Source organism: Curcuma longa, chromosome 6 (assembly GCF_044706935.1).
Source record: "Curcuma longa cultivar G26 ecotype Majalengka, Jawa Barat chromosome 6, ITB_CL_G26_1.1, whole genome shotgun sequence".
NCBI classification, from domain to species: domain Eukaryota; kingdom Viridiplantae; phylum Streptophyta; class Magnoliopsida; order Zingiberales; family Zingiberaceae; genus Curcuma; species Curcuma longa.
The window spans coordinates 3,626,315-3,698,072 of record NC_133866.1 but is presented as its reverse complement, the minus strand read 5'-3'; the positions used below and the strand labels follow the sequence as shown (position 1 = coordinate 3,698,072).

The 71,758-nt window shown below is 38.2% G+C and overlaps 4 protein-coding genes, 1 non-coding gene and 1 pseudogene across 9 annotated transcripts in view; 3 read left to right on the top strand and 3 right to left on the bottom strand.

The window, feature by feature from the left end:
• The window catches only part of LOC141830817 (protein NLP2-like), a 17,710-nt gene extending 3,859 nt beyond the window's left edge, over positions 1-13,851 (top strand). For all 3 annotated transcript variants that reach the window (XM_074718251.1, XM_074718249.1, XM_074718250.1), the window contains 2 exons: positions 12,310-12,433; positions 12,597-13,851. In XM_074718251.1, coding sequence (XP_074574352.1) covers positions 12,310-12,433; positions 12,597-13,603 — 1,131 coding nt within the window. In that variant the 3' untranslated portion in view covers positions 13,604-13,851. The remainder of the gene's footprint in view (positions 1-12,309; positions 12,434-12,596) is intronic.
• Positions 13,852-19,548: 5,697 nt separating this feature from the next.
• LOC141830767 (FRIGIDA-like protein 3) lies at positions 19,549-30,405 on the top strand. 2 transcript variants are annotated; one of them, XM_074718192.1, is made up of 4 exons: positions 19,549-19,672; positions 26,998-28,045; positions 28,600-28,769; positions 29,740-30,405. In XM_074718192.1, exons 2-4 carry the CDS (start codon positions 27,004-27,006, stop codon positions 30,178-30,180), a joined length of 1,653 nt encoding a protein of 550 aa, XP_074574293.1. In that variant the 5' UTR covers positions 19,549-19,672; positions 26,998-27,003; the 3' UTR covers positions 30,181-30,405. The 2 variants fall into 2 exon arrangements, with proteins under 2 accessions (XP_074574293.1, XP_074574292.1); XM_074718191.1 differs by having other exon boundaries at positions 19,577-19,672; positions 26,995-28,045.
• LOC141830445 (uncharacterized) lies at positions 20,130-26,694 on the bottom strand (annotated as a pseudogene).
• A 9,542-nt stretch (positions 30,406-39,947) lies between the features above and the next one.
• LOC141830587 (uncharacterized) lies at positions 39,948-57,148 on the top strand. 2 transcript variants are annotated; one of them, XM_074717988.1, is made up of 19 exons: positions 39,948-40,068; positions 40,170-40,280; positions 40,979-41,035; positions 41,112-41,182; positions 43,743-43,842; positions 45,770-45,840; positions 45,987-46,087; positions 46,179-46,282; positions 46,366-46,419; positions 46,535-46,590; positions 46,702-46,740; positions 46,816-46,960; positions 53,260-53,438; positions 53,506-53,573; positions 53,724-53,796; positions 53,866-53,927; positions 54,005-54,929; positions 55,323-55,613; positions 56,730-57,148. In XM_074717988.1, exons 1-19 carry the CDS (start codon positions 39,952-39,954, stop codon positions 57,004-57,006), a joined length of 2,901 nt encoding a protein of 966 aa, XP_074574089.1. In that variant the 5' UTR covers positions 39,948-39,951; the 3' UTR covers positions 57,007-57,148. The 2 variants fall into 2 exon arrangements, with proteins under 2 accessions (XP_074574089.1, XP_074574090.1); XM_074717989.1 differs by having other exon boundaries at positions 39,969-40,083.
• A 1,304-nt stretch (positions 57,149-58,452) lies between these two features.
• LOC141830444 (single-stranded DNA-binding protein WHY2, mitochondrial-like) lies at positions 58,453-64,477 on the bottom strand. The gene is made up of 8 exons (XM_074717882.1): positions 64,379-64,477; positions 62,513-62,598; positions 62,336-62,436; positions 62,159-62,251; positions 61,897-61,991; positions 61,755-61,828; positions 60,859-60,947; positions 58,453-58,725 (listed from the first exon to the last, which is right to left on the bottom strand). Exons 1-8 carry the CDS (start codon positions 64,414-64,416, stop codon positions 58,453-58,455), a joined length of 849 nt encoding a protein of 282 aa, XP_074573983.1. The 5' UTR covers positions 64,417-64,477.
• Positions 64,478-70,254: 5,777 nt separating this feature from the next.
• On the bottom strand, positions 70,255-70,327 carry TRNAA-CGC (transfer RNA alanine (anticodon CGC)). The gene has a single exon. It is a non-coding gene; the product is annotated as a tRNA-Ala (tRNA).
• Between the last annotated feature and the right edge of the window lie 1,431 nt (positions 70,328-71,758).

The window sequence follows — 71,758 nt, the reverse complement described above, 5'->3', positions numbered from 1 at the left end:
ACTTGTAATTTTAGTTTTTGGGTGGATTTTTACTTCGGCATGAATCGATCAAGAAACAAATGTTTCTAGGTCATAGTCAATGAATGAAGTATTGATAAGCACATTCAATCAATTGGAAGTTAAGGTTAGTTGGCTGAATAGTTGAGTTAACTCAATAGTCGACTCAAGACGTTCTCCTCATGAATAGAATAATTCTGTTTCAACTTTAGTTAAATGAACAATAATTGAGTCAATTGAAGTTGGCTTGAGTAAACCAACAAAAATATCCATTGAAGGATAAGGATTGCAGCAACAATCATATGAGTAAATTGATAGGTGTTGAGTTGTTCCCGTCAAGAACCGCTTCTGGATGCAGCAACCTCTCCTCAGCACCACTCCGGGGTGAAGATGGACAGGAAGACAACTCTGGGATCGCCGGCGACCTGCGAGCACAGACACCGTGAGAAGGAAGGCCGGTGTGACCGGCGCGACCACTCCGATGCCTAAGTCAGATTCTGGAGAAAAATGAGGAAGGAAAGGAAGGTGACGAAACCAGGAGAGAGCATACCTGGCCCCTGTTGGAGGGGGGGCGACTCTCCTTATATACTGAGATAGAGGTTCGTACCACGGCCACGGTAAGGTGGAGCTTACCCCTCCAGAGTACACTCCGTACCGGCAGGGAGTGGCGTCTTTAATGATGCTTGTACGCCGCTTGTAGGGGGCGTACGTTAGGCGGCGCATTACCATACCCAGTGAGGGGGGTGTCAGATATCTGACTATAGTACAAGAAGGGGAGTGGTCAGTGAAGGAGGGTCTTATTCTGCCCCGATTCCTCGGGACGAGTCGGGTATACTGATCAGTCGGGCTGGCCGGGAGTCGGCTCGGCGGGATTATCCGAATCTTCTACTGCCAAACCGGCCTATCGGACTCGGGTGGGGCCCATTCGGGTGGTTACCCAGGGATTCGGATTCGGGCTGTAGTGCCCTGGTCGGCTACTTCCGGATGGTTGACTCGGTTCGGGCCTCCTTCGCGATCGAATCCGCCTCCGTATCTTACGCCCGTAACACTAGCCTTCCCGCGAGTCTAGTCGAAGGAGACGTGCGTTCGACTGACTAGACTGGGTGGGGCCCGAGTCCGAGTCGAGTTATGACTGTTGATATTCCTGAAGTATGTCGCCTATGCGAGGCCGCCACGTGTCGGGAAGACAGTGGCTGATTCGGATGGTGGGCACGTGGTCGGCATGGTGCGGGTCCTTTCCGAGGCATGGGTTACTGCGGCGGGCTGTCCGATGGGACAGACGAATCGTCGCCATAATGACGGAGAATCTTGCCTTGGAAACGCCAATCATCGGACGGTGGAACGTTGATCCCGCCTTTTTTCCTCCTTCGATCGGACGGCTAGGAGTCGATAGGGTTATGTATAAGTAGGGTGATAGGCAGGCGCCGCGCCTTCATCGCCGTCTTCGTCTTCCTTCTTCTCCGTTTTTCTGCTTCCGTCGCTTCTCTCAGTCTCCTTTCGCCGCTAGGTTCAAGTAAGCCCTTCTTCCTTCTCGTTGCTTTCGTTCTCCTTTCTTCGTCGCGTCTCCGGAGGATAGTGGTGAGGTTAGAGATGTCGTCCGAGGAACCTTCGAGTAGATGGTATGAGTCCACCCCGAGTACTTTCACGGACAAGTCCCGTTCAAAGCTCCGACTAAAATATGAGATCCCGAGTCAATATAGGATTGAGGTCCCCGAGCGTCACCATCGACTTCACACCCCTCCGCCTGGTTTCGTAACCTTTTTTCAAGGTCAGCTGGAGGGGGGGCTTCGGTTCCCGATTCCGGCCTTCTTTCAAGAAGTGGCCGAGTATTTCCAGATCCCCTTAAACCAACTAGCGCCCAATTCCTTCCGACTTCTCTGTGGGGTCGTCTTGGTGTTCCGTATGTACCAGATCCCGCTAGACCCCGCTGTTTTCCATTTCTTCTTTTACCCGAAGAAGATGAAGAAAGAGGGTGTGTTTTTCTTCAACGCGAGACCGGGTTTCCCTTTTCTAGTCGAGTACCCGAGTTCTAATAAGGGTTGGCACCCGCAATTTTTCTATCTTTCTCCCCCGAGTCCCTTCGACTTCCCGACTGAGTGGCAGGCAGAGCTTCCGGCTTTGCCCGTTCTGAAGCCTTATAAGAAGAACAAAGTCTACCTGGAGGCTTCCGAAGTGCTGAAGGGCCTTCAATTCGATGTTAGCAAGCTGGTAGGGGAAGAAGGGCTTCTCTTCCGAGCCGGCTTGAGTCCCATCGTTGCCGAGCTTCCGGCAGCACTCGGTAAGTTGTTTCTTTACTCGGACTTCTGTAATGACTAACCCAGCCTTTCTTCTTTCTATGGCAGACGACGTTTGGATGGACGCGTCAAAGAACAAGTTTCTTGAAGTGGACTCGGGCGTCCTTGGAGGCGCTGGTAACGCCTACCAAGCCGACTGCTGCGGAGGGGGCCGAGGCAACGGCCGCTCTCGAGCCCGAGTCAGTGGAGCCGCTGGCGACAGTAGTACCTGAGGGAGAGGGACCTCTCCCCGTGCCGATAGAACCCGAGACCTCCACTCGGGAAGGAGAACCCGTGGCAGCAGGGCCGGAGGACGCGCGTCTTTCGGCAAGAAAGGGGAAGGCACCGGCGGAAGTGGAGAGCCGATCGAAGAAGTCTTCCTCTTCCCACTCTAAGAAGAAACACCACCGCTCCCGCTCGCCCGACCGCGAAGGGAAACGGTCGAAGAAGTCTAGCCCAACTCGTCGCGAGGAGAAGCGGCTGAAGAAGTCTCGAGCGTCTAAGGGGCATCTTCCCGCATCGAGCACTGCGGGTGCAAGCGCGCCCGATCAAGGCCTTGAAACCGTATCTCCTCTACCGCCGGCGCCGACTGAAGTAGTTGACGTGGATACGGGCGCGGTGGGGGCGACGACTCCTTCTGCTGGAGCGGAGCCAACGCTGTCCGAACCGGCTGTGGTAGCCGAAGCGGCCGGGGCGGCCACGGCACCTACGGCTGAGGGGCCACCCGAGGGAGTGGTACCCCCGACTGGAGGTTCATCCTCGAGGGTTGCAGGGCCGACCAGCTCCGGCTCGGCCGGCTCGGGGATCGCTCGCCCGTCTACGGCCGGCGCCGACTTCCGCTCGATGCAGATGACCCGAGTGGCGGCCGATGAGCCCTTCACCCAGGAAGAGGTGATGGAGATGATGAACCGGGTCCGGGCGATACGGGGCGGTGACTCCTTCCGGGGGTTGAATACCTCTGAGCTGAGTTATCGGGGCAACTTCCACATTTTGCGGGTGAGTACTTCTGATTTCTCTCAATCTGGTGTTTTCTTGCGCTCCTTCGCAACTAATCGGCCTTCTTAAGCAGTTTTGGGTCGAGCACATGGAGCTGCACACCCGCTTCCTCTACTTGAACCGCCAAGTCGGGGTGCTGGACCGACAGATGCAAACGCTAAGGGCTCAGGACGTCGAGCGCGCGCGAGAGCTGGCGGAGGCCAAAGCGGCTGCGACCAAGAGTGGCGAAGAGGCTGCTCAATATCGGGCCGAACTGCTGAAGGCCCAGGAGAAGGTGGAGACCCTCGAGCAACAGACGACTTCGGCTCGGGCCAAAGACCAGGAGGAGCTGAGGCAGATCCGCGACCAACTGACCCAAAGGGGAAAGGAGCTGTCCCGAGTGCTTGAGGAGTCGGCCACCTGGAAGAAGCGGGCGGAGGATCTTGGCCGAAGAGAAGAAGGCCTTGGAAGGCGAGTTCGCTGCCTATAAGGAAGGGAGAACCCGGGCGCGTGCAGGCGGCCCAGGAAGCCTGGCTGGCGTCGCAAGAATACTTCGACCAGTTCCAGGAGAAGACTGCCCGGATGCTGGAGCATGGTTTCGACGGGGCGTTGAAGCAGGTGTACGAGGCGGGTCTGTTTCCTCCCGGCACTTCCCTTGGAGTTCTTAGACATAGACAAAGTTTGGTCGGAGCTGCCCGAGTCGGAGAGGAGGGGCCGGTAGATAATGTAACCTCTTTTTGTACTCCCTCCACTTTTTGAAGATGAATGAAAAGTCCTTTGCCTTGTAGTTTGCTGTAACCCGTGCGTGTCTTCAGTGTCTGTCTTGGACCGGGAGAGGTTAAACCCTGAATCGGAGGGCGATTGCTGAAGGAGCAGGTCGCTGTCCTGAGGGGAGAGATCGGTCCCGACTTTGCCCGATTACTCGAATCCGACCCGTTTGAGGAGGGCCATTAGCTAAGGAGCAGGTCCGAGACCTGATAGCTCCGATCCCGACTATGTCCGAGTCGGGAGAGATTGGACCCTGAGAAGGGCGATTGCTGAAGGAGCAGGTCCGAGACCTGATAGCTCGATCCCGACTATGTCCGAGTCGGGAGAGATTGGACCCTGAGAAGGGCGATTGCTGAAGGAGCAGGTCCGAGACCTGATAGCTCGATCCCGACTATGTCCGAGTCGGGAGAGATTGGACCCTGAGAAGGGCGATTGCCGAAGGAGCAGGTCCGAGACCTGATAGCTCGATCCCGACTATGTCCGAGTCGGGAGAGATTGGACCCTGAGAAGGGCGATTGCCGAAGGAGCAGGTCCGAGACCTGATAGCTCGATCCCGACTATGTCCGAGTCGGGAGAGATTGGACCCTGAGAAGGGCGATTGCTGAAGGAGCAGGTCCGAGACCTGATAGGAGAACTTGCAGCCGGATGGACAGGGGTTGAGTAACGCCTGAAAAAGCCGTTCCATTATCAGACAGGCTTACAATAAAAGATACAGGCACACATAAGAAAGGGGATTCCCAGGAATTCGTTAAGTCCGGTAGGGTTGCAAGTGAGTGGCGCTCCATGGACGCGCCAAGTCCTTCCCGGCTGGGTCTGTTAAGTAATATGCGCCGGAGCTCGTCTTCTTGACTACTCGATAGGGGCCCTCCCAGGGCGGTTCGAGCTTGCCGACGTCTCCCACCGGCTTGACCTTCTTCCAAACCAAATCTCCCACTTGGAAGGTTCGAGGGATGACTCGCCGATTGTACGTGCTGCACATGCGTTGCCGGTAGGCAGTCAACCGAGCGGCTGCTCGGTCTCGGGTTTCGGATATGAGATCCAGCTCCATGAGTCTCCGGCCATCGTTGTCGGCGTCGTAGCATTGTCGCCGATCCGACTCGACGCCCACCTCCATGGGCACCACCGCTTCCCCGCCGTACACTAAGTGGAAAGGTGTCATACCCGTGCTTTCCTTCGGAGTGGTGCGGTACGCCCAGAGGATGCAGGGCAGTTCTTCCACCCAACTTCCTCCTTCGTGATCTAACTTGGTCTTCAGTCCCCGCACTATCTCCCGATTGATGACCTCGGTCTGCCCATTGCTCTGAGGGTAGGCCACCGAGGTGAAGGCTTGCTGGATGCCAAGTCCCTTGCACCATTCTTGGATCTTTCTTCCTTGAAACTGTCGTCCATTATCCGAGACGAGCCGACAGGGAATGCCGTATCGACACACGATGTTCTTCCACAGAAACTTGAGCACTGCGTCTTCAGTGATTCGGGCCAAGGCCTCGGCTTCCACCCACTTGGAGAAGTAATCCACCGCGACCAGTAAAAACTTCTTCTGCTGGGGCCCTGTCGGGAAGGGCCCGACTATATCCATCCCCCATTGGTCGAATGGGCACGAGGTAGTGGCTGTCTTCAACTGCTCCGTCGGGTGTCTTTGGAACGGTTGGTATTTTTGACAATGGAGGCAGGTGGACACCAAGTTTCGCCGCGTCTGCTTGAAGAGTCGGCCAAAAGTACCCGGCTAAGAGAACCTTCCGGGCCAAGGATCGTCCGCCAGCGTGATTACCGCAACATCCTTGGTGGGCTTCCTTCAGCACGTACTCAGCGTCCTCGAGGCTGAGACATTTAAGCAACGGCCGAGAGAAGGCTCGGCGGTACAGTTGTTCCCCGATCAAGGTGAATCGGGAGCTCGTCTTTTGAGGAGACGGGCTTGCTCGGGGTTTGCAGGTACTTCACCATTTCGAGGAAAGCGAGTATCGGATTCCTCCAATCACTCGGGTCGGCTGTCCCGGGTGGCTGATCTATCTGAGCTATCCAGGCCACTTGTGTAATCGGCCCTTCGTCCGTCCATTCAGTGACCGAACTCGCCAATCTGGCTAGTTCGTCGGCTTTGCAATTCTCGGCTCGAGGGATCTTAAGGAGAGTGACCTCCTTGAACTCCGTCTTCAGTTTTGCGAAGGCTTCGGCGTACCGACGGAGCCGATCATTCTTGATCTCGTAGTTTCCCTCGACTTGCTGGGACACCAGCTGGGAGTCCGAAAGGAGCTGCACCCGGGTGGCTCCCATCCTTCGAGCCGCCTGCAGGCCCATGAGAACTGCCTCATACTCGGCCTCGTTGTTCGAGGCCTTGAAACTTAACCGTACCGAAAGCCGAACTTCTTCTCCTTGGGGAGAGACCAAGAGTACTCCGACTCCGCTCCCTTGCTTGTTGGAGGCCCCATCGACGTATGCCTTCCATTCTTCCTTCGGATTCGCCCTGGTGTGCTTCAGCGAGGAAATCCGCCAACGCCTGAGCTTTGATCGCCACGCGAGGTTGGTATTGGATGTCATATTGACTGAGCTCCATTGTCCATTTCGCCAGGCGTCCCGAGAACTCGGGTTGAGTAAGCACTCTTCCCAAGTTGCTGTTTGTCAAGACAGTTACCGGATGAGAGAGGAAGTATGGACGGAGTCGCCGAGTCGACAATACTACCGTCCAGGCCAGCTTCTCCAAGCTGGTGTATCGGGTTTCGGCGTCTTTCAGCAGGCGGCTGAAGAAGTAAACTGGTTGCTGGCTCTGTCCATCACTCTTTACTAACACCGAACTGGCTGCCGACTCGGTGGTAGAAAGATACATCAAGAGTGGCTCTCCTGGGAGCGCTTTTGCCAATCGGGGAAGTTGAGTCAGATAAGCCTTCAGCTCCTCAAGGGCTCGGTCGCATTCGGCGTCCCACTGGAACTTCTGAGCCTTTCTAAGGACTTTGAAGAAAGGAAGGCTTCGTCCCGCCGAGTGAGAGATGAATCGGGATAAGGCCATTATGCGGCCGACCAGCTTCTGAGCTTCTCTTAAGTTTCGGGGAGGGGCCATTTGAGCTAAGGCTTGTATTTTTTCCGGGTTGGCCTCGATTCCTCTTTCGGTGACTATGTAACCGAGAAAACGCCCGGCTCGAACACCGAAGAGGCACTTGGCCGGATTCAACTTGAGCCCGTATTGCCTCAAGGTGCTGCAAGTCTCATCAATATCGGCTATGAGAGAGTCCGCCCGAGCCGTCTTGATTAAAATGTCATCGACGTAGACTTCAATGTTTCTCCCTTGTTGTTGTTGGAACACCCGATCCATCAGGCGTTGATATGTGGCCCCTGCATTCTTTAACCCGAATGGCATAACGGTGTAACAAAAGGTGCCATCGGCTGTTATAAAGCTAACCTTGTCCTGATCGGTTACATCAAGTGGAATCTGATGATAGCCTTGATAGGCATCTAACATACATATGTATTCGAACCCAGCAGTAGAATCCACTAATTGATCGATGCGGGGTAAGGGGTAGCAGTCTTTGGGGCACGCCTTGTTGAGGTCCCGGAAGTCGACGCACACCCGCCATTTGTTGTTCGGCTTCGGCACGAGCACTACGTTGGACAGCCATGTCGGGAAGTGCACCTCCTTGATGTGTCCCGCCTTCAGGAGCTTCTGCACTTCCTCTCGGATGACCTTGTTCTGCTCGGGTCCGAAGTGCCTCCTCTTCTGCTTGACGGGCCGGCTATCGGGCAGGACATTGAGTCGATGAACCGCGACGGAGGGGGGACGCCCGTGAGATCTTCAGTGCTCCATGCGAAGACATCTTGATTCCGGAGGAGGCAGGCTCCGAGACTCTCTTTCAGTTCGGGCGCCAGGTCTGCTGCTATATGGACCACGGTCTCGGCACGGTCGGGACAAACCTGCAAGGTCTCTTTACCTTCAAGGCTTGTTATGGAAGGGGCTTCCTGCACCGAGTGGATCCCGTCGCCTTGTATCTTTCGGTTCTTCCTCGCTTCGGTTCTGACCATGTCCACATAGCACTTCCGGGAGGCCAGCTGATCTCCTCGAGCTTCCCCGACTTGATCCCCAACCGGGAATTTCATCTTCTGGTGATAGGTGGAGACCACGGCCGAGAAGGCGCTGAGAGTCGGCCTTCCCAAGATGACATTGTAGGCGGATGGCGCGTCTACAATGGTAAAGGGGACGCGTCGGGTCCTCTTCAAGGGCTCCTCTCCTAGCGAGATTGCTAGGGTGATCTGACCGAGTGGCCGCACTTCGTTCCCCGTGAATCCGAACAGGGATGTGGTCATAGGCGACAAGTCGGCCTTGTCAATCTGCATCTGCGCAAAAGCTTTCAAAAATATGATATTTACCGAGCTGCCCGTGTCGACGAAGACTCGGGCGATGTTGTAGTTGGCGATGGTGGCGTGCACGACCAAGGCGTCGTCGTGCGGGATTTCCACGCCTTCCAAGTCCTGAGGGCCGAATCCGAGGATCGGTCCTTCTTCTCGCGGCCCTTTACCGACACCGCAAACCTCCAGTTGTCGACTGTGGGCCTTTCGGGCTCGGTGGGAATCACCGTCAGTTGCTCCCCCAGTGATCATGAGAATGTTACCTCGGGTGGCGTTGTTCTGGTTATGGCCGGGGGAGTCTTCGTGGTGGTGGGGCCTTGGTTCTCGGGGGGCCTCCTCTCGGGGAGCCGGTGTCCCTCGCCTTGGTGAACGGTCTCTGCGCTGAGTGGACCGAGGAGAAGGGGGCCGTGATCTGGAATTAGCCCGTTCGGCGGCGGTCCTCCTCTGTCTTGGGGTGGGAGACCTCCGCTCCCGCTGGTCGGCGGCTAGGCGCAGCTCTCGGGCATACTGATGGCATTCACTGGTGGCGTGACTCCTCGACTGGTGGTATGCGCAAAATCGAGGGACCCATCGCGAGGTCCCGGCAGGGGGGCCAGGCTGGTTAGTCACCTCATGGATGGTTCGCTGGTTTTGTTTAACCGGCGCTGAGGTGCGGTCCGAGTCGGACCTAGGCAGCAGCTGAGGCGCCGGTTTTCGATCGGCTCGGGGGGCTGGTGGAGCGTATTCCGGTGAGCAGAACTACCGTGGCCGGGGTCAGCATCCCGGCGCCGCGCGGATTGAGCTTCTTCCACGTGGATGTACTTGTCGGCGCGGCTGAGCAGAACATCGAAGTTTTCGGGAGGCCTCTTGATTATCGATCGGAAGAAGTCCCCCTCAGTCAAGCCTTGGGAGAAGGCGTTTACGAGGACATCCGAAGAGGCGGCGGGCACCTCTTGTGCTACTTGGTTGAATCGGTGCACGAAGTCCTTTAGAGACTCTCTGCCTTTCTGCTTGGTGGCGAAAAGATCCATTATGGTCTTGCGGTAAGTCTTGCTAGTGGCAAAGTGTCGCAAGAAAGCGCCTTTGAAGTCGGCGAAGGACCGGATGGAAGATTGCTGCAACCGATTGAACCATCTGAGCGCCGATCCGGATAAGGTGGTCAAGAAGACCCGACACTTGATGGCGTCCGTGTACTGGTGCAGCAGGGCGGCATTCTCGAATCGGCCCAAGTGGTCTTCGGGATCGGTGTTTCCCGTGTAGTCGGAGAACTGAGGCATTCTGAAATGCCGGGGTACTTCCTCCTCGAGGATTCGGCGCACGAAGGGAGAGTTTTCTAGCCCTCTCCCTTCTCCCGTCTCGGGTCCTTTCCCTCGGGCGGGGTCTCTGATCGGCGTCTGTTCTGCGGCTGACTCCATGGAAGCATCATAGTAATCGGCTTCCTCAGGGGCCTCAGGGAGGGGGCTCGTGGGGCTTCAGGCGGAGCTTGTTGTTGTCGAGTGGTGACTGGGGGGGCTTCCTCGACACGAGCGGGCATTCGCGAGGGCTGAGCTGCGGCCTCATGTTGGCTCCGGGTGACAGCTAGAACCGCAGTCGCTATCCTTCGATCTAACTCCTCCTGTGTCAGAGTGATGAGCTGAGGCTGTTGCGGTTCACCCATGGGCACGTCTTGATCCGGGACTTGCTATTTTCCCACAGACGGCGCCAAAATATGTTCCCGTCAAGAACCGCTTCTGGATGAGCAACCTCTCCTCAGCACCACTCCGGGGTGAAGACGAAGAGAAGACACCTAGGATCGCCGGGGACCTGCGAGCACAAACACCGTGAGGAGGAAGGCCGGTGTGACCGGCGCGACCACTCCGATGCCTAAGTCAGCGATCTGGAGAAAAATGATGAAGGAAAGGTGGATCACGAATCAGAAGAGCATACCTGGCCCCTGAGAAGGGGCTCTCCTTATATACTGAGATAGAGGTTCGTACCACGGCCGAGGTAAGGTGGAGCTTACCCCTAGAGTACACTCCGTACCGGCAGGGAGTGGCGTCTTTAATGATGCTTGTACGCCGCTTGTAGGGGGCGTACGTTAGGCGGCGCATTACCATACCCAGTGAGGGGGTGTCAGATATCTGACTATAGTACAAGAAGGGGAGTGGTCAGTGAAGGAGGGTCTTATTCTGCCCCGATTCCTCGGGACGAGTCGGGTATACTGATCAGTCGGGCTGGCCGGGAGTCGGCTCGGCGAGATTATCCGAATCTTCTACTGCCAAACCGGCCTATCGGACTCGGGTGGGGCCCATTCGGGTGGTTACCCAGGGATTCGGATTCGGGCTGTAGTGCCCTGGTCGGCTACTTCCGGATGGTTGACACTTTAATACATCCACTTAGAATTAATCATTATTATTGCAAAACACTCTATAGAAGTCGTTTCACTGCCATCGTTTAGATGGGAAAAAAAGTTAAATTTAGTTAGTGGTGCAATTTTGAATTCACTTTCACTGTGGTAGAATTCATAAAAGTAACATAGAATATAATAACTTAAAAATATTTATTTCCACATTGGATGTCATTGAAATTCTTCAACGCATTAATACATACGATGGAGAGGAGAGTTGTCTTTGTTTTCACAAGAGAACTATTGAATTACTAACTAAATTTCTCATGTGGGAATAAACCTATAACATATAATTATAACTCTATTATCTCTTAACTAATGGCAGTGAGTAGGGTACCTCTGAAATTTGCACCTACTCATGCCCATCTAAGACATCTAATACTTTTACTCATTATGTGTACTTATTGCTCTACTCATATTCATCATATACTAGTAATCCTTATCTAATTACACAGGCTTTGGACTTGTGGTATCCCTATTATGATTTCAAAGATCATGTACCCATTGTGGATACTAACCGAAACTCAATTTGACTTTAATATGTAATAAAGGAAAAAAGAGATAGTATTTTATTATAAAATTGATTAATTTTACATGTTATTTGAGTCATTAAACTTAAAAGTTATCTCATATTCATAATGTGTATCTACTACTTCGCTAGTGGTACCCAAACTTGTTTAAATAGGCCAAGTATCCACATGTGCCAAAAACAAACTCATCCCATTGCTAACCTTATGTCTCTCTCAAAGTTGGAGTGTAGATTTTGAATTATTAGAGTTTTAGCCTTAAAGTTGATAAAAAGTCAAGGCAAATTGATTAAGGTAACTGATACCATATAAGATTTCAATGTAGGGATAAGATCCATGTAGTTGATCTCCAATAGTCGATAGTCGCAACAAATGTGGCTTGATGGTGATGATATTTATCAACTATGGTCAAGTTAAGCATAGATAAAACGAAAGCTTAAAGAACACAATCATTGTCCTGTGCTCACAATTTTAACATATCAAAATATACAAGACACACAAGTGGTTACTTTTTTTGTTGCAGTTAATCCAGGAAATTAGCCACCTATTTCACACAGATGGCATCATGAAATCTAATTTCCTAAATGTGGGGGGTTGTTTTCGGTCAAAGCATTAACAAAATATCAATTGGTAGACTAAAATATCTTGTCTCGTTGGAATGCTTTTGCGCTATTAAAGCTCATAAAGTTTTATTCAAATGTCCTATATATCGCCAACACTAATGGCTTGGTGCAACAGTTCTATTCAAGTTTAGGCAATGGATTGTCAAATGTTGCGACTTTACTTATTTGTCGATTGATATGTCAAGAAGGCACTTTTATGCAAATCCCTAAAGTATTGTAACTATATTGCAGCATTTTGAACTCGGTTGCCATTCATGTTGAAGAGAGCGAGAAAAATAGATCTATTGGGCATAACATCTATCTTTGAGATTAATTGCATTAAATGTTAAGTCTCTTTTCCTTTTACTGGCCAACCATGCTTGTTCATTTACTTTGTATAAGAATGGGAATCGGAGTTTATTTATCGAAAGCTTCATGTCGATCTAAATCTTGCATGTTTCAACATGTGCCAGTTAAAGCCTAGCTCAGTCAAACAAGCTGAGAAAAAACCCAGTACAACTGAGAGGCATATTAGTTTGAGTGTTCTTCAGCGATACTTTTCTGGAAGTCTCAAGGATGCCGCAAAGAATATCGGTGGTGAGTAAGCATTACATCTGTACTGGTTATGATACGTTAGCGTTTGTTTTTCGTACAATAGCTTTGTAACATACAAAGTAGTACATCTCCTTACGATACGAGTTAATTTGACCTGAGTTGTCGATATTCTGCTATTTTTTAAAATGTTTTGCTAATGTTGCAGTTTGTCCTACGACACTCAAAAGGATATGCAGACAACATGGAATTTTAAGATGGCCGTCTCGCAAGATAAAGAAGGTCAATCGTTCGTTGCAGAAAATCCAAAGTGTCATAAGATCTGTACAAGGAGTGGAGGGAGCAATAACATATGATCCTTCTACTGGCTGCCTTGTTGCAGCAGTCTCCTCTGTGGAAAAACCAGCATTGCTAACTTTAGAGCCAAAGGGTAAATCAATCTCTTCTTTTCACAGCATTGAGAAAGAACATCCCGTTGGCAAAATGGAGCCGGATAGATCTTCCCTTGTCAGGCATCAGAGAGAGAGTACAGTCCAGCTAAAATGTGCTACCGATGAATTTGGCGGGTTTTCAAATGATTATAGCAGAGACTTGGACTGGACTTGTGCAGATGGTGGGCTGGCGCCGGATGCTAGAACTCAAGCTTCACCTTATCCCAGAGACACAACTGATCATTCATGTCGTGCCGTAGGAATAGGCTGCTGCATAGGGGGCAATGATGGCTCAAGGTTGGCGAACTTCGAAGGTCAGTTTGTTTCAGGAAGCTCAAGTTCAGCTATACTTAATAAAACTCAAATGAATGCTGAGGCAGATGGCGGAAACACAGAAAACAACAACCCTTCTTCTTCTTCAAGCATGACCGAAGCTTCCAGCGACAACTCATTAAAGAACAGGACATTGATCTCGAAAACTTTGCCGTTTGTCACAGTGAAGGCTACTTGCAAGGATAACACAGTTAGATTCAAGTACTTTCCGTCTTCGGGTAGTCACCACTTGTTTGAGGAAATCGGAAGGAGATTCAAATTGCCGGGAGGGACTTTCCAGCTGAAATACATGGATGATGAGGAAGAGTGGGTGATGTTGGAGAACGATGCTGATTTGCAGGAATGCATTGATGTAATGGAGAATATCGGGTCACGAAATATGAAGCTACAAGTTCGATACGCCCCTTGTAACGCAGATAGCTCCACCAGCAGTAACTATCCAAAGCTGTGAGTCACATAAAAGAAGAACAGCCCGAGAAGAAAGTAAAGTGCAAATAAGAATTTCGACTACTCAGTTGATTCAAGTACTACACTACTTAATTTGGCAAATCGTCGGCAGAGTGAGTTCTATGTTAGAAGGAACCAAGCTGCACCTTGTATTAGCACACACACTTAGATGTAGAATAGATAAGAATTCTAGAGCTGTTGTTGGTTAGTAAAGTTCTTTAGGAGTTTTCTTGTATATAATATAATTACTATTTTTTTCTTCTTCTTCGTTCTTCTTTAATCTCTGTAAATTATCCTTTAGGAGGTTACAGTTTATTTGCTAGTGAAACTTTGTAAATTCAATCACTGACTTTTTTAAACAAGGCCAAATATTTTGGTTTAGGTCAATCATCATTATTATTTTTTTGATAATCTAGATATATCTAGTTCTTCAAATTGATTAATTTTGAAAATGATCAATTCGATTTCATAGAATTTTCATCGGTCATTAAGTAAATCGAGAAGCATGCATGATTTCATGCATCATCTTATAGTCAGCGTTTCAAAATCTTTCGGAGGATTAAGTCAATCACTAATTTTTGATTGCATTGAGTCACAACATTTGCACCAGGGATAGAACTTGACACTACTTATTTTATAGTAAAAAAAAAATCCTTCCTTCCTTTAATGCTCAACATGTAGCTATGTAATATCAAGGCAAAAAAATTTAACAAAATCATTTAAAATCTTAATATATATATATATATATAATTTATTTTAAATATTAAAATATATTGAGGAAAAATTTTAAGAGATACGTTTAAGATAATATAAATATAGAGGATGATATAGTAGGGGATAGAGTCCAATAATAAAAAAGAATTTTTTTCACTTAGTGGAATAAGACTTGATTGCCATTGTATTTTAAATATCACAATATAATATAAAAATTTATAAAGTCAAAAATATTAAGAATTAAGAATCAAATAATAAAGGTTTTTTATTTTAAAGTTGAAATGGAATTTAAGTTTAACAATATTAGATGTAATTAAATAATTATTAAGATAGAAAGTAATCAGTTGTCAATAGTTGAGAGTTTTAAATATTTAAAATTATTTTTGTAAAAGTATGAAGAGGTTGAAAGATATATCTTACATAAAATACAAGTAATGGTTAGAATGGAGGAAAGCATCAAATATTCTGTGATTATAAAGTACTTTTAAAATTTAAAGCGACGACCTACTGTGTTAATTATATGGAACTGAATGTTGACTATGACTCAAGCATATGAGTGAAAATGAAAATCACAGAGATGAAGATGTTGTTGGATTAAGGGTGCAACTCAAGCATACATGGAAGAGATCATGAGATTAAAAGGATGGAAAGTATCTCCATTGACATGAGATCTTTTGAAGATGTTAAAGTGGATATGCAGACCATATGTAGAATATGAATAAAATAAAGTGGATAATATATGAGAATAAATAAAATAAGAAATGAGAATATTAGAGTGAAAGTCAAGATTGCATATATTGAGAAATATTTTAAATTAAAGTATAAATATGTACTTAGATGACCAATAAATTCTTCACTTAGATGATGTGAAATTATGATAAATATGCACATTAAATAAAAAAAAGAAAGATCAAAGAAGATTTAATTAATAATGATAAAATAAGATAAAATTTATTTAAATATAAATGATGATATAGTATGGAATAGAATTAATAACGTATAGTAGAAGGATCTGTATAACTGATTGCATTTAGTAGGATAGTCTTTGTTTATTGAAGCCATTTGAAAATCATCTAAGTTTATATTTTTCTTATTCATTTCACAATAACTACTTAATCTAATCAATAATTTATCAAAAAAAATTTTACTTGTAAGAATAAAAAAATGTACTAGGAATACATGCTAATAAATAAATAAATAAATATGCTAATATAAGCACATGAATATTTTAAAATAGAAATAAAGAATATTAAATAAAAATCTAAATATTTTGAAAAAAAATAATTAAGGTGCAAAAGATTTTATAGCGAAGTAATGTCTAGTCCATTGTTTCACTTCCTTATCTATGTTTCCTAGATTCTTTTAGGTTTCAACTATAGCAATAAAGAAGAAGCATGGTAATATTGACAAAATCATCAATAAAATAGTAACAAAATAGTTATATTTTAAAGTTTTAGTATATTAAAAGATCTAAAGGATTTTGATAAAAGAGTAAGAAGGGAATATCTATCAACAACCTAATTTGATAATGAAAAAATTAATAATAATAAAAAAACATAGTTAGATTCAGACCCGATCACGGTTCAAAATCGACGGTTTGACGGTTCAGAACCGCCGGTTCGACGGTTCATGGCAGGTCGACCCTTAACCTTAACCGCCCAAAACGGTTACGGTTCACAGTTCAGAACCGTCGGTTCACGGTTCACGGTTCACGACGGTTCGAGATTATTATATTAAAAAATTTAAAATTTAAAATTTATTAAAAAAAGGGCTTGCACTTATTAAGTTGTCTACGTATCCCCTTAGAAGTAATTACATCAATACTTCTTTGTGTTTCGGGCGTCGGAAGGTGTTGGGTCTCGGTCTCATCATCGGTGGATTGAATGTTGGGATCCTCGTGCGCTATTTCTTTTCCCCTTCGAGATCGATGTGAAGAACTTCCACTGTAGCCTCCTTCCATTGTAATCGAAAGATGGAGTCGGAACTCGGAAACGCGTAGAGATTAGAGAATGCGAACATGCGAAGTTGAGAATGAGAGTTAGAGAGTAGAGAAAGTGTGTGGAAATGATGAAATGAACTCCTTATTTATAGAATTTGGATCATAACGGATACTAAATCATAGTCATTGATAAAAAAACGGTCAAATGATCTTAGCCGTTGAAAAAAAAATAAAAAAAAAACCCCCAATGGCTCCGAACTGCCGGTTAACCGGCGGTTCGGAGCCGTTGGAACCAGCGGTTCAACCCGCCGATTAACCGATGGGCCGCCGGTTTCACATCCTTTTGAACCGGAACCGGCCCGACATCCTGCCGGGCCGGTTCCAGTTCGGCCCGGCTAACCGGGTCAACGGGCCACCCGGCCCATTGACCCGGGCTGGGTCCGAGCTGGACCCGGCCCGTGGTCGGGTCTAGTTAGATTTAGAGGATGAAGATAAAGAAAAAAAAAAGACTCTAAAAAATAGTCGATTGATTAGGGAATTAAAAATATTGACCTAGTCAATATAGCCTCCACGTGGAAAGTCTTTGATTTGATTAAAATTGACTATACATGGCACCTTTTCGATTCAATTAAAAGTGATTGAGATTGGTTTTACCTAAGAAGGTATTCAAATGAAATCAATTTGTTTAAGAAGAAGCCAGAATATTTGTAGGGAATTCGACAGTATTTAGAATCACTTGACCTACTTGATTAAGGAATTTGACTATATTCAAGGTCGTTTGACCTACTTGATTAAGTGACTCGACAATATTCAAGTCACTTGACCTAGCTCAAAAGTAGGTTAGTAAAAAATATGAGAATTCATCCAAATCATAAGGTAGCTTGTTGAGGTCCTTTAGATGGAAGTCAAATAAGATGTGAATGGCAAGGGAAAGTTATGTCGGTTACAAAAGTAGGGAAAGACAACGGTTACAGGTGTGGAAGTTAGTCGCCTATTTGAAGACATGATATGTATGAGACGCGATTGTTCCTTGCATCTGAAAAGTCATAGTCCCCGGTGTTAATCTTGCATATGAAGAGTCACAACCATCGAAGTTTACCTTGTATCTGAAGAGTGTTGGTGCAAGGAACATTAGTCTGTTCTCAGAGTTTCAATGTTTGACAATACACCTAAGTCTGATCAGTTTGATCAATGGTTGATCCAAATAGGACCTAATATTTAGATATGAGTGAAGTCTAGTCAGACCAGTTTAACCTGATGACTAGCAAAGAAGTCCTAGTTCAAGCTAGACAAAGGAGAAATCCTAGTTGAGGCTAGGCAAAAGAGAAATCCTAGTTGGAGGCTAGGTAAGCAAAGTAGGTAGGGAAAGTCCTAGTTGGAGGTTGGACAAGAAAGACCTGATGAGTGAAGCTGGGTAAGAAGTCCTAGTGAGTGAAGCTGGACAAGAAAGTCGTAACTGGATGTTAGGCAAATAAAAGTCCAAACAAGTCAAGGGTGATAAGATGTTTGGCAGGTGAGAAGTATATCTATAGAAGTGACTAGTCATAACTGGAGGTTAGGCATGGGAAGATCTAAACAAAATATTTGATAGGTGGGAAGTCTGCTTATGAAAGTGACTAGTCCTAACTGTAAGTTAAACATGAATAAGCCTAGTAGGTTAGACCTATAGGGTAAGACTTAGGTAAGCCTAGTAGGTCAGATGGACTACAGGTAGGCTTAGGTTACTTGGTTGTTTGTATGTTAATTTTCTAGGAACCAGGAGTTGAAAGCAAGACTGAAGAAGCATAAGAGGAGCAAACTGAAGCAGCTGAACCAAGATCGAGATCAACTCAGATCAAAGTCAAGTTGATTGGATCCGGACACCTAGATATTACTCTAGGCGTTCGGACAGTCTAGGCGCCCCTGGATGGTCCAAGTGCCCGGATTAGGAAGAATCACCCTCGATAGACCGACGAAACTGGATCAAGATAGGATCGGTTCCAAGTGCCCAGATAAGAATCCAGGTGTCCGGAAGAGTCTATATAAGGGTCTCAACATGCACCATAAGGAACAACTCTACTACTCCAAATTCTTCATCCTACGGTGCTGTGGAACGTGAACGACATCCTACTCGTATGATCAAGGAAGTTCCAGAAAGGGTGCGTTGTGCTCAAGACTCTAGATCAGCTACATGAGAGTTTGATTTTATTTCAATCTTACTATTGAACTTAACTTTGTGTTATTATTTAGACTGTAAGATATGTTTCTTCACCTCAAGAAAAAAAATCTAGAAAGGAGACCACTAGTGGATAGACGACTATCGTACATAGGCCTTGGATGTACTAATTCTGGAGGTTAAGAACTGAAGTAAATCCGTGAGTCCTCTTGCATTATTTTCTAATATATTTGCTATGAGTTTTTAATAGAACGAACGAACGATAAGAGTCACTATTCACCTCCTCTTAGCATGCGCACTAGTTCTACAAAGAGTTATAATCGTTGAAGTTAAAAGACATCAGAAAATGAAGAGTCAAGTCTTTTCCTTCTGATATAAAAGGTATTTGCTCCAATAACTGAGGGTATGCACAATCAACTAAGCAACTATTATCTCTCCACTCAATTCTCTGTTCATTTTTTCATTCATTTTTTCATCTCTGACTTAGAGTGTTGGAGGGGGCTATGTTAAGGTACACATTGGCCCTCTCTAACCTCAGTCTAAATCTCTTTCAAAGAGGAAGTTTGGGTTCATTATAGTTGAATCATCACTTTTGACTTATAGCCAAGTTACTAGCAGTTAAAGTTTTCAACTGTTAAAGTTCAACTGTTAAAGACAGACCTAATTAAAAGATAGAAGCTAAATCATCATCATCAAGAAGTCAATTTGTTAAGGAGTTGACCCATCTCTCGTTCTCTGAAACGAAACAACGATAATTAATAACAAAATAAAAGTTAAATTATCTCAAATGACTCAAAGGTGAAAGGGATCTACTTTGCCTCTTCAAACTCATATTTGGGAGGTCAAAAGGGGTTTTTTGACAATAAATTGAAAGTCTATTAAATTATAAGGGTAAAAATGAAAGTTTAGGATATTTTCATGTGCATTTTAAAATTTTGATCGGTTTAATTGACCACCTGTGACGACTGCCAGACGCGTGGCCTTGCATGGTCGCATCAGGGTCGTGCTTCCTGTTCCAGTCATGCGTCATCATCCGACAGCTCATCTCAACGGCCATCCTAGCCGTTCGTCCAAGGATGAACGGTCTATATACCGCCGTCCACCCCACCATCATCAACACCTTGCTATTTAAAGGGGAAAGCATCACAGGCCTTGTTTCCCTTCTTCGCTCTCTTCCTTTTCTTGCTGCATCGCCATCGAAATGGGAGGCTTCAGGCGGTGCTCCCGCTCGTCGATCCGCTGATCCCTAGCGGCTGCTGAATCTTGTGAGTTTTCCTTCTCATTCCATCTGTTTGTTATGGGATTGGCCCCATCATTGGACTATCCATGGTCGGATCTTGGTTCCTAGCGCTGTGTTGGCGATCTGAGGTTGGGGAACATGATCCGTCCCCAATGGGTTCTGTATATCGGTGAAACTTTGGTATTTCTAGCTCAGGCTTCTGGAATTCGGGTTTTGAAGCTCGAAATTGGCGGTTCAGTTTCTCGTGTGGTTTCTAGGGCTTGTTATTTTAGGGTCTTTTGTGTTTGTTAGTTTACTCAGTTGAATATTGCTTGCTTCTTGCATGGCTTGTCTAGGTAGTCTCAGTTCGAGATTTGAGGTACTGGAGACCTTTTAGAGGTGATGCCCGAGTGATAGACTGATAATTCGTGAGAAGTGGGAACTTGTTTTTGGAGAAATTTACTATTTGGGTTAGTTGGGTGTCACAAAAAAACGATTTGAGACTAACAGACAGGAGCAACATGAGGTGTAAAGTCAGATGAAATAGCACCATCATCCCTAGTAGAATCAGTTGTCAGATTAAAAGAATCATTATGTTCTTTTCCATTCTGGCAAAGCTCAGAACTAGACTTGCCAGATGGATCAACTGAATCCTGGTTGACCAGGTCACAATTAGTGCTACTTTTTTTCACATCCAGCTTCTTTGATTGTGAAGGATAAGCAAAATCATGAGCTGACTCCTGCTTGTTTAACTTGTTTTTCCTCTTGCTCTTAGGTTGTTTCTTGGGTTTAGTCTCAGCTGGTAGAACTTGACCAGCAGAAACACCAGGTTCATCCTGGATAATAAAGTTAATATCATCATTGTCAACACCAGGAAATTTCTCACCTTTGCGTGCTTCCACAGATTCTTCAGTTCCTTGAGATGCAATATTCTTTGGAAGTTGATCGGTTAGATTTTCCACAGTGGTGCTCAAAGCTCCACCTTTTCCATAATCATGTCCTTTTGCTGACCTTCCAGAAGCTGCAGCTTCGTCATCAGTAGCTAATGGGATAGGTTCTTTACTTAATCTTCCCGTGGCAGTGCTCCCAGCATCTTTTCCAACCAGAGAGTTAGAAGAGTCCTTTGGAGGTGGTTCATTATCTTGAAGTACAACATCAGAAGATTTTTTCTTCTTACGGTGTGACTTTTTATCATCAGATTTAGTAGGAAATGCTGAATCTCTCAATGCTTGTTGGTCTTGATTTGATTTATCCTTGTGGTAGCCTTTGACTAGGTTTTCTGAAGAAAGAACAGCTTTATAATTATCAGATTTAAAATTTCATAGAATCAACTTTCTCAGATTGTCTTGTCCTCCTGTGACATGACTTTCCATCATTATCAGCAGAAGGGTTTTCTGCCTGTAACTTTGCAGTATCATCTTGACCAAGAGCTTCTTTCTGGTTATTGGCAAATCCTGCAGGCTCATTGATATCTGATACATCTTTAGATAACTTTTTTGAATCAACTTTCTCAGATTTTCTTGTCCTCTTGCTATGTGACTTTCCATCATCAGTAGAAGGGTTTTCTGACTGTAACTTTGCAGTATCATATTGATTGGGAGCTTCTTTCTGATTAATGGCAAGTTCTGCAGCCTCATTGATATCTGATACATCTTTAGATAAGTTTTTTGAATCACTTTTCTGAGTTTGTCTTGTCCTCCTGCGGCATGACTTTCCATCATTATCAGCAGAAGGGTTTTTTGACTGTAACTTTGCAGTATCATCTTGACTAAGAGCTTCTATCTGGTTATTGGCAAATCCTGCAGGCTCATTGATATTTGGGACATCTTTAGATAACTTTTTTGAACCAACTTTCTCAGATTTTCTTTTCCTCTTGCCATGTGACTTTCCATCATCACTAGCAGAAGGGTTTTCTGACTGTAACTTTGCAGTATCATATTGATTGGGAGCTTCTTTCCAATTAATGGCAAGTTCTGCAGCCTCATTAATATCTGATACATCTTTAGATAAGTTTTTTGAATCACTTTTCTTAGATTTTCTTGTCCTCATGCTATGTGATTTTCCATCATTATCACAGAAGGATTTTCTAACTCTAACTTTGCCGTATCATCTCGACTCAGAGCTTCTTTCTCCTTGTTGGCAAATTCTGCAGGCTCATTGATATCTGATACATCTTTAGATAAGCTGTTTCTTGATCTTTTTTTTTCTGGTATTGCTAATGGAACTGCTTCTTTTACAACAGGTGCAACATTGTATTCCGCAATGATATTGTTATGACTGTTAGCAAAGACAACTTTTTCAGCATCAGACTCGACCATATTTCCTGCCATGCTTGAGATTTGATTGGAATGTTCACCTTTTACCATACTTTCACTGCTGAAATCTGTGGTAGCAATTTTTTTTGAGGAATTCTCTATCTTTAGAGAAACTACATTTTCAGAAGCTTTCTCAGTTGTGTCAACTAACTTATATATCACATCTTGGAGGTTGTCTACACTTGTCCCTTCATTATTGCCTACCTTAACTTCAGGAACAAAACCAATAGTCTCAATAGTTTCTAATGTGGCTCTATCTTCCATGATCTGTTCTGTACCAATGCTAGGAAAGATTTTTACATGGTTATCCGTAGGAATAGGAAAATCAGTTTGAGACTTGGATGACTGTCTTATCTTTTTCTTCTTTCTTTTATCATCAGTGAGATGTTTTATCAAGCTAGAGTCAGCATCAGGTAACTTATGAGACAATTCTTCTGGATAAGACAAAGTAGCATTGACCGGAATTGTACGAGTCTCGACCACCATGCTATCCATGCTTGACAAGGGATTCAATTCTGAAATTTTTGGCAATCTTTCATTGTCAAAATCTGATAAAAGTTTTCTTTTTTTGGAAGTGTTCACTGGTACAGAATCTTCATCAGCAGAATGTTGGTTATTATTTTCCATAACATCGGGAACAAAACCAATGGCATCACTCTTCTCCAGGGCAGGTTGCTTTTCATTGTTTTGTTCCTTAGCACTGTCAAAAAAATCTCTGACATGGTTATCCAATGGCACTGCTGAGTCAACTTCAGCTGGTTTTGACCTGGATGATCGACTTTTCTTCTTTCTTTTCTTTTTATCATTTGTTAGGTGTTCCATCAAACCCGAGTTACCATCATGTAAATTACCAGACAACTCTTCTGGGAGAGATAAACTAGCAATGTCTGAGTCTAAATGCAAATCTTCAACGTCACTCCTCTTGTTAGACTTCTCTTCCTTGGGAACATCAGTAGAGGTAGTATTCTCCAAAACATCAGATCCAGCTAATTTCTCTAGTTTCTTGCCCTTGACTTGATCAGCAAACATATCAGAACTAGGAACTGTGGGAAATTCAGCTTCTTGTTCAATCGGTTCTAATGCATGCAACTGAGCATCCTTATCAATTTCCTGCCTCTCTAGATGACACGAATGGATGGTGCCATGAGCATTCTGATTAGCAGCAGCAATCTGATCATTAGCCATATCTATGAGGTTTTCAATTTGGCAATTCATAGGTTTGGGTACTGAATAACCAGTTTGATCAGCCAATTTGCAGTGATTCTCATGGGAATTCATGTTGTCATCGATGTAAAAGTCATTTTTACTCAGTGGCCTATCCTCATTCAAATGTTCACTCAGCTTCAGTTGAAGCTGAAAGTCCCCAACGAATTGCTTATTATTATCATCTACACATGTTCTGTGGTGTCACCTTGGTGTTCTGAGCTTGATTTGGAAATAACATCAGCATGAAGAAACCAGGTGCCCTTACTCCCATCAAAAGCACATCTGACAGGCATGGTGTCTGATAAATGATAAAAGGCACCTTTGCGTTTCACCTGTAAGAATTTGAATTATATCCACTTCCAATCAAACAAATTTACTGAATTAATTTAGGTGCATAAAAGGGACCAACCTTCAGTGCCTGGATTGATACTTGACCAACATCAGGAAAACATAACATGTGCTCAATCATAATTTTTCCTGCTCAACAAATAGAATGTGTTTCAGTTAAATCAATAATCATTGTCATATTTATCCAAACTGCATGCAGTTAGCTAAATGAATTGCAACCCTCTATTGAGCTCTATATAAATTGATATCACTAGTTATACTCACTATAGTAGTCAAAATTAGTATTGGATTGAACAGTTAAATAATTCAAGTATTATTAGACGTAATATAATAATAGTTAAGATAGGAAATAACGAGTTATCTGTAACTGAGATTTTTATGTATTTAGGATCATTTTTGTAAAAGTATAGAGAGGTTTAGAGATGTCTTACATATAATACAAGTATGATGGTTGAAATAGAGGAAAACATCAAGTGTTCTTTGTGATCGTAAAATACATCTAAAATTTAAAAGGGAAGTTCTATAAAATGACGGTTAGACCTGTTATGTTATATGGAGCTGAATGTTAGGCTATGACATGAACACTCGAACAGAAGATGAGAATCATAGAGATGAGGATATTAAAGTGGATGTGCGGACATATGAGGATGAACAAGATAGGAAATGATAACATTAGAGAGAGTCACACTTATTGAAGGAAAATTCTGGGAGATATGTTTAAGATGATTCAGACATGTACTTAAATGATTAATAATTGCTTCAGTTAGGCAATATGAAACTATGACAAATACACATATTAAACAAGGAATAGATAATATTTATTTAAATATAGATGATTATATAATAAGGGATAGAGTCCAATGACGTAGAGTGATTCATATAACCGACCCCACCTAATGGAATAAAAGTTGGTTGGTTGTTGTTGTATTATTAATAATTGAATTAAAGTAGTAGTAAAATTGCACTAGTACGACATGATAGCGTATCAAAACTATATCATTAAATAAGTATCAAAAGTATTATGACACAACACAATACGATACCAAAATCATATTGTTCTAGTTAGAGATTGAAACCCCGACGCACGAGCTGAGATTTTAAATCTTGAGCAAGATATTAAAGTATAATCTCTATGATTCATGATTCTATAACCATTTAAGTGGTTATTGTATAATATGTTGAAGTGCAATGTATTTGAAATTAACATATATGTCTGCATTGACTACTTAAGTTTTACCATTCTTTGACTCATCTGGTTGGTGGGCTGATAGCGAAGCAAATTGAGAGGGAACTGACTACTATTGCAAGGTTGCCAAACAATCCTACTAGGAATGGTGGTGTGTGTGCGCTCTAATTTCTAAAATCTTACAACCTAGCCAAACCAATACTAGCTAACACTTTGGCAAAATACGAAAAGAACTTTTTGGCATAATACTACATAATCTAAATCCTAGCCTAAATTAGTTAGTCTAGAACAATCATAGCAAGATCCAACCAATAAATTAATATAAAAAAGTGACCAACTCAAACAAGATTTTCTTAATTAAAAGATCAAGAGCCATTTTTTACCTTTTCACATATATCAATGGTGGCCACAAATTAAACCAAATATTTTATATGATAAAATGAGAACCTTATATGAAAAAAGAACAGGTGAACACTTTATCTAACCGTTCAAACATCAAACTAAAATTTAGCATGAACCAGAGAGTATATGAATTGGAGGAGTGAAAAATGATCAACAATTTGAGACTCCATAACTTACCGGAGATTTTCCATTTAGCTATGCCATTGTTAGTCAACCTGAAGTCTGGGGAAGGTAAAGCCAACAACTGGAAAGTAACAGGTTCCTTAATATGTAATTGGTATGACAATCTTGAAAGTAGCAAGGTTTATCATTAATGGCCTTCAGAGTAACTCAGTTCATAGGAAGTGATTCTTTGTTTGATATGTATTATCTTGGTTTATTTCATATAAAGAACAGCACTTCTCACAGATAATCTGCTTTAGATATGATTGCATCTTCCTATTTGCTACTCAGGGAGTCAGTCTAGGAGAAAGAAGAGAGGAGAGGATGACCTCTTATGATTCCAGAAGGTAATGAAGGAGATGAAAGAAGAAGAGAATGGGCAAAGAAGAGAGGAGAAAGAAGAGAGAATGGTCTGTGACTAGGAAAGAATATCATACTTGTTTAGAGAGAGACAAAGATAAAAGAAGGGCTTAGTGTAAATTAGATAGATTTGCCAGGTGTGACTGATAGTTAGGTGGATCAACTCCTTTCTGAAATTGAGGCCAGTAGGGGCATTTATCTCTCTGATGAAAGCTGTTCTGTATGAATAAGGGATCTTGACTCTCAAAAAGATCTAGCAGCTTATGCCTTGTGCTTCTAGTCTCTTAAACTTCCTTATTTTTCTTTTACCATGTGTTGTCTATAGTGTCTTTACTAGTAATAACCAAAGCGAGACAGAGAATTTTAAATATAATGCATCTATTTATATTACAATCATTTTCGTTCACCTTCACTGTTCCCACTCTGAAACTGATAAATATTTTCCTATCTACTTGGTTTTTTAATTTTCAACTCTTTCCCTTCCATTGTCTATCGATAGTTTCTTAGGCATCAATTTTACTGGTCTTCAGATATTTGAACCTTTGTTATGTCCATCCATTCAAGTTCAGCAATCTTAACCTAAAATGTTTTTATTCCCTCCTGTTCCCATTCTTAGTTTTTGGAAATTGTTATGCTTTTGGCATATCATTTGTTGGTTTTTATGTATAAATTTTTAATGCTCAGAAATGAGAAGGAATTACATTTGGCATTCTATGCAAGTAGCTGCCTTAAAATAGGAAATAACTTTGGGTCTTGCCATGTGATTAATACAACTCTCCCTATAACCACTTAAGCACTTTATTATCTGTATTATGTGGATTATCATAATATGACTCACTGTCCTTTAGATGCCTGAGTATATGCCACTTGATCACATGCTATTAATGGTTAGAGCTAAAATACTGAGCAGTCAAGTTAATACATAAGACAAACGCAGCCTAGTTTTTCCAGATATGTGCTTTCAATGTTGTGTCACTTCTGATTTTTGTACTTTGAAAAAAAAGAAAGATTATCAAACAACCAAGCTTCAGAGAAAGATGAAATTGGTAAGCAACTGACTGCAAGTGTGCTTAGGGCAACAGGAGCCATACTTCCAATAATATAAAATTTATCTTAGAAAAGCATCAATAGCTGAACAACTAATCTTTAATAGTTTTAATTTTTGGGTGGTACCATGATTAGTGCCTGGATAATTCTCCTCCCAATAACCCTTTGTTGGTATAATATTATGCACTAGGAGACCTTTTCTCTGAATCAGACATTTTGCTTATTTTATATATGGCAGTGTGACCAAGATGATGAATTCATTAGATCTTTGATTCCATTTCAACTAGTTCATTTTTCGATTTACTGTTCTTTATCTAAAGATTTATTTTTCTTTTCTGATAGTAGTTTGCTATGGCTGATACGGGGATAGTTGCTACACTTATTGATTCTACTACTACAAAGATACAGCAATTACATCAGGCATTTGCTGAACTTGAGAGTCACAGTGCCATTTCTCTGAACCTAAAATGGAAAGAACTCGAAGAACATTTTCATGGCCTCGAGAAGTCTCTAAAGAAAAGGTTTGTTGAGTTAGAAGATCAGGAGAAGGAATATGCTACACAGTTCATGGAGACCCAAGAAATGTTGGAGAAACGGAAGGCTACTGTTCTAGCCAAGGAGCTTTCATCACTTGATAAATTGCAGGAAAAGAGAGATGCTGCTCTTGCAGCTTTATTTGACCAATACAAAACTTGTTCCCCAGAACCCATTGCTGATGTCAGAGATGCCATGGCTGATGCCAGAGATGCCGATGTTATTTCAGAAGAGAAATGTTATGTTACACCAGCTAATTCTGGCTTAGATGTGTGCCTTACAGAAAATGGAAATGCAGGCAGTGAACATCCCTCAGAGCTGGTGAAACTCTGTGAAGAAATGGATGTGGAAGGATTACATAGGTTTGTCTCAGACAATAGGAAAAACTTAAATTCCATACGCGAAGAACTCCCATTTAAATTTAAAAGTGCACCCAATCCTTTCACTCTAGTTTTGGATTCCCTGAATGGCTTCTACACCAGAGAGAATCTAGGATCAAAGAAGGATGGGAACCTTTTGGGCCAGCGAAGGACTTGTCTCATGTTAATGGAATCACTTGAACCGCTGTTTGCAGACGGTATACAAGCTTCAGTATCGGATAAGCAAATATTGACACCAGATATCAAAGAAAAGGCCAAGGTGATAGCTAAGGAATGGAAGTTGAAATTGGATCACCTGGACATTGAAGCCAGCAGCGGAAACTCATTGGAAGCACATGCATTTCTTCAGCTTTTAGCTACTTTTAATATTATCTCAGAATTTGAACAAGATGAAATCTGCAAACTAATGCCAGCTGTTACACGGCGCCGTCAAACTGTTGACTTGTGTCGTTCACTTGGTTTGTCACATAAAATGCTAGGTTGGCTGTTTTTACCTTATCTATAGACCCTACAAGGGTGGTGTTGGTGTTGAGATTTACTTATCCAATAGTTGGGAATAACATATCAGACATCGGACATGAAAATTTCAAGTAATCCAGTTGATCTCCAGTTTCAGTTCATATGTTTTTCACTAGAAAATTTTGCACGGTTCAAATGCTTCATCATTCAAAATTGTAAATTGGGCTACTAGTTCTTTTTGAGATTGTTATTATAGAAGTTTTTTTTTTCATCTGTCATTGGTTGAAGTATTCAATTATCTTCTAGTAGATATTCTGTTTAGATCACGCCTGATATGTTAACAATCCCTTATTCAGTTTCCCTTATTATTATCTGACATATACATCCTTGTCTATTTGGAAATTTCCAAGTAGGTCCTTACAGGTAGTCTGATTGCTAGGAAACTATATATGATTAGATAATCTGTTTTTGCAGTAACATTATTTGTGACTAATCTTAGTTATCTATGACTCCATGACGTCCTTTTCCATGTTCTTTTCCTCCTCATTCCTTCTAATTGGATCATTTGTTCTAGGTTTGATTGAACTTCTTCAGAATAGTGGGAGGCAAATTGAGGCTGTTAATCTTGCATATGCATTTGAGCTTACAGAACAATTTGCACCAGTGCCATTGCTGAAAGAGTATCTAAAGGAGGCAAGAAGAGTATCTCAGGTCAAAGCTGGAAGCATGTCACCTGGTGCACAGGTCCTGACCTCATATATTGAATTAATACACTGCCTACTAACTAGCCTGATTTTATTTCTAGTTAGCTGTCGATGTAGGGAAATTTGCTGCTGAATGATTGATGCCACAACTGTTTGTCTCAACTATTTGTGTGCTTTCTTGGTCGGTTTGATGATTGATTGATAAATTATCCACCTATTGCAACAAGAACCAATCATGTGTTCCAACTATTTGGTGTTTTGTGAATTGATAAATTATTTAATTACGTCAGTTGAATTAAGATTATAGCCACACCTGTGACTTTATTTTATCAAATTTCTCCAGATAAATACTGGGCACTGGAAAAATATGCTCCAATATCTGTTATGTTTAGTTGGAAGTGATATGCTATAACCTTTTATATCCAGACATGCTTTTCATATATTAGTTCTGAGGTTGATTAATTAGTAATCTTATGATGTGATGTGATGTTCTGTTTTTAGTTGGATAAATTCATGGAAGGGAACTACCATTTCTTACTATCAAGTTTCCGTGAAGTTTTTTGTAATGAAACTTGGTAAATCCTTGTGATTTGTCGTCCGCAATAATTACTTCAAGTTAACTTTAAGCTTCTTATCTGGCAGTTTGTGTGCATATTTAATTTGTGTAAGAACACTAACATGGCTTGCTCTCCTCCAGTCAGAAAGTGGTAGTGAGATGTGCTGATAGTGACTTGTGCTTCGCATACAAGACTAGGGTTGTGATTGGTTGAATATGACTTGAAAGTTGAAACAAACTTAGAAATGTCTTCTTTATCGCTTATGGGATTTTATGAGATATTAAAAAAGCCGAGACACGTATAGTATCATAAACACAAATAGGATCAGTTGGGCCTATTATTTTGATAACTCGGCAAGTAGACTAAGAAATAAACTTGATTTATTATTTTCTATCATGGCTGTGTGTTTGCATCATAAAACTAAACTTTATTTACTTTGATCCTTTTTTCCAGAATGAAATGAATGAACGTGAATTATCTGCTCTTAAAGCTGTCATCAAATGCATCGAGGAACATAAGCTCGAGGAGCAATACCCTATTGATCCGCTTCAGAAGCGCATCGTACAGCTAGAGAAAGCCAAGGCTGACAAGAGGAGAGCTGCTGAAGCTGCAAAGCCCCAGTCCAAGAGGCCTCGCGCCGGTGGAAGCATTTACAACCCTCGTATTACCAGCATGCCTGACAAAAGCTTCTACCGAACACCGCCTGAGAGGTTTGCACACCCGTACGACAGCCCCGAGCGGTTCCCTTACCCATATGATAGACAATATATCTATCCTGCTGAAAGTCATCACCCTACTCTGATGGGATCGACTCCATACACCGTCTCCTCTACACATACCCTGTACTACGGAAATGCTCACCCAGTCCAGTACCAGACGACTTATTTGCACTAATGGAGAAAGCCGCAATGACCACGATCTCGTCTAACTATGAGCTTTTTAATCCACTGGGTCCTATATGGTAATCAACTAAATCTGCATAACTAGAAGATTTACAACTCTGTATTAATGTGTGTGTTTAACATTTTGACCGGCATTCGAAGTTTTCTTCTAATGCCCCCAGCTTGAGCTTGTTTTTCGTTTGTCTTTGACAATGACTACCAAATATTGTGTTTCTTGTGTGCTGATCTTTTTCTTTTAACGCGATGAGTTTGATTTTAGTACTATCTATTTGACACTTGGATAACTTCGATAGAAAGTTCTATTGTACGTAGTCTTACTCTGCTTTTACATGATTATATAATAGTGTTCTACCCATTACAATGCTCTTTTACTATCTTAGAACTAAGCTAGTTGTTCGAATAGCTATCCCGACTCTGGATCCATAGGAGTGGTATATCTCCTCGGTTTTACGAACTACTAGCGATAACTGAACTGAGTATGTTTGTTATGATCATGCACAAGAGGTTGAGAGTAGTTGAATGATAAAAGTAGAATTCAAAATTTTCTTTTGTTTACACTTGTTCTTGTGGTTTGTTTGTTTTTTGTTTACACTTGTTGAAGGCCCTCGTTGAACGGTCTAATCGAGACGGTTTTGATTTTCATTGTTTGAGATTGAGCGACTAGAATTGAACCCGAACGGATCATGTGGTGTTCAACAGCCAAATCGCGTATAGCAACAAGGAGCTTCACACGAAAACTTAGATGATCTATCTAAATCATTACATGCTCATCCATGAATACAAGCTATTCGGAGACTCCTAATCTTAGAAAGCTTGTTCATTGGCACTTGCCTTCCAACATGTGGTCTTTCGGCTACCGGTTCCAACAATAAGCCATCACGATTGAAGTCCCTCATCGAACTATGCCTTGTGTAGGGCGATTGCGATTCGTGGTTGTTGCATCCTAAGTCCCCAAAGCTTGAGAGCTTTTTTGGCGGTGGTGTCATAAACATATGTGTAAATTGAGCCATCTCCAACCCATTAGGCTGATGGTCCTCTGTCGGTGGTGCGATCATGTAGATGTCGCCGCCGGAATTTGATCGGGAAAGGCATCTATAGTTGTGCTTGCTTTTCTTTCTCTTGATCATGGCTTTGTAGATCAAAGGGATTAGTCCCTCCATGAGGGCTTTGCAATGAGAATATGCTAGAGAAGATGAAGTACTTATAGAGGTTAGTTAACCTTCCATTGATGATCACTGACTTTTGTAAGTTTTCGACATTTTATTAAAAAAAAACACACATTCAACTTTCAAGAGTGCCCAAAAGTAAAGCGAAGTCGATTGGGTAGAAGATAATTTTAGCGAACAAATATGCCTAATCTATCGCAATCGAGTTAATTAGTTCGACTAGTTTATTAATTTTGAGTGTCATGATAGTGTCACAACTAATCCACTTGGAAAGAAAATACAAAGAGAGTGACTTCCTATGCCTTTTGACTTTGACTTATTCTAAGAGGCAGTTGAAGTGTCTTTGTTAATGAATCTAATAATGAAAAGTCAAATTGTTAGGTGACCTAAATCTTAATTAGAACCATTACTAATTGGTGGATGGAGCAATTTGTAGAAAGGAAGTGATGTATGTGATGCCACCTTCTCCCACCAATGGAACACCTCTCACCTTTCGATTGGATGAGTCGATCGAGTGGATTAGTTGGGCAAGTCGATCGATCAAGATGGCTAGTTTCCGGTTAAGTTAGATGTAGGTCACCGGCTACATTCCTATTTGGGGTTACCTCTCCCTCTTTGCATGGTTTGATTGACTTGCTTTGTCCAATCAACTATTTACGCAAACCAAATGAGCTCGAATGGACCGACTAGCCCAAATGACCTTTCTATCCAACTAATTCGAAATAATTGAGTCAATAAACCGCGACGTGTCAAGAATGGGTCGAACTAAGCAATGTCTCACTCCCATTCTATGTCGATTTAGGTCATATTGAGCACGACTTACCCCACTTTGAGTCACACCAAGCATGACAAAAATGGTCCAAGAGGTGATCCAACTTGAGCATGTAGCATAAGAGTGTTGTGTTAGGCTCGATAAAAGATTGATATATGGGCCAAGTGTTTTTAAAAGATATTTTAAACTATGTTTTAATTAGTAAAATTAATTAAAAACAAAATATAATTAATAAATAATATTTAAAAGCTTTTGTAGTAAAAAATTAAAAATTTTAAAAATATTTGTTTATTTGAGAATATTCTCACGCAATTAAATCACTATGTTATTAGTGTTAGCGTTTGGTATTGGTGTTGGTGTTGATTAGAGCTGTCAAACGGACTAATTCATGGTGGTATGGGTAAATTCACTAAAAATCTGTTATATAACGGGGCGGGATGGGCCGACCCATCAACTTGGCAGATAGAAAAATCTCCAACCCAATCCAACTCAAGGCGGGTTGCGGGCTAGATGGGTCAACCCACGAGCCTATCAAAAAATAAAAAAATATTAAAAATTTTAAGTTTGGATTATAGTTTAAATTTGTCAAGTTGAAAATTTTAAGCTTGAATTATAATTTAGACGAATCAAACCCACTAATCTATTAAAATTTCTACTTTAATTTTAAAATTTTTAAGAAAATAAATAAACTTTTTCAGCTCGCAAACCAACTTAAGCAAGTCGTAAGCCTAGGTAGGTCAATACATCTGAATCAATCTTAAAATGAGTAGATAAAATTTCAACCAAATCCGCTTAAATTACTTGATGGGACGAGCCAATATAAGTCGAGTTGAGGCCTATAACATATGAGACTCAATTAGAGTGTTAAGGACAGTAAGATACAACAACCAAACTAATAAGATTGCATGATGGTAGTGAAACTGGAGGGGAAAAGACAACGATTATGTTTTAAAAATAAGTAAATACAACCAAACTTGGTGTGAAGATGTCGTCCCTAGAATTTGAGTTGGGAAAGATAATCGCAACCCGATCCGGGACAAGAAAAAACTTGAACAACTCTATCATAAATAGAGAAAAAAATCTGAGACAACTCATCCTAGATAAAGAAAAATCTGAGATGACTCTATCCTAAATATAGAAAAATTTACAGTGATCCCATCCAAGACAGAGGAAAATCTTTTGCGACTCTATCCAAATAGAGAAAAGTTAGAGGCGAGCTTGTTTGAGATAGAGGAAAATTTGACGTTACTCTATCTCAGACAAAGGAAAATTAGAGGTGACCCCGTCTGAGATGGAGGAAAATTTGAGACAATTCAATACTAGATGAAGGAAATATTAAAGCGACTTTATCCCGAATGGAGAAAACATCAAGGTGGCTATTGAGTTGTCGAACACACGAGATTCTATACAATACGAGAAGTAAATAACCTGATTCAAAATTGTTGAACATAGTACCAGAGGTCCCCTCAAATGTGGTAAGGTTGGAGACGAGAAATATTGCATTGACTATTGAGTTGTTTCCCCTTGGGGTCCTATAAGTCATACTCATTAATGTTCAAATTTGTCAACTTCTTCTACAGGTTGCATCTTCTTCCATACTACATCACCCACCTAAAACGATTGAGGAACCACTCTCTAATTGTAGGCTTGACACATCCTCTACTTATTATTCAAAGCTAAGCAACTACCCTGTTTCGAGTCTCCTATATTAGATCCAATTTGAGGAGACTTTTTTTGGCATTGTCTTCATTGTACGTGATGATCCTTGTATGCTTCTTTCGATCTCGACCAACACCACTGCTTTCCCATTGTAAATGAGATGAATTGGGGTCATCCCTGTCCCCTCTCAAGTAGGGGCAGACCTAGAAATTTTGTTGGGTGGAGTGGGGAGGGGGGAGCAATTCATATAAAAACACAAAAGTATAAGTTATATCAACTAAAAGACAATCATGACAGATTAAATCTTCTTGATTTGTTATTAAAATATCTAGTTTTGAATTTATACTTATGGGGTTGACATGAGCCTCTTAGATAATAATTTTTTCAAACACTTTCATGGATATTAGATTCATATTCCATAATTCTTACTCTTAGTCTTGGATCGAACGAAAGATCAATTATATCTGAACTAATATGAAGTTATCAGAAGACTCTTGAGAACAAGTTTCATAACTCATTTTTTCAACAAATTGATCAGTATCCATTTTTTCAAAAGATAGTGATTCTTGAATATTTGATTTTCTTGAAAAATATCTTAACATATTACATAGTTCTACAAAAAAAAAAAATCAAGGCATATGTCAAGAAATAAGAATACTTAGAATTAATCCTAAATGATAAAACTAACAAAGATTCAATAATCAACACTCCAAAAAACTAAAACAATAGAAAAGATTTAAGATTACTATTATTAAAATAGATGAAAACTCAAAAGCACCAAAGTAACAATTAACACATATAGAATATGTATAAACATGATATATGCTTCCAAAATGCCAAAATCGAAAGGCCAAAAGGGGAGGGAGGGTAAGGGAAAATGCAATACCTTCACTTCTGCAAGTGAAGATTTTGTTTTCTGAGAAAAGTACAAGAGGTTGTTGGCTAAAAAAGAATTGGAAAGAGGTATACTAGTAATTTTTTAAAACAAACGAGGGGGGCCATGACCCCTTTCCCCTTTGTAAGTCTGCCACAGCTCTCGAGTGTATCCACCCAACTCCCTCTAATGTGATCCAATTTAATCTTCAGTTCCTCATATCATCTCTTAGTTGACCATTTCAACATGCCCATTACTCTGTGGGTACACCACCGAGGTGAATGCTTGTTGGATGTCAAGCTCTCAACACCACTTCGGAAGCTTCTTCCCTTGGAATTTCTTATCATTGTTGAATATCAATTCGACATAGGTGGTCCTCCGGGTCAGAAGTTCCATTGTATTCACTAATTTGCAAAGGTCGGAAGTGACTCAACAACTTCTCCACTATGATATCTTTAGAAAAAGAAGTGTCTCGCCGGACTAATTTTCTTTCTTTTTATCTAAGCATTTGGCCTGTTCTTTCACTGGAATCTCCTGAAATAGTTCCTGGCTTGTTAATTCCCTAGACTGCTCTTCTTGATGAGCTGAAGTCCTTGTTTGTTCTCCTAAGAATGGAGGATTCACGGAGAACTATCATCGAAGGATCTCTTCTACAATAGCTGACACTAGTTGATTTAGACCTTCCACCGTGAAGGGGGGGGGGTGCGATCGATTTTGGGAATGCAGTGGGACCTTCCTTTAATAGCAAACCCTCTTTCTCCTTTGCTTCTTTGGGCATCTCTCATCTCGATGTCTTGGCTTAGATTTTCCACAAACGGTGTTAAAATGATCCGGCTAGGATCGATATGGGTGATGATGAATGGAGAGTTTGGGCAAGCTAAGTTAGCAGTGTAGGTTGACAACATAGAAGTTAAATGTTAAACTGAAATTAGGGTAGCTTTCAAACCATTGATGTCTTCTCGATGTTGGTATCATTATCTTATATAGGGGGAAGAGCAGTGAAAATTATCTTGCATTTTCTCAAAGGATGCACTTTTTTCATTTGTATCAAATGACGCATCCCATTGTAATAGATATTTATAATAACCATAATTGCCACATAACCATGAAGTCTAAGGCCTTAGTAAAGACCCTAACGTATCTCGACTCGAGTTCTGTTCGGGCGTTTAGGTACTCAGGAGAGCAACCCACTTAAGTGATCGAGTGTTCGGGAGAGCAACCCACTTAAGTGATCGGGTGTTCGGGAGAGCACCCACTTGGGTGCTTGCGAGCACAACCCACTTAAGTGCTCGGAAGCGTAACCCGCTCAAGTGTTTGGGGTGCTTGGGAGTGCAATACACTTGGGTAATCTAACACTTGGACATTCGGACGCTCAAGTGCTTGGGAACACAATCCACTCTGGCACTTAGGAGCGCTACCCACTCATGCGCTCGGGGCACTTAGGAGCACAATTTGTTTGGGTGCACAAACCACTCGGGCACTCCAGAGTTCAATGCTCAAGAGTACAAAACACTTGACCACTCAAAAGTTCAATGCTTGATCTTCTATATATACTTGGGCAATCGATCTCAACCCTTCAATAATTCGATAAATCGACTGAGTATATTGACGTGGCTAGCTCGGGATTGGGCCACGATGCATCCTACTGACTTGGTACAAGCTAAGTACTGACTAATAAATATATATTAATTAAGATTATAATTATTCTCTATTTATTATTAAAATAGAAAATATTAATCGCCGTATGATAAAAAATTAAATCTTTAATTTATTACTGTTAATTTTGAATACTTTCTCATTTATCTTCTTTTATCATAAATGTATCGATCTTAAATATTTTTAAATTTTATAATATTTTTAATTCCTTTCCTTTTATCGGGATGAACTAATCTAAAATCTATTGTCAATTTATTTTCTTTAAAATTAATTATTTTTACATTATTTAATTCCTTATCGATATTGTATATACATGTAACATAGCTTCCAAAGAGACGTGAGGTAATTTCTTTTATAAGATATGACTATAAATTCTCATCAAAATCTAGGTAAATATATAATCAACACTATACATCTATGAATCGATTCCTAAATATATCACACTAAATTAATTTTCTTTAATAGAAAAATAATCTTAGCTGCTGAACGATTTCGTTTGCGCTTCTTGATTTAGCTAGTGATAAATAAAAAATTTTCGTAGAGTCGAATCAATCATATAAAATTTTATATTATGTGTGTAGTAGTTTGCAAGTTTCCCATGGCATTGCGGAAGGTTTAAAACTTACCACTTTTGGAATAAATTTCCAACTTCCCACCAAGAATTTAATACAGAAAAGAACATTCCATCTTGCATCTACGGGGACGTTCGCATAATGTCACATATGAGGTTGGTGAAACATTTATGCTTCATGAGATATATACTAGTTTAAGTTATTAAAGTTAATTTTTACTATTTTTAATTTGTATTTTAACTTAATTTTTTTTTATATTTAATTTTTTTCTTTTTTTATAATTATTTTCACGTGAAAAATGCAGTGACGTCATAGTGCTCACACCAACGCCATCTGTTGGAAGGAAACCCTGGATCCTGTCCGTATCCGGAGGAAGTAGAGCGAGCAGGGTCCTCTAATTCGTGCGGCAATTTGCACGCCACGTCGCGGAACGGAATCCTTCACACTCTTCGCCCCGCGCTCACCGGAGAGATCGTGCAAATCCGACCGTTCGATCCCGATCGAACGGTGGTCATTGAATCTCTCTTTCCGTCCCCCATTGACTCGATTCGCAGGAGGACGTCCAACCACCTCAACCCCGACGATCACCAGCCGTCGGATTCCGCCATCAGGAAGATGGCCCCGGGCGATCGAGATGGACGGCTGAGATCTCGCCTCGCCGCTCCACTATCGTCGCCATAAAGAGCATCGAACGCATTCAGTCTCCTCCGAGCGCTGATTCGCCGAGAGATCTCTCGCCAACAGATCGCTTTCCAGGTTGGGGCTTCGAATCTTGTCTTTGTTTTCGATTCTTATTGAGGAGGAGAAGAATCCTATTGGGGCATTATCAGTCTCGGTGATCTACGAGAATCCAATCGGGTGTTTTCTCTTTTTGTTGTTTTGTGAGGACGCACTCCGTGTCTATCCATCGAGGGACGGATTTGTGACTTTTAGGCATCGCAATATGTGTGTTTTTCTCTTTGTTTTTTTTTCTTGTTGAATCAAGGGTCATTTGCAATGAATGCGATAGGAAATGCTCTTTGGTGCTGTGTGCTGATGAAATGCTATCCTAATTTCTTTTGGATTTCAGTCGATGCAATGATGCAATCTTTTCATTGTGACGAAATTGAGTGACTTGATATAGAATTCTGCATTCCCGTTGGATGTAGTTATTAAATTTGTGGACTTATCGATTTTGAAATTGCACTTTGAACCCGAGGTGAGGGACCACGATACATTCTTTGGACAAAAAACTCTTTTGGTTGGAGGATTTAAGAAAGACATTTTTTTGAAATGAAGAACACCTGAAGAATGCTTGATTGGTGAGAATGCCTTACAACTGAATAGTAATAAACCGTGTTGCAATATATGAAATGAACAAAAGGATGAGTAGGACAAGGGAAACCACTTATTATTTAGGATTTATTTTGGTTTATCACGGCCAGTACACCAGCTAGAATTCATTAGAAACATCTTCTAAAATGGTCAATGATATAAAATTGCTTTACCTTTTTCAAAAGAAATGAATGTAGTTATGCAGATGATTATGTGGTTATATTATTGCTTTAACAAATACATCTTGATGCATGCTCTTGGTCTAGCAAGTATATTTTCTGAGCTTTCATAAGTTCACACTATTTAGCAGATGATTGACCACAGGATGCCACAAGACTAAGATGCATGAGATGTTTTAATTCTTTGAGTTATATTTTCTGGTACAGACACTAGTGCTTCGTGGGAGATCCCATATTGAACCATATTGACACAACAAAACTGACACATATGACTCTGTATGATTTGGTAATGGATGTTTTCTAGCCTCCTCTTCCCAAAATCTGTATTTGACATGAGGTAGTAATAAAATTGTTATCCTGGTTTAGTAAAATATGAATGATAGAAAACTCGTATTGTAACTAGCTCATACCAACCAATCTAACACTGGATAATACTTGCACCCAACTGTGAAGGGGGTATACTATGAATCAATTAACTAGTTTTATTGCATTCTTGTAGCTATTAACAGTTCAAAAAGAACTCCAGAAATCCATCTTGCATCAGTTTGTTTAAAGCTTGTCAAAACATCTTGGTCATTGAAGTGTTAGGTTCCTTCAGAGCCTTATTCAGAATATTACGGGATGGTTTCTTTGAGAAAACATAGATCTTCTTCATAACTCCAACTATCTAATGCAACTAACTAATCGTGTGCAACCTCTTAATGAACATGTACTTATTTTATCTTAAAGAATTAATGTACTAGTTTCTATAATAATGAAATATGAATAACATAAGACTATAAATGTCTAGTTTCCTTGCTTCATATCTACTATTGCAACATATTTTGTTTGAATTCATTCCAAAAGCTAACAAAAAACTGAAATTAAATTGTAATATTGTAAATTCTATGTTTAGTACCAAATCCACTAATGACTCTATTTTTTTCTATGCATTACCAAATGAAGGCTAGCAAAATGTTTAAATGAGAAAAATGGCAATGCCACATTTAGTGAGCTAGCAAAAAAAAAAAAGGAGTGTGGTTATGGTATGGATTGATCTGTTATGCAAAATTTTGGTTAGAAATATGTACTGGTAATGATATTATGGAATTTCAAGAGATTTGAAAATTGAACAAGTTGTAGTTTGTTACAATTAGAAAAGAACTGAATGAGAAGTATTATGGGGGGCTTATGTAAGCCCAAATAAACCAAGAAAATTTTAAAACAGTAAATTTACCATTTCTAACAAGGAATCTGGGCTTTGGGCCTTGTATAGAGATGTATTGTGCCATATACCACCTTGTACTATTTGTACAAGTGGTAGATAGGGGCCACTTAGTGCACCAGCTAGGCAGATGCACCCTTGAAATGCTTCATGCTGGTTCCCTGTTGCACCACAATATACTGAATAAACTAGTAGTATCTTGATGAGCTCATAATGAATTTTATCATTGTTATAGGACTAAGCTGCCTTCACCTTCATTAGATTTGCTTTATTCTAATTGGCTTTTGATGATGGCTAGCTCAATAGTTGATCTGAACTTTTGAAACTCTGTTAATGTGTTCATTTGGACCAGGTTGGCTCGGCTAAGATGTCTGAGGATTGTAACATGAAATATGAAATGGATCCACTGTTGACTGTCAATATATCTGAGAATGCTAACAAGAATGGTGATAAAGATCCACTATTGCATGATCTGCATTCGAAGGTAACAGAACCTTTGGTATGTTTTTGGCTTCATAAGTACTAATCTCTTCACAATACCTTAGCTGTTATTACTCGCACTCACTTTCATTATCTTAATTACAGGTGAAGGTAGATACTGGGCAACCTGCCTCATTAACTTGGCAGAGAAAAGTAAGTGACCAGGGTCAACAACTGGCAGAATTCACTCTAACCATGCGAGAGATATTAAAACTGGTAATTCAAAGATTCAATCTCCTGCTTAATTTCCTTATTGGCCAATTAACCTTGATTTTATTGCTAGCTCTGTTTGCAAATTTGAAGTATTTGCACCTGCTGTTAGGTTCTGAACTAGAAACATCCAACCTTTATTAACTTCACGTGTTCATTCATGAACAAGAAGCTAATATGTTCAGAAGTGATCAGTGCTCTAGTTGGGTTATACCAGCACTAACCTTACTATACTAGAGGTCTACAACTACAATTTTCCATCAGAAGTTTGAATGTTTTTAGCCTATACAATATAATACAGTTTTGGCAACGTGTCAATACCAAGACACATGTCAGGAGATAAATGCATAGGTCAGTCTGTGTTCTGGCTTGTGGTCAAACCAATCTGTCAGTATCTCACAATTGATTGTGGTGTTTTGGTATCTCATTTTCACATATATGCTGGTAAATATTTCACAACCTGGTCATATATATGCTTCTGAATGATTTTATGTCACCTAGTTAATCTAGGGGCAAGAAAGTCACTTCTTTGTACTTGCTAGATTAAATATCAAATTCTTTCTTATGTCAGATTCCTCAGTTTATCTCTGAAGTCACATTTGATTCCATACGTGTTTCAGCCTTTATCTTGTATTTTAGATTTACCAGGCAAATTTCCTTCAACCCATTCTCTTCCATGAATAATTATAATGTGGTCCATGCAGGCTCCCTTGGGCATCCGACTTGGGCGTCAAATCCTTGAAGAAACTGCAAAAGGACAGGTGTTCTTTGTTCTTTTTACAAGGTAAATATGATCTGCCAGTGAATTTTAGAACAGTTTTTTTGTAATGGATGTAGGTTGCAGTGATTGATCCTCTGAAGAAGCGCACTGGTATCACTTGCCAAGCTGTTCCTCTTGGTGGAATTGGGTAATTCTCTCTTGCCAATCTAAGAGAATGAACTTTATGTTTAAATTAGTCAAGTGCCTATAGAAGAAGCCTTTTGATAACTCTTGAATGCATTTTTTTTTGTCATAAAATACTGGAGTATTCGTTGCAATTTTGTGCATAGGTTTTGAGAGAAATGCAGCCAATGTTGATATAAAGTGGCCTTCAACGGCTAGCTAATGGTTGGTTTTCAAAGAGGTTCAATCAAAAAGAGAAAAGGAAATTGTGATTAATTACATGAAAAGAGAAATTTTCATCGTTAATATGTCCAATCCCAAATCAAACTCTTCCAATCATCCATGCTTAGCGTCCTTGATTCATTTCAAGCACAGGGCCTAAACAAAATCAACCATGAATGAAATTTTAGGTTTAGTTAAAGCTCAATTCATATCAATTGAAACCAAAATGAATTCTAGGTAGTAAGACTCGCTATATTTTTTCTGACACCAATCACCAACAACCTTTAGATAAGTCAAAGTATTTTGTATTTCTAGGGAAATTGTAAGAGAGCTTTTAACTAGGTGCTGAAATTAGCTTCAATTTGGGCATGTATGTCCTTTTAAAATCCTTGTAAATAAAATGGCGGGCTTCAACATGTTGCTTAGATGTTTTATCAAAATAGAAAATTTTTTAAAGGGCATATAGCTATAAAATATTAGTTAGAGGGTAAGTAAAAAAATTATCAATTGACCAAAATAATATTGAAAAACAATACTTGAAGAATTTATGAAATTATTCAACCTAATATTGAAAACTAAGAAAAGTTTGATCAGTGGAAGGTAAGTATTTTAGTTCTCTTATATGAGACTAAAGAAGACGTATAAAATTGTGCAAACTATAGGGGTATTAAACTAATGAGTCATACTATGTAACTTTAAAAAAGAGTAATAGAAAAAAGACTGAGGAAGGAAACTACGGTGATCGAAATCAATTTGTATTTATGCCTAGAAGGTTGACAATAGAAGCTATATATCTTCTCAGACAACTAATTGAAAATTATCGAGAACAAAAGCAAGACTTACACATGGTATTTGTCGATCTAAAAAAAGTTTATGATAGAGTTCCAAGGGAAATTATATGGAGAATTCTAGAAAAGAGAGGAATTGACATAATGTATATTGAACTAATTAAGGATATATATGAGGATATAATGACAAGAGTAAAGACTTCAAACGAATTAATCGAAGCGTTTCCCATAAGATAGAGTTACATTAAGGATCAGTTCTAGGTCCCTATCTTTATACATTAATCATGGATGAATTCACTGGACACATCCAAGACATAGTATCGTGGTGCATGTTGTTTGTAGATGATATTGTTTTGATAGATGAGACATGTGAAGGAGTAAATGTTAAACTTGAATCTTGACGGGAAATGCTAGAAGTGAAAGGTTTTAGGCTTAATAGAGTAAAGACAGAATATGTTTAGCAGTATTAGACATAATGAGACAATTGTTAAGATAGGAGATGGCGACTTGTCTGTAACTGAGAGTTTTAAATATTTAAGATCATTTTTGTAAAAGGATGGAGGGATTAAGAGGATTGAGAGAGATATCTTTCATATAATACAAGCGGGATAATTGAAATGGAGAAGAGCGTTAGATATTCTTTGTGATCGTAAAGTATCTCTAAGACCTAAAGAAAAGCTTTACAAAATGACAGTTAGACCTGTTATGTTCTATGGAGTTGAATGTTGGACTATAACTTGAGCACATGAGCAAAAAAATGAGAGTTGCAGAGATGAGAATGTTAAGGTGGATGTGCGGACATACAAGGATGGACAAGATAAAAAATGAAAATATTAGAAAGAAAGTTGGAGGTTGCACCTATTGAGAAAAACTTCGGGAGATACATTTAAGATGGTACGGACATATACTTAGACGGCCAATAAATGCTCAAGTTAGGCGATGTAAAATTATGACAAATATGCATATCAAATGAGGAAAAGGAAAACAAAAAAGACTTGGTTAGCAACAATAAACCAAGTTAAAATTTATTTAAATATAAATGATGATATAGTAGGGGATAGAGCTCAGTGGTGTAAAAGGATCCATATAGCCAACGTCACCTACTAGGATAAAACTTGGTTATTGACCAGATGTGTGATGTCAGTTAAACTATTCAGCTGCCAATTATCTATGAACTAATGCTTTCTACATAATTACTCCTGATTATGTTTCCTCAGCATTATTTATAACATTTTCTATTATGTCCTTACATACACTTATGTTTTTATAACTCGACTGACACTGATCACACCTGAGACAAAAGAAAGGAACAAGCATTCCTTTTTTGATTCTACTTTATTTCTGGGAAGAGTTTGTATCATGCGAATTTTATTATTGCAAGAACACTTCTTTAAAAAAAATATTCTGTCCCATTTAACTAGAACTAATGAAGGTCTTGTTTATTGAATATCTTTTCCTCCATTCTACAATATTCTAATCACCTCTACAACTGTAGAAAAGGCATTTAATGTGCCAATAGTTGCATGTAACTTCATTTGTTTTCTTCCCTTATAACTTTAAAAATTATGACTTTAGATCAGGAAGCATAGGAAGAAGCTATAAAGGTGATTTTCAACGTTGGCAGTTATTCCCAGGACTTTGTGAAGATCAAGCTGTTCTTGCAAATCAATTTTCTGTGAGTGCCACATTTCCTGTTCAGTTGCATAGGTAAATATGTAGGAAAGCACTTGTATCTTGATTCTTGAGTATTAATCATGTTGTAGTTTGCATAATTTAATTATATCTAAGGTTCTAGTGTGTAGATTGCTACAGGATGAACTAATACTTCACCTGTTCCCTGTTCCTTATGATGATTATAGTAAAAGGATGTCATGAAATGGATTAAGGAGAAAGAACAAGTAACAAGATGTTATAAAATGGATGGAGTAAGAGTGCTTAGGGATTAACATTGAGATATATAAAAAAACCTCGATAATAATAGTAAAATATTTACCCCTCAAGCAGGATTATATACAATAATTGTCAAAATTAGTATCAGGATTGAGATTGGATTGCCAAAGAATGCTAGTAGTGCATTGCATTGGATTGGTGGAAAAGGCAAAATCATAATTGACAAAAAAATATTAAAAATGAAAAATAATAAAATTATTTCACATATGGGATTAAATCTTAAGAAAAAAAAAATCTATTATGTGTCATTACATAACCAATTATTAACAATCAAATATGCAAATAATGTCACATTTATTAATATAAAATAATTAATAATAAAAATATAATAACTAATAATAAAGTCATATATTTAATATAGATTACTCACTAGTACTATATTGTTAATATAAATTTTATTATTTAGCATTCAATATTTATATGATTTAGTTGAGTCCTTAACTATATTTGAACCGGGATTTAGTTGAACGAAGAACAATTTGAGGATCATTGTTGATTGAGAGATTATTATGTTCTCTTCAAATAACAACTTCTCTGAAGACACTAACCTTTCTCGATTGGTAGTGAGCTAGAGAAAGATGGACGAGACAACGAGTCTAACAAATGATCACAAGTTGAATGAATGATCCTTGCTATGGTGGTGAATCTTAAGTTGTGTCATACATGTCACAATTTCTGAATTTGCTATGTCTATATTTCACTCGAAGGGGAGTCTTAGCGCAACAGTAAAGTTGTTGTCATGTGACCTTGAAGTCACGGGTTTGAGTCGCGGAAACAATCTCTGGCAAAATGTAAGGTAAGATTGCATATAATAGATCCAATGTGGTTTGACCCTTCCTCGGTATCTCGCATTGGCGGGAGCTTCATGCACCGAACTGCCCTTTATATTTCATTCCTAAACTCATAAGTGCTTTAGTAAATATAAAAATAAATAGTTAACTGATCATATAATCATGAAATTAACAAATGAAGTGTAGATATGCCTATTCAACAACTTTTAGTGTACGAAATGATAGTATCTATCTATTTGTAACTTAATGAAAGACTGTAATTGAGGCTTGTCTAGTTTAACATAACTGTTTTATACTAGTTAAACAGCCAGGGCAAGATATATTGCTGTTGTCCATTGCCATTAAAGAAAATTTTGACCTTCTATTGCTTTGTTCAAGAATAGCTAGACACAATGATTGAAATTGTAACAAAGCCCAAAATTTGATACCCTAGCTCTACAAGAACTTTTTATGACAAGAGTGAAGGTACCTCTTGAAAATTGTCAGGCACTTGACTAAAATTTGAAGAAAAGAGAGCAGATGGTAGCTGTTAGCTTCTAGTTCAATTTTCCAAGATAATGTGAATGACACATATTATATGTGCAATTAAAACACTATAAGAAATATGCAATATGGTGTTGCACTTGCAAATAATCAACTGTAGAGACCATTGTACTTAACGAGCTTGATGCTCTTTATACATTCATTCTTATGTGATTTGTAAAGTTGTATCTCGATAGGCTATATCTCTTTGCTACTCTGAAGTTGTTTTATTTCGAATTGAAGGTTAAATGTTTTTCACATATACACTTCAGAGATGTGTTCCTAATAACATAGTTATCACTTGTATAGCTGTTTTATTAGCAGTATCTTATTTGGTAGGCTTTTATCTCACGTTCAGATGGTAAAAAGTACTCTACTGTACTCTCTCCTGGGAATGCAGATTTGATCAAGTAAGCAATTATGTCCTTCGGATTTCCTATATCCTTGTTTATTGGAATAGTTTGATTCTAAGAATCTCTCATATAACATTTATTTACCCTGCTGTTAACTTCATGTTGCTCAGAAAGCTTGAAAACATTAAGTTCTTGATATGCAGAAAAAATTCCATTTCAGGAGTTGGGTCTTGGGATTGGAACCTGAAAGGGCAAAACACTACTTATCATGCCCTGTATCCAAGGGCATGGACTGTTTATGATGGTAACTAGTGATCATCAATAACTATGTTTAGTCTTTGCAATTGGTTTGTGAATATCACGTGGACTTTGTCTGTACATTTTTGTCAATGCAGGAGAACCTGATCCAGATCTTAAAATAGTTTGTCGTCAGATTTCACCATTCATCCCTCACAATTACAAGCAGAGCAGCTACCCTGTTGCAGTATTCACATTTACTGTAATAAAATGATCATCACTATTAACTTATGTAAAAAACTATATATCTTTATTTTCACTAGCTGTTGCCTTATGAACGCCCAGTTAACCAACTTGGTCAAGACTGCAGCTGAAGTAACTTTGCTATTCTCATGGGCTGTAAGTAAATTTATTTCAAACATCTTATTAATTGGAGAGTATGTAACCAAAATGATAACCTCCATTGAATTATAGAAGAATATGATCACTTGAATGTTTTCCCTCATTTATGCAGAATTCTGTTGGTGGAATGTCTGAGTTCTCTGGATATCATTCTAATTATAAGATGAAGTATGTGTGTTGTCTCCGATATCTAAACCAGCTTATTCACATGATGTTTTCAAACTTAGCTACCAAACTAGGAAGTATCCATATAGTGCTTAAAATGTTTTCTTTGAACAGAGAAAAAGATGGAGTTCGTGGAGTACTTCTGCACCATAGGTACTTTTGAGATTTGAAAATAAGACCTGAAATCTGTATTCATGAAATAACTGAAGCATTTTGTATGTGGATCAGAACTACTAATGGTCTACCTCCAGTGACATTTGCTATAGCAGCAGAAGAGACAGCTGATGTCCATGTGTCAGAATGCCCTTTCTTCATAATAAGTGGAGGTTCTGACTCTTTTACAGCTAGAGACATGTGGTCTACCATCAAAGAGGTTAGCGATATTAGTTAATTGACATCTGTTTTTATTACACACCCTGCAATTCTCAGTCCTAGTCTAGTGTACTGAATATATTTACTTGCTTAGCCTCTTGGTAAAGACTTACCTATTTAACTATTCTCATAAAACATAGAATTAATACTTTTGCCGAACTAAGTTTTTTGGTAGTCCAACATCATGGTGTCATCTTTTTTTTATTTATTTATACCATGTTGAATTATTCATTATGGTTCATAGTCCAGTGTATCCTTCAACCTCCATTTATTATGAAATCGTAGAGATTGAAATATCATGCTCAAATGCTTGTATGATGAATTTCATGGATTAAGGGTAGAGAAGCATGGAAAACTTCAAATTGATGGGTGGTCATCAAATTTGAAGGATTCAATAACCTGTGTTTGATTGTTGGAATCTTGGGTTTATTTCGGGTAGATTGGTTGAATTGATACAATTAACCTTTGGGAAGAAATATTTTCTTGTGAGCTCTAGTGTCTAAAGTTCCACTACCAAATCTTTTAAACATAGGTCCCACAGTCATTTCTAGGGGCTTTGATTAACCAAAAATTGATTAATAATTCATTTCTGATCATTGGAGACTCAAGATTGACAATGTTGGTCGACCAATATTGAAGTTTGGCCAATCCGTTTTTTGACATTCACCCGGTTCCAATCTATTGGAGTAATTCTAGTTGCCCCGTAAGCTTTCCTAAGGTTTGAGACTTGATTTGTTACTAAAACATGAATTTGAAAACACCCTTTAGGATCTAGGATGAAGCTTCTTAGATAATAGGATTTATGTAGAATCTTAATCCTATCAATACAATCAATTGAGCCAAAATAATTGAACACAAGGATCTTCGAGTACTTCAAGCTTAATGACCATCTGCAAGTTTGAAACTCTCCACATGACTCCACACTTAATATATAAAGTCCATCATCCAAGATCGATAATTTTAATTTTTAAGGATTCATAATATGTTTTACATATTTTGTGCAAATGATCAATTACAACAACAACAACACATGCCCTAGATAGGTGATGTAAGACCATGACATATACACACATTAATCAAGGAAGAGGGAGACTAAACAAGAAGACTTTGTTACCAATAATAAAATATGATAAAATTCGTTTAAATATAAAAGATATAATAGGAGATCAAGCCTAATGATGTATGAGGATCGATATAGTTGACCCCACACAGTAAGATAATGGCTTGGTTGTTGTTGTTATTAATTACAAATATCTAACTTAAATCATATTGCTAAAATATTAAATACCAGTTAGACCTTACTATTAGGTAAGGATCATTATCCCAATATTGGTGGCCTACTTATAAATAGTTAAAGATTTCTGTATAAATAAGCAAATACATAATAATGTTGTATAGAGAGACGGATCTACATAGGAGGTGCCCTAGGCTATAGCCCAGCCCAAAATTTTTACTATCCATGCGACTTATTGGATTTTATACAGATTCTGTATGATGGCTGACCAGACTGTCAGAGTGAGAACCAAATATTCAAGTTGTTAAATGGAACAGAATAGCCTTCTAAAAGGAGAAGCTACTTTCCTCAGTTATTTGGCTTTGATTGTCTTTGTTTGACCAAGGCATTATCATACAATTAAGATAATTATCAAATTAGAATTCTTTGTTTTCTCATTTGAGGATGGAAGTAATAATTTTTTACTTGTAAGAGTTCAGATTTAGGACGTTTTTGACTTGGAAGCAAACTGTTCATGTTAAACTAGCCAAGTAGATTATTTCGTATATATCTATACATATTTTATCCTTAAATTTTTTTTAAAAAAAATTTCTTTCCTGAATCAAATAGATACCATTTTATCTTCTTGATCAAATTAATTTTCCAAGGATATTTTTGCTACCCTTTATCAATTTGATTCAGCGAACTAGTCACATCATTCTCTTTCCAAAACCCTATCAATTTTTTGGGTTCTAGTTCAGTCCAATTTTTTTTATTATTATTATCTATGTAAATTTTTTACTTAGCCCACTAAAGTCCACCCCTTTCACATCCAAAAGCCCAGCCCAACTCTAATTCCTGGATCTATCCCTGGTTGTAAATGTAGAGTTATAATAATATACTTAGAGAGAGGAGAGAGAGGAGATTACCCTTGGGCCAATATTGTCTCTCTTTGGTTCCAAATAATCTTATCTTTCATGTTCACTTAGTTCATCTAATGCCTTATCTTTATCTACCTATATAAGATTCTTCCACAACTTTCAGCTCCTACCTTTTGCCTTTGCCAACCACATCAAGCTCTTCCCATAGCCTAATCTCATTGAGGTAGCAACACTCAGTGATGTAGTCCTTCAGTTAGTTCACCCGATCAGATCAAACCACTGTGTCTCTTGGTGATATTGACAAAGTGCTTAGCTTGCACTAATCTCTGGTGCTTATAGTTGGAATCTCTTTATATACCGCCTTAGTACTTATGTTGGGTGAATTAGAGACATTTGGTGATAAGTTAGGTGAATTAGTCAAAGTTTCCTCCAATTTAAGTGAATTATAGGGCTATTAGTGTTCTTAAATTTGATTCATCTTTTGGATAAATTTCAACTTCAACTTGAGATTGTACATCTTTATTTTGTGAAATTTTATATGTAGGATAATATTCACTCTCTAACACTTTGAAATTTCAAGATAGTATTCAACTATTAAAGCATCATAACAAACTTCCTATACTGAATTAGATTAAAATAGTTTACCATCACGTTAATTTTTAGCCTAAATGGCTAATAAATCAATGATGGATCTATGAAAGCTTTTCCCTAACACCACAATGCCTATGTAAGTTATTAAATTGGTATTGACATTTGTATAGTTGTTTTACTTATAAATTGGTAATATAGTTCACCAGCAAAGTTTCTAGGACCGTTTCTTTTTGTTTTAGGTTTACATCTTATGTCGAAATCCATGTTTATTGGTGGTTGTTCAAATCAGCTAAGTTAGTTTGAATATTTTATCAAAATTTCTTAGCAACTCAATAAATTGGTTGGCAAATTGTGCTTATTCAACAGGGATGATAACATATCAATCATGATAGTTTCCAATTTAATTAACAATTGAGAAATATATTAAGGTTCAATCGTCTATCAAAACTAAGGGCATTTGTTTATTATTATTTTAAGGAATATAATTTAATTCTTCTCTAGGTGGTAATGTGATTGAAGGAAGGATATCTGTTATTCATAATGCTACATATGTATGAAGGATAATATTAGCTAAAATTATTCGTATAATAGGATCTAATCACATGAATCTAAGTTCATTCTCTATGTGAGTGTTGTTGGTTCTCTCACTCCTGAAAGCTACATCTCTCCTCTTGTATAGTTCATAATAGTAATGGTATTTCTTCCTATTATCTCTTACTGAACATATTGAGAAGTAATGATACTTATAAAGTGTAATGGAATGATTAAGTGCAATAAAGAAACCTTTTCTTATGATGAATTTATTTTACAAAGTAAAATGTGATGGATGATGATTAAAGTAAATAAAAGCTAATTATATGTTTTGTTAACAATGAATAATTGCCAAATAACTATATATATGATCATATATTTTTCATAAATGATGTGTTATGATATGTAGGAATTTTATGTTAAAACATAATTAAAATTTTAAAAATAAATTGATTAAATAAATAAGTAACTTTTAATGAAGGAGCTTTTAATTTTGCTAGAAACATGGAAGACTAGTCCCTTGTTGAAATTGTCACAAGAAAATCTTTATCACTTGACAAAATGAAATCCTTTTACAATCTACTTTGTGCATGATCAAATTAGCTAAATCTCTGAGTGTACAAAAGGGCTTAGACCAATACCATATATATATAATGGTTTCGATGAATCCCAAAAGTAGTGGGCCCACTTTTCAACAACTCCCAATATTATTATATTTGTTTTGCCACAACAATCTCTTGTTGTTTTATTATTTTCTAAGGGAAGGGGGAAAGGACTAGGGCTCAAGGTCTAGACCTAATCTCAATTGTTGTGAAAGTTGATCCACGGTGAACAATGGCCAGTAGTTGCGAAATCCAATATGGCCATCAAAAAGAGAGTGAGAGGCAATCCTTCTCATTATGTGGAAGGGATCTGTGAGGATTGCTATCAGTGACTTTAAAATTTTGCTTAGGAGGTGGCAAGACAAAGTGACTCTCACATGAGAGGCAATAGAACAATGTTGTGAAGCGATGCAATTCTAGCAAAAGAGGTGACGAAGCAGAACAACAATGACAGGAACCCACGTCCTATCTCTTGGGAAATCAAAGAAAAGGGGAAGGGGGTAGGAAATCAAAGAAAAGAGGAAAGGGATGATCACTTTGAGTGGATTGCCCTCCAATTTCCAAAAGGTTGTGAATTCATAAAGAATTCTCATTGATTTATATTGATTGATTCCTTACCAAAGGGCTACATATTTATTTATTGACATCCAAAATGTGCCCTGTAAATAAGTAAAAAGACTGATTTTAATGACTATCTCTTATTCTAAATAAAATAAATTAATTTACTTATTCTAAAGAAAAGAAAAGGTAATAATTATAGGTTGAAGGGTAATTCCAATAATTCTCTTTTGGAATCGAATTACTCCACTATCCTTCAAAACAATCTTGTGCTCAAGGCTCTTTTTTCTTATTTTCTTTTTCTTTTGATGATTTAAATAAAATGTTTTCTTATTATAGACCAATTGTAGTCTCTTTCTGATAGAATTATGATAGACAAGTAGACTTCTATGTTTCTTCCTTGAGTCCAAATGGATATGCCTAAAATTCCTATGATAATGAGGTGCATTGTCTCAAATCTTCGTTGAGAGGTTATGAGCATGCTAATAGTTTCTTTCATAAGAGATTCAATTTTCTTCGTTTTGCCTTGCATGAAGCCCTTATCAAGTTACAACAAAAGAATATTCTACATCATGCCTTCATTGAGAAGTAGCTAGTACACTGAGATGGCTTATGGTAATTTTCTTTAACTAGAAGCTAGTTCGACAGTGTCACTCCAAGCAAGGGAATTACTTTGATGTTGTCAATGAGGACAAAGGTAATTTTCTTTAACTAGAAGCTAGTTCGACAGTGTCACTCCAAGCAAGGGAATTACTTTGATGTTGTCAATGAGGACAAAGGTCTTGTTGCTTGGTTCTCTTGAATGAAGTAGAGATTGTTGTTAAATGCAGCGACTTCAAATATAGATCTTGCAATGATTGTGATAAATGAATTCTTCCTACCATTATCAAGGTTTTATGCAGTGACTTCAAATATTAGTTTTGTTCTATTTCTCTCATTTTACTCTTTTTTTATATTCTTATCTTTTTATCTTTTCATTTTTTTCTTTATTTCTTTCATTTTTTCATCGCTTTTTCCCTCTTTTTTCAATCATTTTATCTTTTTTTTTCACACTTCCTTTTTTTGTTTTACGATAATTTTTTCATCTATTGTTATCACCTATTTTCTTTATTTTTTACTCTAATCTTCTTTTTCCTTTTTTATCTCATTTTAATCTTTCTTTTATTCATCATCCTTTTTCTTATTTACAATTTTTTCACTTTTTTATTTTCACTCTAGTCACCACTTAGCTTGATCAATTGAGATTCAAAGTAGAGAACTAAATTCATACAAAAATTTATCCAAATTTAAAAATATGAGTTCATTAAATATCATTTCAAATAAATTGGTCAAAGATATTTAGGATAGGTGTAAAGGCTTAGGAAGAGTAAGAATAAGGATCAAAGCGCTTTACATTATATTTATAAGAATTAAGCTCCTTGAGCTTGTACATAACTGTATTAGATTAATATTGAATCTGGTTGATTTTGTGTACGCTATGATTGGCTTTCTTGAAATATTGGAGCTGCAGATGTAAACTTTCACACTGAAGGTTTTCTCAGATCATTCTGCTTGGACTGTGTCACTTACTATAATTCAACTTGCTCACTTCTTGCATAGTTCCTTAGTTGCATTGCATTTCTCAAAAATCTTGTTGTACCAAATGGTCATGAAGAACCAAGACTTCGTGAAACCTAAGGATGCCCCATTCTGACCTAAAAGAAAAGGAATCAACTCAACCAAGTCATGGAAACAACTTCTCTGCCAAACAAGGGTGAGGATGATTAATGGCCCTCCCAGACCATGTATATTAGTAGAAACCTTCGACGGCAATTAGCCCTTTTCCTAGAGATATTGTTACTGACTTCATCACACAGAGTAACTGCTTTGTTTTCTTTCACAATTCTCACGTTGGCATTTTTTCATGAATAATCATACAAAACAGCATGGATCTTTTGACCACCATGATTCTTCGGGGATTTATCATTCTGAACCTGGATCATCAATTGGAGCAGCTGTTGCAGCTACTGTGAAGCTTGATTCACAAGCAACTCATACTGTGACATTTTCTTTAGCTTGGGCTTGCCCTGAAGTAAAGTTTCCTAGTGGAAAGACTTATCACAGGTAACTGGGCTGTTTCCTTCAGTATACAATGAACTATAGTTGGTGCTTAGGTGACTTGTGTCGACAGGCGCTATACTAAATTTTATGGAACTGATTGTGATGCAGCAGCAAGTCTTGTGCATGATGCTATTTTCGGTATAAGTTTCTTCTCTGTTATGTTATAGTTCCATATCTGTTAGGTTTATTTTTCAAAACAGCTTCTTCAAATAAATTACTGAGTTATTTATCATGGTTTGGTAAATTTTATTCTTAATGTTGTTCATTTTTTACTCTTTGATGCAATAGAGCATAGTTCCTGGGAGAGTCAAATTGAAGAATGGCAAAATCCTATTTTGCAGGATAAGCGGTTCCCTGCTTGGTATGTTACTTGCAAATAAAATATACTAACTGCTGCAAAATGGGCTTGACATTTATTTGTTTCTTTCAGGTATCCTGTCACTCTATTTAATGAACTATACTACCTTAATGCTGGAGGAACAATTTGGACTGGTGATTATTCATTATTATCCTACCTCTAGTTAAATAGCTTCTTTTTTTTATAAGTAGCTCATCATGTCCTATGACAGATGGGTCACCACCAATTCAGAGTTTAGCAACTATCGAAGTAAAACAATTCTCCCTTGACATGTCAAATGGAGATTTTAGTGATTTGGCTGATGTCATAACAAGAAAGAATACTGCAGCTGATATCCTCGATAGAATGGCATCAGTACTTGAAAAGTTGCATTCACCCATTGCATCAAATTCAGCTATAGGAACATCATTGCTTCAAGGAGAGGAAAACATTGGCCAGTTTCTCTATCTTGAAGGAATTGAATATTGCATGTGGAATACATACGATGTCCATTTCTATGCTTCCTTCTCCCTGATCATGTTGTTTCCAAAACTAGAACTGAGCATTCAGAGGGATTTTGCTGCTGCGGTAATGATGCATGATCCTGAAAAGATTAAGACCATGCATGATGGCAAGTGGTGTGCAAGAAAAGTCCTCGGAGCTGTTCCCCATGATCTTGGCCTTGGTGACCCATGGCTTAAAGTTAATGCATATAATCTGTACGACACTGATAGATGGAAGGACTTGAACCCTAAATTTGTTCTCCAAGTATGGAGAGATACAGTAATCACTGGTGATAAGGCATTTGCACAAGCTGTATGGCCATCAGTATACATGGCAATGGCATACATGGATCAGTTTGATAAGGATAAAGATGGAATGATTGAAAATGAAGGATTTCCCGATCAAACCTATGATGTTTGGTCAGCTACTGGTGTTAGTTCATACACCGGAGGGCTATGGGTGGCTGCTTTGCAAGCTGCTTCAGCCATGGCATGTGAAGTTGGTGACAAGGCCTCGGAAGAACTTTTCTGGGACAAGTATCTGAAAGCAAAATCTGTGTATGATAAGTTGTGGAATGGTTCTTACTTCAATTATGACAACAGTGGTAGCAAGACAAGTTCATCCATCCAGGCAGATCAATTAGCTGGGCATTGGTAAGTACTGATATTTGTCTCACTTAGAAATTCCCTTTTCTTTGAGATTTTATATTAGTTAGATGTTTGGTTTCCATTTAGTTCATTGAATTTACTTGATACTGATTAAATTGAAGAATATCCCGTTTATTTCCTTGTATTTTCATGGTTACTCATGCAATGTACCATGTTAGAACCCAAGTTGAATTTATCATTTTATTCCGTCAAGCTTCATGTCGTAGCTTTAAAATGCGCCACCTATGCAATACTATATATATTCTGTAACTTTATTTGTTGCCCTTGCTTTACCGGATTTTGTGATGTTTGATTCCAGACAACTGTAAAGTGAGGCTGCATTTTTCATGCCTGTTTTTAAGTGTGCAATTGCGACAAAAATACTTGAATATGTTTCAGGTATGCTATAGCTTGCGGTCTTACCCCAATTGTTGATAAAGAGAAAGCGAAAAGTGCCTTTGAAAAAGTTTTTTCCTTCAATGTGTTAAAATACAAGGGTGGAAAGAGAGGAGCCATTAATGGGATGAGACCAGATGGCACCGTTGATATGTCGGCAATGCAGTCAAGAGAGACATGGCCTGGTGTGACATACTCGGTCGCTGCTGGTATGATCCAAGAAGGCTTGTTCGAGGAAGCTTTCAGAACTGCACAAGGGATCTATGAAGCTGCCTGGTCTCAAGAAGGACTCGGGTCAGTATCTATTAATATTCACCCATTGTTTTTGGTATCCAAATATTTTAGTCATCAATTAGGATTTAATATTTGCATTTCAATAAATTAAGCTTCACTTAATCTTGGAAAGGAAGATGATTGAGTGATCATTCATCCTTCCTACGCAATGAAAAAGGCAAACAAAACATAGTACCTGTTTTTCGAAGCTGTTCCATTTTCAGTTCTATAGGCGAATTTAAAATGTATAGGACTTTCCTTGGTGTGCCCCATAGTTTTTAGATATAACTAGGAATAAATATTTAGTGAAGAACTTGCATAACAGCTGAACCATAGAAGACTAGGGCATTATAGGTATTTTTGTTTTCTGCCTGCCTTCTTCCCTCCCTTCAAGTAAACAAGACAGAAGAGCACTTTCTTTTCTCTTCTTTTCCATTTCTTTTATGTGTCTGTCTTTTATCTGTACTCCTATTTTCCCTCTCTTTACGTGTACATGATTTTAATCAACTAGAACATTAGAAAGAAAATTGAGATTGTACCTATTGAGAGAAAATTCTGGGAGACACATTTAAGATGGTACGGACATATAATTAGACGACCAATAAATGTTTTAGTTAGACGATGTGAAATTATGATAGATATGCATATCAAACGAGAAAGAAGAAGATAAAAAAAAAAGACTTAATTAACAACGATAAAACAAGATAAAATTTATTTAAATATAGATGATGATATAGTAGAGGATATTGTCTTTGTTGTTAATCTTAGTTAACTCGAGCCATATACATAACAAGGCACTATTAAAATGGTGCATATACCAATTCTAATATCCTTAGACTCTAATCTCTATACCCCACATGGATTGATCTTAGCGTGGCCAGAAGTTCTAGAACCACTTGTGCATCATAGGTCATGCAACCCCAAGTGCGGACGATGATTATAGTTTAGATAGTAGATTCATATTTTCTTGCAGTGCCGTAATTTGTCTGAAAGTTTATAATCTGCTAGAATAGATTCCTTCAACAATGCTTATGAGATGCCACCATGCTTGAGTAATTGATTGTCGACATCATTGTTCTACAATGCAAAAAACACTATTTTTCTTACTTACTAAGAGTGATGTGAGTTTGTCATTAGGTACGCGTTCCAGACCCCTGAAGCTTGGAACAACGACGACCAATATCGTTCTCTCTGCTACATGCGCCCCTTGGCAATATGGGCGATGCAGTGGGCGTTATCGAAACCGAAACTCCACTTCCGAGAAGCTGAGGCAGGAACCAGAGGAGAGGCTCAGCTGAAACACCATGTCTCCTTCTCAAAAGTTGCCAAGCTGCTCAAACTTCCGGAAGAAGAAACTTCCAAAAGCATTCTTCGTGTTATCTATGAAATTACTTGCAGTCGGATGAGGTCGTGATTTGAGACGCCGACTAGCTCCTCGGCATGTCGAAGGATTGGATTCATTATTGTTCATTCAATTACTTCAGAATTAGTCTCCAAATAATACAAGTATGTTGGCAAAAGCTTCCATACATTTGTTTATTCAAATTGCAAGAATGATATCGAAACTGTTGGAAACTGTTGTGTGTGCACAGGACTTTCATGAACTTCCAGCAAGGCTTTAGACAAGTTGGCCAACCAAGTTTAGGATCTAAAGTTTGTTTGGTCATCCAACAAATGAATTGTTCCTGCTACTCTTCTTAGACATCATCGATAATGTTCATCGATCCAGTGGAGGATCCCAGTGCATGTGCAATTGCTGGTGGATTCCTCACGTCTTTAAAGCATCTTCTACAACAAGGTTCCGATCTCTTGCTTGTTTTGGTCATTGGCAATCAATTTACATGCTCTTATTGCTACGATGTGTCCAAATTTGTGCTTCCATTTAGTCTTTCAGAAATGTTACATAGGTAGCATCTTAGTGTAGATTTCTTCCTTGAGGTTCTCAAAGCCGACTTGCTCGTAGTTGACATTTCAAACACTTCTCCACCAAAAGTATTCGATGGGTCTACATTCCTCCATCGGTATGATGGTCAACACAATTATCAAAAACTTGAGTCAAAGCCTTCAATCTTGTTCAAGATCTTAGCTAGCACTTGATTAAAGAACGAAAATATTTTTGTGCAACTTCAGCTTTTATAAGAGCGTCCGACCTACAGTCGACTAATCAAGAAAATATCACCATGGACAGTTAACAGCTATACCACCAATTGCTTGAACTTCACATTATTCAACCTCCAATTTATATCTTTAGCTAGATAGTGATAGACTACCTAGTATAGACTACTCTTCCATACTATCTTTAAAGTAAAGAGAATATCTATTTGGCACTTAGTAATGATTTATAACATCATTTAAGAATTATAATGATAATTATATATTTTAGTTTGCCCACTAATTAGCCTACTTTGATGTAGTTTTTTTTACCCTCTAAAAATAGTTATCAACTACCAAGGGTTGTTCCATCTACTTGCAAACAAATTAGATCCAATAGATTTTTCATTAATGTTATAAGAGTTTAAGTCCAGGTTTAACATTATCACTTCTACCTTAGATGGAAAATAATTTCACACTCCAATATTGTAATGAGACCCAAACAGTTTGTTTTCCTTCAAGCTACAAGCTAGCCGATGAAATTTGTAGAGAAATTGTTCGACCCCAAAAATTGATGCATCAACCACCAATACCATGGTGGTAACTACAGGTAAAAAAAAAACCACTTAACCTGAAGTTAGTGTCTTCATTTGAACGGAAATTACACTAAAACATACGATTTCCATGTCTTTGTTACGTTAACCTACTGCTCAATATAAATTCTTGTGGACCATATCAAGTGTCCAACAAGTTCAAAACATGAGCCTGATCATCTAACTAACAGATCATGCTGTAAAACCAAGATCCATGTTACCTTCCCCGCTTGGAAGTACCTTCCCCGCTTGGATGTGGGAACTAGCTGCCTATCAGATTGCTTGTGCCCCTGCTTGGATGTGGGATCTAGCTGCCTCTCAGATTGCTTGTGCTCCCGCTTGGGTGTGGGATCTAGCTGCCTCTCAAATTGCTCGTCCAGGTTTGATGCGGCGAGGGGTACTTGCGGTCGCCAGGCCTGCGACCAGCCTAAGATATGTGGCAATACATACTGAAGGGAGGGAAAAAAAGAACAATGATACGAGTTAGACATATAACAAGGAGCAATAATTTGTTTGATAACAGACAGAACAATTTTATTTTTCCAACAGGTGAAATTTCCGTGTTTGAAATGCGTTAGTTATATAGAAAACATGCAGATAGACCATTAGGAAAGAAGAGTTAGCCGTATCATAAATTAGGTGCGATGCATTAGGTATATCGAAAACTCAATTATATACCTCATGTTAAAGGAAAAAACATAGCAGCAATAAAGATACAGTTTTTTTGTCATCACATTCGCATATGGAAATTGGAATGGTTGAGGTGGGTCAATGTTGTCGAAAATAGGAGATCATAAACCAGTGCTTAGTAGCTTACGAAATAAAAAAGGATCTAAAAGGAATGGCCAATGATATTACAAAATGGCATCAAGTTGTGTTGGTTCCAACAATTTGGGGTTGACTAAAATCTCTAAGGATAGATGCATATGTGAAAAATAAATTAAATCTCAACTATTTTTGCAAGGAAAAGCTATACTGCACAGGTCTCTGTGCGATTAAATCTATTGTCTGTAATTTTTCATTGTGTTAATCTTCTTAGATCTTTTTCCCTCATTCCATGCCTGATTAATTCAAATCATACAGCAATTATATTGTCGTTTCCAATTTAGCTCTCTGTGTAGTCCTTCAAGTGAGCAATGTGATTTCTACTTTCTATTTCTGCATTTTTAAGAGGTGTATCTTAAGGCGCTCATATAAGCAACATCAATGATGATCGATTGCCTAACAGATTAAGGTGATTAAATGATGCCACACCATTGAGATCGTTTAAACATCATAACATAAAACATAGTAAATACTGATCGCTGAAGTTTCATGATAAACTAGTTTGTAACACTAAAACCAGCAAGGGGAAGGTCACAAGTTATGGCTACACAACTCCATTAAAACCATTTGTATTGGTTGACAATCAAAATGATATCTTTTGACCGCCAAGCGATATTGATTGGCATTTGAAACCATGATCAAAAGTGCTGTTAAACATCCAAGTTAAGGAATTACTTCATTCAGTTCTTGATATCTTTAGTTCTTTTCTTTCTTGTGATTATTACCACCGTAGTTAAAATTGCAATCAAGAACTTAGGACGAACCAAATCCTAATTAGGATCTAAATTGAGTTAGGATCTTTTGAACCTACAATCCAATCCTATGCCTACTTATTGCTCCTACATAGGATCTTGGTAATGACAACCTTGATTAGATAGAACATATTTTCATTCAATTACACAGTTTAAAGATTGACATTAACTATAGCAAAGGACTTTTTCTGGTCATAATTTGAAAAATTCTTCAACTATATAAGATTTCTTCTAACACCTAATTAGATAAGTCTCATAAACTTATCATCATCATGCATCTTATATTTATAAGACCCTTACTATACGTCGTTATTTGCAATATAAAGATAGAACACTGTAAAATTGCATTTAGTTTTCATATTTATGCTTCATTATATTGGAATGACAGTTTTTACATGTTCATAGTAATACTACTACACATTGACACTTAATACAAGATATAATTAATTATAAATGTCTAGTTCTAAAAAAATTTGATTAAATTGTAGGATCTTACAATCCTACACTCCGATATCTGAATGTATGGATCTCTTTCCATTCCTTCATAGGATTTTGAATCCCCGTATGGACCTCTTACAGAAAAGGACAAGGGTTCAAATTCCTACCCTCTTCCATCGTGATCAACTACAGTTTCTCAATTTACCTCCTCACAAATAATCGTGGAATCGACCGTGTGAGACTCCTATTTTATGCAGAAAAAGTAACTTGATTATACCTTGATTGTAACATTAAGAAGTTAACTCGCTAATTTAAATTTCAAGAGCAAGGAATCCTACATAAGCCTATTTGTGGCACAGACTCTACTGCTATCATCTCAAATATGAAAAGCCTAGACAGCCAATATCCTAATGTAAAGTCAAGGCAATAGGAAACTATGAGGAATGACAAAAAACTCTTAACTTTAGTTCCAAAACATGTAGCAGTTCTATCAATTGACCAGGAGCAAAATAGATCCCTGTTCATCCAAAATCTACCAAAAAAACTATCATGCATCAAGAATCTTACAGTTAATATGTTGCGAATAACGGCGAACTCAGCTTTCGTAACTGAAATAGAAAACCGCTCATTTGTATTCTGGATTTTGTTTGCAACCGCTGTGCAAGTTATGAATAAATTAGGAGAATATGGTAAATAACAAAGTAGCAGCCAGCAAAGACAACTATCAAAAAGTGTGACCCATATTATTTTCATCAGACATACTTCTAAACGCTCATCTGTTGTAAAAGATTATAATATTAAGCTACCCTTTGATGTAAACTAGATATACCAAAAGTAATTCTACAATGTTTAGTGTATTATTATTCATGCATTTAACCCCATCAATAAATTACTGAATGCTGTTTTCTTTCCTAAAACCAACAACAATGTGCAATAACGTTACTTATATCATAAGTTCTACCCACATGAATAAAATCGTATAAATCCTTCTCATTTTATCAATATTCCTCCATTAAATGCTTTACTAAAATTAAAAATATTATGCATAAAACTAAAGTAATTTCCAAAAGTATATGGTTTCCACTTATTTTCTCCTCAATCATCTTTTTCAAAGGCTTGATGGTACAATTCATCGACTTAATCCACATATAACTAGTACAACTTTGTAGTCCACTTCTACTCTTAGTCCTAAAAGTTAGGCTGAATAACTTATTGACTAAAGAAATGATATAAAATAATGTTTTGTTTTGTAGTCAGAACATAGAATATAGTGGTCTTGAAAATTATGATTTTATATCAATTGCCTATATATTGTGTCAACAAATAGATAACTTTGTTAATATTGTAAGGGCCAAACTAAACCAATTTAAGGATAATTTGAAGTCTGTTTGTGTGGTATAAACTATAAACAATAAAGGTTTATTTCCCTTAATTCACAAAATAAACAATTTCCAATCTCTTACTCAAGTTTAGGAAATATCCCTTGTCATTGGGCGAGGGGGAAACTCGTAGTGATTTCTTCACCTGCCCTTCAAGACTGCAAAATTCAATTGCTAAATGATAGGATGAAAATATTATAGCAACGGATATGATCAATCCCAAAACCTTGATTTCATTGAAGGATCATGTAAGAATTCACATGTTTCATCAGGACCCAAAGCAATTAAGTTCCCAGCTTCAGTAGGTGATAAAGCAAAGACCTATAAACAATAAATCATCCAATTAAGCTGTTTTGTCATAGATGTGTGATTCTGAAAACAAGATCATATGAAATCCAGGAAAATGTTGTAAACAATAGAAGCAAATATAACATAATGCAGAAATACTTCAACAAAACTTCAGAAGGAATAAAGACTGTGTTCTTTACCTGCCTCCTTTCCCAATCATACTTCTGCAGTGCAATTGCAGGACAAAATTTCAGCATAACACAGCCTCTCTTAAAAACTCTAGAACGCTGTGACTGGCACAGAATTAGGTTAGTTTTAACACTGAATTTATGCCTACACAGCAACACCAAGAAGCACTCAAACATTCAAAAGAATACATCCACTTCACGGATAGTTGGTAGAACTGGTTCCAATGACAATGCAGCTTTCCCTTTGAAAACTGTGTACTTTGCATATCTTCTAAATGAGGTGCTACCAGCTACGTAAAAAACCAAAGTCCATGAAATACTGTTGTTTAGGTTACAAATACAATTAAACTTCTATCCAACCCATACCATCAGTTGCAAGATCAGGTCCAGATGTAGAAATTCCATGTTTAATCAACCATAGCGACGCCTTTACATCAGCTCTACCAAAGGTTCTGGAAAGTTAATAGAAAAGATTAATAGATAGACTGAGAGACAAAGAGACCACTATGCAGGAAAGTCCAGATCAATCTTCAACAGTTAATCATTTTAATTGGTCATGGTACAGGAACAGCAATCACGCATTCATAACTAGCAACTATCATCTGCAACCTTCAGTCAATTTGAAATTGACATTTGTTTCATAAGAGCTTAAGATCGTACTTCCCAAAGACCATCTAATGCTGCAATATCTTGTCCAATTGATGTATTTCTGCTAAAACATTTAATCACGTGTCTATGGTTCGGTTTCATTGACAATTTTCAAATCAAATACTCATACATCATAAATCAATCACTATATAAGCTAGCAGAATGAGAAAATTTTAAGATTTTATGATCAGACTCGCATCTCTGTTCATATTAACAAATATTAAAGATTATTTATACTGATAAAATGATTAGCATATGTATAACAAAGTATACTAAAACTATCTAATCAATATTTCTGTTTACAAAAGTATATGTAACTATACACTGTAAGACACGTAATGTATTACCAATATGAATCAACAATGTAGAGCATATATATGTGTGTATGTATGTATAGTGCTTTATGGCAATCTTTTCCTCATAGGATTAGTTCTTGTGATTTTATCACAAGGACTAATCCTATGAAAAAAAAAGACTATCAAAAAGCCCTTATTATCTGAGAAAAGACCATGATAAGTAATAAATAGAGTTTATGATGCCAAGATATATGACTATATGCATGCCTGCATACATAGATGGCACCATAGGTCACCTAGTCCATGTGCTTTGTGTTTAAAGACTAGACACTTAAACCTTTCCTTTAATGACTATCTCAACATTAATATGGTAATAAAGGAAAGAATATTCAATGTATTCTACACACACTTAGTTACTGAATCAAAAGCTAAAGGCAGGACGCTTAAATCTTTCCTTTAACAACTATCTCAACATTAATGTGCTAATGTTGTGCCCCAATTTCGTTGGAAAAAATACAATCTTTACATAGATCTATCATTGGTCATAAAGGTCTAAAACCTCAAATACCCTGGCCAAATTTATGTTGGTTAACCATCTTGATATTCCTTTGCCAACCAATAATTATATTGCATATGCTTCCACCATGCAGGACTTTCATTCCATTCCAAGAGCTACCTCTATCCATATGAACAGTATGCTGGGCATAAAAACCCAGCGTATCAAAACAAAGTTTTTCGAGGGACATGATATGATATCCAATCTACACCTCGAACTCAAAATAGTGGATTAATAAAGTCCTTTAACAAATGAGCGATGGAAGATGTTGAAGAACTTCCATGACTTCCCCTATAGTGGCCATTGCACATTGAGAAAGTGCATAACCAAGACGGAAAAAAAATAGTAGAATAATCAAACTGCTCTTTCTATTTGACCTTGCACGTGAAGCATATTTGATTTTCATGCAACACTAAATCCTTATCCTAAATATCAAAGTGCTCGCATCCATAAACCTATGTCAGAAAAACCTAAATCAGCATTCAAATCACCCAAATCAGCAAACGAACTTCATCCTCCAAGCAGATCAGCTTACCGCAACCAAGAATTCATACGAGAAAAAAATGAGGGGAAACTAGTCGAGTAAAGTTAACCAGCTACAAGAAGTCAGCCCGGAGGCTCTTCCCGCGGTCCAGTGTGGACGGAGAGGGCGAGCGAGAAGATCGAAAGCTCGTCGGAAGAGGAAACGAATCGAGAGAGAGAGAGAGAGAGAGAAGGGGAGTGGCTACTTGCCTGGAGGCGAGGAAGCGAGGGAGAGCGGAGAGCGCCATGGTGCGAATTAGGGCAGCGGGCGGCAATCGGTTTAAGAAGGGCCAGGAAAGTAGGGTTGGGGGCGTTGGGAACGAGGAATGTGATAAATTGCAATGGAGCCCTCGCTGTTTTAAGAAATTGCACATTTATTTTAAATTTAACTTTACTGTTTTTAGAAATTTTTTTTTCTTAAAAAAATAATCATAGATCAGAGAAATCCACGTTATATTCTTACGTTAGCGTCGGCGTTTTGCCATAGAGCACCCTCAATTTTATAAAATTATTAAAAGACGTACCGCAGTTTGTTATTCCTTCAAAGGGTGCACATGTTTTCGATAATACTTACTCCATTTTCAAATATCCGAGCTCCAATTCAATTGGAAGAATTAGGAGTGTAATCAAATCGAGCTGAGTCGAACAATAAAAGGTTCGAGCTCGAGCTTGGTTCGTTTTCTACTTGAGTTCGATTTGAACTTTAATTCTTAAGCTTGAGCTTGACTCGTAATAAAATTAAATAGTTCGCGAACAGCTCGAGCTCGATTTAAAAATGACTCGATTTAAAATTAAACGAGTTTCGTTCAAGCTTAATTCGAAAATAATTTATTTAAAAGTTAAACAAGCTTAGTTCGAACTTGACTTGTTAATATATAATATTTATAATTCATGTAATATATATATATATATATATATATATATATGGCTCGTTATATATAATATTTAACACGTTCGTGAGCCTTTAAACGTATTTTCGAGCTCGAAATCAAGTTCGAGCTCGACTCGTTAACTTAATCGAACGAACTCAAATGAATTTTTTTTCGAATCGAGACTTAAATAGCTCACAAGCAGTTTGACTCGTTTACACCCCTAATTGAAATGCATGTAATCTCAACATCTCCTCTCTCTCTCAACTCAAGGAAAGCAAAATCCTCAAAAAGTGGAAACCATGCAAACTGCTCTTCTTGTTTCCCTCTCCGCTTGTGGAAAGTGTTAGGATTTCCATCGAAACTCCCTTGCTCATCATCTTTCGCTCTCCCATTCGACTATAGAATTTAGTTTGGCCTTCTCAATTGGTGTCCTAAGATTGGTCATCTCCCCCCTCTCCTTTCAAGGATCATACGTTAATCTCGGCGAAGCCAATCAATATCCTCCTCTGTCGTGATCAACTATAATTTCTCAATTTACCTCCTCACAAATGGTTGTGGGGCTAACTGTGTGAAGTTGTTGGGGTGACGGATTCCACCTTTATAGAAAAGGATCATAATTAATCTAGTATTGTAAATTGTACTCTTCTTACAGAATGACGCAAGAATGTGGTTCAATTCTAGTTCGGTGAGATCGGGCCACATTGTGGCACTTTACCATCTCAATGCTTGTGGTTGTGTCTCTGGAAGATAACAAAACCTGATCTTTAAAATATTTTGGTAGTATGATGGCCACTTACTAAATATATATTCCTTGTATTAATGTCGTCATCATAATACAATATTATCATTCACAAGAGTTAATCTATAACAACAACAAAATTTAAGATAACACAAAAAAAAAACTATCTTAGAAAGAATTTCAAAATGCTCCTCTATGATGAAATAAAAGAAATCATTACAAGACGACCTTAGGGCATCTGCAACGTTAGCACGTTAATAACACTACAAAAATAAAAAAAAAAATACATGTGGCAGTGGGGTGGGCCCACTGCCACATGAACACGTTCAAAATATTGAACGTGTTCATGTGGATCACTCCTCCACGTCACCCAAGAGATGCTATTAATGCTCCATTTCACTCCTCCACGTCACCCAAGAGATGCTATTAATGCTCCATTTCACTCCTCCACGTCACCCAAGAGATGCTATTAACGCTCCATTAATGGAGCGTTACAGCTGCTCTTATGCAATAATGGTGAAAGCTTGACACTTGTATTCGGGATTATGATGTGATGATAAAAAATGAAATGGACTCCTTAAGTAATGAGAATTCAAATCTCACTCAATGCATATGATACCTTAGGAGTTTGTGACATTGGACCGTCTAATAGATCTCATCTATGCTTCCCGATTTATCATAGTTACCAGTAAAAAATTTCAATGGAATTGAACCGATCATCTTCAAAATTAGTCAAATCATAAAAATTAAATACCTAAATTATCAAAAAAAAAAGTTGAAAGTTTGACGCAACGATGCTTCTACATGTCTAAAAATGCTATAACAATGCTTCTACATGTCTAAAAATGGTATAGCAAGCCTCCTGCCTTCTTCTATTAAAGTCTCAAAGTTTTTAGTCTTCACAAAACCAACCCTCTCAATGGCCTCGCTAACTCAAGACTCCTCTATTTTGGGATATTTGGTGGCTTGTCCAACATATCAGTCTGACCCATGAAAATTTTTTACGGGCTACCAATGTAAATCAGAAAGTGTATATAGATCTTGACAGATGGCTCAGCATCATAAGTTTTTCAAACTCCTCAGGTGTAATATATCATGGATGAGATTTGAACCAAGCCTGTCCCACCTCTTACTATTGCACAAGCGTCAAAGTTGATTAGGGATATCCTTGTGATGAACCTCATCTTAGGGTGATTCCTACGTTTGTTGTGTAAGTGGTCCAATAATACATGGAACATGGATTGAGTTGAAGACACGCGATTTTGGTAAAGTTAGTTTTGCCAAATGAATAAATATTTAGGCAAAGATCCAATTAGCGTTCTTTTTTTTTATCAAATTGTCAAAATGTGCCCCATTTTAATTTTTTATCAAAAGAGCATCTCATCCTTGTTGATGCAATCATGCCCATAAATTATAGTTTTGATGGTTGACATCAATAAAACTTAAACTAAATTATGAGAAACTTCACGTATGTATAAGTGTGTAGGGAAGTCCTTACAAATAAAAAGGTCGGATGTGAGGCAAAGGGAAGTCCAAAAAAGTCGAGAAGCGAACTCTTAATGAGAGAAAGTCCTTAGAGGTCAGAAGGCCGGATGTGAGGCAAGTGAAGTCCAAGAAGATCGATGACCATATTCTTGGCCAGAGAAGATAAATCGAGTGTATCACGGATCAGATACGTAGGAGGTAATTTAAACGAATTTGATCGTTTAGAATAACCAATAAAACTCCCATCAGTCAATTGATCATGATATTCAATTGACTAATATTGGTACCAGTTGATTGGAAGTGAATCATCAATCGATTGATATTATTGTTTGGCCTTGATTCTATGTATCAGTCGACTGATTACCATATCAGTCAGATTGATTTGAGGATCGATTCGACTGATAAGGGATATCAGTCGACTAATTTTATTTCGGAGACAAATAGAAGAGGATCGATTCGATTGATAAGGGATATCAGTCGACTGATTCTATTTCGGAAGTAAACAGAAGAAAATCGATTCGACTGATTCATTACATCAATCGACTGATTCTATTTCGGAGGCAAATAGAAGAGAATCGATTCAACTGATTCATTACATCAATCAACTGATTCTATTTCAAAGGCAAATAGAAAAGAATCGATTCGATTAATTCATTATATCAGTCAACTGATTCTGTTTCAGAAGCAAACAGAAGAAAATTGATTTGACTAATTCATCATATCAGTCGACTGATTCTATTTCGGAAGTAAACAGAAGAGAATTGATTCGACTAATGACTCGATTATCCATATTAGTTGACTGGTAAATGAATCGATTCAATTGATATTTGAAAATTGACAAAATCAGACACCATTTCAAAATGTTCAGAAGTCATTATTTGATCACTGACCAAATTAGTTGATTGATTTCTCATATCAGTCGACTAATAGCAAGAAAAATTGAGCAAGTTTAAATGTTGAAAATTAGTTGTTTATTGGCACTGTTCATACGATTTTACTCTAAGATTTCTTGCTCAAATGCTGAAGAAGTCATCTGATATTCAACTACACAACTTGGAGCAATCTCTAGAAGAAGAAAAAGCAAAACTCTTAAAATCATTATAAAACTTCTCTTCTTCTTTGTATTTTCTGTCTTCTTTTGCAAGCTATTGTAATTCTATTGTAAAAAAGTTGCTCCGCCTTCGGGGTTTGTCCGAGAAGGAAAAGGTTTAGTGGAAGTGGTGAGTTGAGAGTGGATCCTTGGATTAATCACCTCAAGGAGGCGGATATCAAGTAAAATCATCCGAGTTAGCATTGGTTGTGTGGTGTGGCTAGTTCTATGAAAAGTTTCCGCTGATCTAGTTCAAGACTAAGCGATTTGAGCTATTCAACCCCCTTTCTAGTTGACAAGATCCCAACAATCCCCACGTAAAATGACATAACTATCGTCCAATACTATTCCTAATTTATCCCACCTATATTTTTTTGCTTAAATTCTAAATCGATCAAGTGCATTGTAGCAACTACGAAACCATAACTGTTACACAGTTGTAGCAGCTACGATTTCGAAGTTACTACAACTGAGCTGCCATACAATTGTAACAACTATAATTTCGTAACTACTACAACTACAACAGTTATAACAGTTATGATTTCGTAGTTGCTACAACTACAACAGATGCAGCAGTTATGAAATTGTAGGTGCTACAATATGAAAAATAATCTTATATAAAAAGGATTAAAATTCTTTAGAACATCCGAAAAGTCTTTAAATAATTTTTTTGGGTCTCAAACTGGGCTATTATGGGTTACACTTGATAATAATGTAAATATCTAAACGAACTTCGATTTGATATATTATGCGTTCTGTAGTTCAACTCGAGATAAAAATTATGGCATCTCAAAGCTTATTTAACATTTGTTGTGACAGCTACAGGTTCATACCTGCTACAATTATGTAATAGTTACAAAATTGTAATTGCGACAACTATGTAACAATTTAGTTATAGTAGTTACAAAATCATAACTGTTACAACTGTGTAGCAGCTACAAGTTTGTAGCTGCTACAATACGCTTTCGGTTTGAGATTTAGACAGGAAACATAAAGAAAAGATAATGATGAAAATAATATAACAGAGGATAGTTAAGTAATTATACATGGCATGACATGGGATGCCCTTTTGATAAAAAAAAATTAAAATAAAGCGCTTTTTGACGATTCAATAGAAAAAAGAATGACATTTTGATCTTTGCCCTAAATATTTTTGAGTTGTTTATTGACTGTGTGAGCAACCATAGTTACAAGCATGGCAATGTTGAAATACAAGAAATTTAGGAGTATAAAAATGAAGGGTGAATGAGAAACGAATGGGGGACAACGAAGTAGCTATCCTCCCTCAACGTAAACACATATTTTTCATCTCCTCTTAATATTAAAAATACATTTTTTACTTTAAAAATACCTTTATAGTTTTGACTAAAATTAAAAATTCTTGTCAAAGCTAAGCAATTTAAAAGAAATTACTTCATGTTGTAGTAATTTTTGGCCTACTACTACAATGTATACATATTTTAATCAAAATTACTAAGTAGATATAATTAAAATCATTATAGATTATAGCAGCTTTGACCAAAATTATTATACGTGTGATAATGTTAAAACAAAATTGATATAATAGTATTCAAGTAATTTGAATCAATTTAAAATAATTTTAATCAAATTAAAAATATTTAATAAATAGAACTTTGCTTAATAATCTTTGACTAAATCCCTATATGAAAAGAAATAGGATAATAATCAACATCAATGAAGTTTTATCTTAGATAGGATAGACTAAAAATTAATGGAGGTGCGGGGAATTGAACCCCGTGCCTCTCGCATGCAAAGTGAGCGCTGTACCATATGAGCTACACCCCCAAGTTGAAATGCATGATTTAAAGAGAAGTGAAAAATTAGGATAATAATCAACATCAATGAAGTTTTATCTTAGATAGGATAGACTAAAAGTTAATGGAGGTGCGGGGAATCGAACCCCGTGCCTCTCGCATGCGAAGCGAGCGCTCTACCATATGAGCTACACCCCCAAGTTGAAATGCACAATTTAAAGAGAAATGAAAAATTAGGGATATTTCTAAGAAATTTACCTACACGATCTCTGTTATTTTGTTTTTCAAAATAAATAAATAATAAAAATTACTCAAGTTTCCCTTATCAATTTTTTCACTCGATATTCTATTATTATTAATTATTTGATTAATCACTCGACGATCCGATATATTTTAATTATTAAATAAATTTAAAAAGATCATGTTATGGGTTAACCTGCCTTGGATTTCGTTATGTTGAATTATTGGAAATTGAATTGGCTAGGACCTGACTCAATTGGAGATGACATATCGGATAGGATTAGAAGTGCAAACGAATCGAATCAGCTCGCGAGTTTTTCGAGCCAGTTTGAATAATATTTGATTTGTATTTGAAATTATTAAATTCGAGCCGAACTCGAACATATTCGATAATTTTTCGAGCTGAATTTGAATATATAATATTATGTTCGACTATTCGCGAGCCGCTCATGAGCTTTTATTTAATTTTATTATATATTTATTATTTTCTATTATATTATTTAAACTCAAATAATTCGAATCGAACTCGAATAATTTAAGGTATATATTTTGAACTAAAATTTGACTTGAATAATCATATGTTGATAAGGGCATATTGATGATCAATGGAATAAACAAGTAAAAGGTGATCAACGGAGAAAAGAAAGAGCACGTGACGAAGTTAGAATTGAATGTAAGCTTAAAGATTTCACAAGAAATAAATTGTACCTAATTGGATTGTTGCTAACTTCATGAAAAATCATAATCATTCACTTTCGACTCCTTCAAAGATGCATTTGCTATACTCACATCATAATGTTTCAGCAGCAAAAAAATATTGACTCAACAGTTTTTAAAGGTCAATGTGTCAACTTGTCAATATATGCGATTATTGGAAATAGAGTATGGAGGGTTTGAGCTAATAGGTTGCACAAGAAGAGATATTAAAAATTTTGAGAAAGAGCTAAGGAATAAAGAAAAAGATATTGATGTTGAAACACTAATCGAGTAACACATTTATGTTGGTGTAGAGAGCATCAGATAATCGAACCATGATTTTGATAATGACAAAAGGTTTAAGTTAAGCTTGTGAAATTTAGTAATGAACTGAATTGAATGTGCAGATAACATAAGAAAATCCTAGTTGCGGCTAGATAAAGGAAGTCCTAATCTGGAGGACTGGATAAGAAAGTTTTATCAGAAAGACTGGATAAGAAGACTTGGCAGATCAAAGTACCAAATAGGAAGTCCTCCAAATCAAAATATTTTTTAATTTAATTAAAATTATTTTAAATTGATTTAAATTACGTCAATACTATTATATCAATTTTGATTATTATTACATGTATAATAATTTTGGTTAAACCTGCTATAATTTATAATGATTTTGACTATATCTAATATAACATA

Excerpts from the sequence above, each read along its gene's own strand:
- LOC141830767 (XM_074718192.1), top strand. The coding sequence starts at position 27,004 with ATGGCTGATACGGGGATAGTTGCTACACTTATTGATTCTACTACTACA. Across the intron at positions 28,046-28,599 it reads TTTGTCACATAAAATGCTAG|GTTTGATTGAACTTCTTCAG; the intron begins GTTGGCTGTTTT and ends CATTTGTTCTAG. Across the intron at positions 28,770-29,739 it reads GCATGTCACCTGGTGCACAG|AATGAAATGAATGAACGTGA; the intron begins GTCCTGACCTCA and ends CCTTTTTTCCAG.
- LOC141830587 (XM_074717988.1), top strand. The coding sequence starts at position 39,952 with ATGTCTGAGGATTGTAACATGAAATATGAAATGGATCCACTGTTGACT. Across the intron at positions 53,574-53,723 it reads TGTGCATGATGCTATTTTCG|AGCATAGTTCCTGGGAGAGT; the intron begins GTATAAGTTTCT and ends TTGATGCAATAG. Across the intron at positions 53,797-53,865 it reads GATAAGCGGTTCCCTGCTTG|GTATCCTGTCACTCTATTTA; the intron begins GTATGTTACTTG and ends TGTTTCTTTCAG.
- LOC141830444 (XM_074717882.1), bottom strand. The coding sequence starts at position 64,416 with ATGGCGCTCTCCGCTCTCCCTCGCTTCCTCGCCTCCAG. Across the intron at positions 62,252-62,335 it reads CAACTATCCGTGAAGTGGAT|TCACAGCGTTCTAGAGTTTT; the intron begins GTATTCTTTTGA and ends ATTCTGTGCCAG. Across the intron at positions 60,948-61,754 it reads GGGATATTTCCTAAACTTGA|CGGTTGCAAACAAAATCCAG; the intron begins GTAAGAGATTGG and ends TAACTTGCACAG.